Raw genomic sequence first — 69928 nt, 5'->3', positions numbered from 1 at the left:
AAAACATTGACACAAACGACCACTTTACTTTGATTTTAATAGTGCCGCTTCATAAAAAGTATTTAATGCTACGTCACTTGTTTTTGACAGTTTTATATATATATATATATTTTTATATATTTTGTATCCACATTATCTTATCCCAAGTCTACCAGGCAAGAGTTCTTCGCACACTTCTTTGGGAAAATAACAGAATGTCTTTTTTTAATCTATCCAGTAGATGAAAGGTTGTTATTTCTAACACCAATATACAATGTATTATTTATCTTTTCTTTCACTAAAAGAAGTCACAAGGAGAAAATGCCATTCACTGTACTCTGGGAATGTTGCAGAACACACATTGGTGTTAGCTTCTGCAGTTGGACATTCCCTGGGCAAGAAATTCCAAGGTATAATATAATTATTTCATGCCCTGAGTAGACTTAGATTATATCACAAACAAAATAGATAAAGCTTAGGCATCTTGTAAGTGCCTCAATAAATAATTATAGAAATAATTTATAGAAATCCCACAACACAACACCATATTGTTGACCAAAACCATTATCCCTCTCTACAATGTGGAGGGACAGCCAAGGTCTATATTACTACATAATTAAGGTTACTATGTTATCCTGCAATTAAAACTCACAATTTAATACTTTTCTAACTAAATGCAGTAATATAAACACCATTCTTAGTACTATTGAACACCCAAACCTCTCCCAATGGTTCCAGGAACACTTGTCACATGTTACAAAAGCAAGAGCTGACAGGTAGTTAAAGATTGAAGAGCAAGCAAAATGAAAATCCTGAAAGAAGGTTATACAGCAAATGTCTAAAAAGGAAATCAATACATGTATTAAAACAAATAATGCAGGTATTAAATTATCAATGCATGTTGCAGCAAGAGTCACAGTGGCTTCCTGACTTATTGAATGTAGCTGTCCAGATGTTTCCTCTGTCATTTTCCACTTTAAGGTCATTGTAGTCCTACAGTAAGTGTATTACTGTTATGTTGCCTGGTTTCGGCTGGATTTCCTATAAAGCAGACTATGCACTTCTCTTGAGCCCCATAGTTTTTAATAGACTTGCGCATTCGTCTTCGGGCGAACATGAAAACGAGCACGAAGAGGCCGTTTTTTTGTTCGTGCCGAAGAGAATACAGTGCCGGCAAAACGTAGGAGAAGACGAAGACTCACAACCACGAAGAATCGAAGAATTTGTCATCAACTGTAGTGTAAGTGCTGTTGAGTTGACAGTGCACCCGCCCTTGCCCTGGGCTGGCACTAGTGCCTATTGCCTGTCCTGCTTAAATAAATTAAATAGAATTTATAAATAATAATTTAATAGAATCTATAATTTAATAGTTCATTATTATATATATATATATTTGTCAGTCATATATATATATATATATATATATATTCTATAGTATACTAGTGTAGAGTGTACTGTAGACATTCATCTACTAGTGTCTAATTTAAAATCAGTAATATTAATTAATATAATTAATAATTGAATTCATTATAAAATTATATATATATTTGTCAGTTATAGTTAGTAATAGTATACTAGTGTAGAGTGTACTGTAGACATTCAAGACATCTACTAGTGTCTAATCTAAAATCAGTAATATCAATAATTCTATAATTCTTTCTTGTCTTAATAGTTAATTAAATTAGCTATAAATAAAAGTAATAATATTAAATAATTACTACTAGCGTATAGTTCAGCTAATCTTATTAGTACTGGTGCTGCAGCTCTATAGTTTGTGCTTTGTTTTAGCAACAGCAAGAGACCAAGTCAATTTTTCTTAATTAATCTTTCATTTTATTTCATTTGTTTTGCTCACCTCAGTCCATCAGTGAAGTGAACTTGTTGGGCTAGTGAGTGCAGCCGCATAAGTGCTGTGTTTTTTTTTGATCAGCAAGCAGTGACGTTAACTGTTTTGCAAAGATTTTCTCATTTATTTTACATTTTATTTCAATTTTATTAAAAGTACCCTTAGTGTTTTGCTCACCTCAGTCCATCAGTGAAGTGAACTTGTTGGGCTAGTGAGTGCAGCCAGCAGTGAAGCTAACTGTTTTGCTGTGACATTTTATTTTATTTCTAATTCTTTTCAAGAAAAATTGACTGTGACGAGCTGTACTAAGCAAAGCTTCAAGCTACTAGCTGTAGTACTAAAATAATTCTAATCTTCTTTAATCTTAATCTATAATATATTATAAATAATATATAACAATATAAATTCTAATTCATAATCTATAATATAAGTAATTCTAATTCTAAATTCTAATTCATAATCTATATTCTTCTATCTATAATACATAATATATAAGTAAATTATTTCTAATCTATTAATATTATATAACTTAATATTAATTAATAAATCATATACTGAATCTGATTTAACCTCACTTTAGCTTAGTGGGTTTGAGAGCGTCTGCCTAGAGGTAGACTTATAGTAAGGAAATATAGCTTTAGGCTAGCATAGTAGTAGGCTAAGCTCTTAGGCCCGTGTAAATTCAAATTAAAAATAAAATACTGCTAGTTATTAAATAGTTAATCTTGAGTTAATAATTTAAATAACTTTAGCACTTTGGCAGATTGCACACAGCACAGTGCAGTAGTGCATAGTTTTACTTTTTAAGCAGTAGCACTGAAGAGAACTTCCTCTAATTTTTTGTCTTTAATTCGTTTTTCCTTTTTTTTTATTTTTATTTTTTTTTATATTTTTTATAGTTTTTTAAACACTACACTACACTACACACACAACACAAAATTTGAAATGGATCCTCCTTTTGGGACTAAGGAGGGACAAGCTCCATCTACCACCGCCACCACCAGCACCACCACCAGCACCACCACCAGTTCTAAGATGCAGCCTTTGCGTCAGTCTAGTCGGCCAAGTAGGCCAAGCTCTCGCTTATCATTTGGGGAAGCATTGCTTGAAGGATCATCAAGTAAAGGAAAGGCACCAAAAGCAGGCAGTAGTAGTGCGGCTAGGCCCACAAGCTCTATGGTTTTTTACAGAAAGCCTAAAGCACCAGAAGCACGTTCAAAGTTAAAGGGTAGCACAAGTAGTACCAGCCCAGTGACTAAAAAGAAGTGCCTTTTGCCCCAAGCAGCATCTTCCCCATCCACCAGCAGCATGCAAGGTACCAAGCAGAGCCAAATTAGCAGCAAGACTCAGAGGGGTCCCAAACCAAAGCAATCTCATTCCTTTGTAGGGAAAACCACCACCACCACCACCCCCACCTCTACCGCCTCTACCACCACTAGTGCTGCGCCTACTGTTCCCACTGGTACCGCCACGCCATGTCCTCCTAGTACCTCTAGCAAGCCACCAAGTCCTTACAAAATTTTTGTAAAGACAGTTAGAGAGAGGGCTACACATAGTGGAACTCCACCTAGCGAGGTAGCAGAGGAGCCTGAGACTGAGAGGCCAAGTGCAGAGTCTATTCTTCCTGCTCGCACTACTACTAGTCACGAGTCTCACGACGATATCAGTGTTAGCTCCAGCCTAGCAGGAATTCCATTCGATCTGGCTAATGAAGAGCTAGACTATGAGCCAGAGGAAGTAGAGGAGATGAGTGGTCAGGAATCAGATTCCTCAGGGAGCAGTGTCCAAATGACTAGTGCACAATTTTCCCCTGAGCCTCCACCTTCTCCGCTACGATCATCACCACCACCACCACCACCAGCAGCAGCAGCAAAACCTAGCAAATCTAAAGCAATTAGCAGTCCCACTATGGCCAGTACTGTTACCACCAGTCCCACCACCACTAGTTCTGCCTCTGTTCATCCACCCCGAGCAGTAGGAGCAGCACCCAAGGCACACTCCAAGGCTATGCGCGCCCCAATTTGGGAGCACTTTGAAAATGTTGAAGAAGGGCGCTATGGAAAGTGCAAACATTGTGGGAAGCTAATAAGCAGAGGGAAAGTGTCTGGCCATTTTACCAGTGCTAGCATGAAGCATCACCTCAGCACTCAACACAACGCTGTGCTATTGGGGAAAGATGCAGAGGGAAAACTTAGTGCAGGCAGCATAGCTGGTGGCCGTGGAAAAACCCCAACAGCTTCTTCTTCTGAGCCAATAGCAGCAGCAGCAGCAGCAGCAGCAGCAACTAGTGCTGGCAGCCAGAGACCAAGGCAGGTTGGAGCACTGCATGTCCAGCCCACCCTGGAACAATTTGTGGCATTCCAATCCAAAAGGTCAATGCCCAAACAGCAGGCCAATAAAGTAACGCGACTGATTGGTCAGTTCATTGCTGTTGGAGGGGCATCCTTCTCTATGATCGAAGGGGAGCCTTTCAAACAATTGATGGCGGCTGTGGCTCCACAATATACAGTTCCGTCACGTTCCACTTTCAGCAGGAACATTGTCCCCTCATTGTATCGGTCCTGTGTTGCAGCAGTGAAAGAGGAGCTTTCCAAGGCTGCTGGTCAGTCTGTTCATTTCACTACAGATTTGTGGAGTGCACCTAGCGGCCAGCATGCCTTTCTTTCTTTGACAGCACACTGGTGGCAGCCCGGTGTGTCTAAGGAAGCTGCTGCAGCAGGCTACCGATCTTTCCTTCTCCATGCAGAAGTGATGGATGAAAAGCACACTTCCCAAAACATTCTGCATGCGATGAGGAAAATGTTTAGCCTTTGGGTGGGAGCAGAGGCGGGCACCAATGTTGAAGTTGGTTTTGTGGTAACTGACGGAGGTGCCAATATGGTGAAAGCGCTGCGAGATGGTCATATTGTTGGTGTGCGCTGTGCAGCCCACATCATCCATCTTGTAGTGAAGGCAGCAATGTCAGAAGGAACTAATGTGGCAGCAGTAGTTCTGTCCCGCTGCAGAAAGATCGCTGGGCACTTTCACCATAGTGTTAAGGCTAGCCAACTTTTGAGGGAAGAGCAAGAGAGGTCAGGTCTTCCCGTACACTGCCTACGTCAGGATGTCAGTACACGGTGGAACTCCACGTTAGACATGCTCGAGAGGATTTTGGAGCAGCAGAGGGCAATCCATAATCTTGCCTCAGAGCACAATATTGGGATTACCTCTCCATTGAATAGGGAGGATTGGACAGTGATCGCCCAGCTAGTGGCAGTCCTTAAACCATTCAGGGATGCCACAGAAAATTTAAGCTCAAACACTGCCAGTCTGGCCCAGGTAATCCCAGTGTTCTCCCATCTAGGCAGCAAGATGGATGTGTTCCTTGGAAACCGTGAGGCTGTTCAAGGTGGCACTCTACATCCTGACATAGCAGCCATAGTCAGGAAGCTGAAGGATCTGCTAAAAGTACACCTTCGCAAACGAATGGAAGAGAGTCCCGAAATGATGCTAGCGTGCCTTTGCGATCCAAGAATTAAGGGAAAGCTAGCTTTGAAATTTAATGTTCTCAGTAGCTACCGGGAGCAATTGGTCAACAAGGTGCGTGACTGGCAGCGTAAAATGGGAATGCTGTCCGAGGAGGGAGAGGTGCAGGAGGAGGAAGAGATGATGTGGTCTGCTACTCCTAGCAGCAGCATCAGCAGCAGTGCCACAAGCAGCACAACACAGCTGAGTGGAGCAGCTGCGTTTTGGGAAGAGGCACTTGGGAGTATAGTTGGACCATCTGACAGAGCTAGCAGCAGAAAGGAGAGTAGTGCTGCTGAAATGGTCAAACTTTACCTCTGTGAAGTTCCTTCTGCGCCTAATGTTGATCCTCTTAGCTACTGGGATGAAAAGAAGAGTGTGTGGCCTGCACTCTCATGGGTTGCGCAGCAGCTACTATCATGTCCGCCAACCACTGTTCAAAGTGAGCGCGTGTTTTCTATGACTGGAAACATACTGAGTCCACAGCGCTCACGCATGGCACCTCATCTGATGGAGCAGATTGCCTTCCTTAAATTCAATCTGCCCAAGTTGGGTTACCCAGCTCTTAGCTTGGAAAGTTAATTTTTTTTATCTGTAATGTTTAAGGTAGTTTCTCCCCCTGGTTGCACGTGTTTGCGGTGTGGCAACGTCTGCTACCTCCGCCGGTGTAGCCAATTTACGCTAGGGCCTAGTGTCTGAGTTCTGGAAGTCCGCTCCCAAACACCATGGACTGACAGACTTTCATGCTTTGCCCTGGGGTGAAACAGGTGAGCGGGTCGTCAATTGCCCACTCATTCACCTTTTTCCTTTTCCAACGGTGCTGCTGGTGGTGGTGCCAGCATCTTTTGCCAGTTCGCTTCCTGGCTGAAATCATGCCTCAAATGTCCCTAATGGAGAGGGTAGTTTCTCCCCCTGGTTGCACTTGCTGCGGTGTGGCAATGCCTGCTACCTCCGCCGGTGTAGCCAATTTACGCTAGGGCCTAGTGTCTGAGTTCTGGAAGTCTGCTCCCAAACGCCAAGGACTGACAGTCTTTGGATGCTTTGCCCTGGGGTGAAACAGGTGAGCGGGTCGTCAATTGCCCACTCATTCGCCTTTTCCAATGCTGCTGCTGCTGCTGGTGGTGCCAGCGTATCTTCTCTGCCAGTTCGCTTTCTGGCTAGTGTCATGCCTTAAATGTCCCTAATGGAAAGGGTAGTTTCTCCCCCCCTGGTTGCACTTGCTGCGGTGTGGCAACGCCTGCTACCTCCGCCAATGTAGCCAGCTTACGCTAGGGCGTTGTGTCTGAGTTCTGGAAGTCCGCTCCCAAACGCCAAGGACTGACAGTTTTTGGATGCTTTGCCCTGGGGTGAAACAGGTGAGCGGGTCGTCAATTGCCCACTCATTCGCCTTTTCCAATGCTGCTGCTGCTGCTGGTGGTGGTGCCAGCGTCTCTTCTCTGCCAGTTCGCTTCCTGGCTAGTGTCATGCCTTAAATGTCCCTAATGGAGAGGGTAGTTTCTCCCCCCCTGGTTGCACTTGCTGCGGTGTGGCAACGCCTGCTACCTCCGCCAATGTAGCCAGCTTACGCTAGGGCCTAGTGTCTGAGCTCTGGAAGTCTGCTGCCAAATGTCTAGGACTGACAGTGTTTGGATGCTTTGCTCTGGGGTGGAACAGGTGAGCGGGTCGCCAATTGCCCACTCATTCGCCTTACCCAATTCTGCTGCTGCTGCTGCTGCTGGTGGTGGTGCCAGCGTCTCTTCTCTGCCAGTTCGCTTCCTGGCTAGTGTCATGCCTTAAATGTCCCTAATGGTAAGGGCAGTTTCTCCCCCCTGGCTGCGTCTGTTTGCGGTGTGGCAACGCCTGCTACCTCCGCCGGAGTGGCCAGCTTACGCTAGGGCCTAGTGTCTGAGCTCTGGAAGTCTGCTGCCAAACGTCTAGGACTGACAGTGTTTGGGTGCTTTGCCCTGGGGTGAAACAGGTGAGTGGGTCGCCAATTGCCCACTCATTCGCCTTTCCCAATTCTGCTGCTGCTGCTGGTGGTGGTGCCAGCGTCTCTTCGATGCCAGTTCGCTTCCTGGCTAGTGTCATGCCTCAAATGTCCCTAATGGTAAGGGCAGTTTCTCCCCCCTGGCTGCCTCTGTCTGCGGTGTGGCAACGCCTGCTACCTCCGCCGGAGTGGCCAGCTTACGCTAGGGCCTTGTGTCTGAGCTCTGGAAGTCCGCTGCCAAACGTCTAGGACTGACAGTGTTTGGGTGCTTTGCCCTGGGGTGAAACAGGTGAGTGGGTCGCCAATTGCCCACTCATTCGCCTTTCCCATTTTTCAATGCTGCTGCTGGTGGTGGTGGTGCCAGCATCTCTTCTCTGCCAGTTCGCTTCCTGGCTAGAGTCATGCCCAAAATGTCCCTAGTGGTAAGGGCAGTTTCTCCCCTCTGGCTGCGTCTGTTTGCGGTGTGGCAACGCCTGCTACCTCCGCCGGAGTGGCCAGCTTACGCTAGGGCCTTGTGTCTGAGCTCTGGAAGTCCGCTGCCAAACGTCTAGGACTGACAGTGATTGGGTGCTTTGCCCTGGGGTGAAACAGGTGAGTGGGTCGCCAATTGCCCACTCATTCGCCTTTCCCAATTCTGCTGCTGCTGCTGGTGGTGGTGCCAGCGTCTCTTCGATGCCAGTTCGCTTCCTGGCTAGTGTCATGCCTCAAATGTCCCTAATGGTAAGGGCAGTTTCTCCCCCCTGGCTGCGTCTGTTTGCGGTGTGGCAACGCCTGCTACCTCCGCCGGAGTGGCCAGCTTACGCTAGGGCCTTTTGTCTGAGCTCTGGAAGTCCGCTGCCAAACGTCTAGGACTGACAGTGTTTGGATGCTTTGCTCTGGGGTGAAACAGGTGAGTGGGTCGCCAATTGCCCACTCATTCGCCTTTCCCATTTCCTTTTCCATTTCCATTTCATTATTTTCCTTCTGATACACAACCAACCAAACATAACACACACAATAACACAAATAACACAGTGACATAACACATAACACACATAACACATATAACACAGTGACAAGTGACAACACACATAACACACATAACACATACACGTACAATGCAAAAATCACAAGGACCTTTCCTCTTGTTATTTGTCCTGGCCTTCATTTCTACACTCACTAGCATTAACGCTATAACTCACACTTCATACTATAACATTTTTCCATCCACATACCTGCCAACAGACCCAACTTTTTCAGGGACAGTCCTGCTTTTTTCCAGTCCTGTCCCATCTAATTTAGCTAAACTAGGTATGCAAATACACGTTGGTAGTTATAGCTCGGTAGGTAGCACTAGTATAAACATTAAATAAATATAATAAAGTACTAAATAATAAATCTAACTTTAAAATACATTTAAATAAACCCCTAATTTTTTTTTAAAACCCATTAAAATTAAATTATTATTTAGACATAATACATCTTTAACCAAAGCAGTGCACTGCTACTAATCTTAAACATAACCGTACATTAACCCTAAGCTATTTTTTAGTTCTTGTCCAACATTTTTCCATCCGCATACCTGCCAACACACCCAAGATTTTGGTGGACAGTCCTGCTTTTTTCCAGTCCTGTCCAGTAAAAGTTGGGTTGTTGCAAAGTATGCCATTGTAAATAGGTAGCAAATGTTAGGCATGTATTACAAGTGGTCCAAAATCAATTTAAAAATGTAAAATAATCCCTATTCTTTTATTAAACATCTATGGATGTGTGATTGTGTATGATAAACGGAGGCCAAGTTCCTTGGAGCATTTGTCTCTAGGTCATTTTGTGTACAGTACACCTCAGTACGTGTGTGCAACTCTATTGGTCGTTTCGGCAGGGGGCTGGCCTGCCATCAACGAATGAAGTGCGTTCTGCAATTCACTAGTTGATGCCAGACCAGCCCCCTGCCGAAACGACCAATAGAGTTGCACACACGTTCCTTCACGGCAGCTGCTGCTGCTCCGATGTGTTGTTAACCCCGTATTAACCCCTGCAAGGCAACCGGGAAGGAAACGAAGATTAAACGAGCACGAAGAATGTCCGCGAATATTCGCCCCGAAGAGAAGACAGGAACGGGCGAATATTCGCGGAATACGAAGGTTTTTTCCCCCCCGAAGACGAGCACGAAGACGAACACGAAGAGCCCCCTGGTGCCCAAGTCTAGTTTTTAACTATGTAATCCTAGAACCCCATTTCTCCGATTATGTACCCCACTATTGAACCTTGGTTTAGTAAGTACCACCGTTATTAGTATTTCCTCCCAAGTGATATTGACTCTGGCCGTAAACAGTTTTAGATGAAATTACCTCTTAACCAGCATTTCCCACTACAACCGTACAAATACTAGTGTTTTGGTGTAGTTTTCTCAATTTATGAGCCCTCGCCACAATATGTACATAGTATGCAATTAACTAAGTCAATTAGGAAACAAGAATGAAGCTTTTAGAATGGAAAACATACCAAAATATCTCAAATAGTATTATTATTAAATATTGAATAATATATTGTGTTTAAAAGAACAATACTGGGAATTATAAATGATTGCTTTGTTATATAGTATATATATTGCATGGTGTCTAAAACAAACCAGTTTGTTATCTTGGGGGTGAGGGGACTGATTAAGCCTCTATAAACATGTTATAAATATAATATCACCTATAAAGATCTGCAGACTTCCTCTCTGTATTAAAAGTAGATACTGCTTACTCATGACTGAGGTTATTATTGCACTATAAAAAGGTTTTATATGATGGTTTGGGTATGTATTGTTTATCCATATAAATACATATCCAGCTATAGAGATTGGAATAAACAATGGCCATGATAAAGGAAACCTTTTGAGATGATATGTATGTGTTTTGAGGGTTAAAGGACATGGCTATGGACATTATAGTTTGAATTGATGATATATTTATACCTAAAAAACATCCCCTGGAACAGGTTCAAAAAGGGAGAAAGTCCAAGATTTTAAAAGGTTTTGGGATGTGATGGGAGGCTGACATATAACAGGAAAATTAGATTATGTGGATATACAATTATGTAAATTAATTCTAAGAATGGGGAAATTATTATAGCTCGAAGATAAAAAATTCTCCCCCAAAATATAATGTGGAGACCTTAACTTGTATGTGTGTGCTTCCATCGTAGCTTTCACAGGAACAGAAACAAGTGATGAAACAACATGTCCTGAAATATTGAAGGTGCTGTCACATCACATGTCGTAAAGTGGCATGAACCTCACTCTGCCTGGGACATGAGCAACTGCAGAAATGATTTTTTTGCATGGGAGTCTCTGCGAAATAAAAAGTACAGTAAAGTGCTGATTTTTTATTTTTTTTTCATTATTGGATTTTTTCTTCCAGGTCTGTAAAACCTCTAAGATCATGGTGACAAATGTCATGTTAAAATTGGAAAACTACATGTGTTTTGCAGAAATAAAATGCCTCAATTCAATTTTGCCTCATTTAATAATAATTTAAATCACAATGTGATTTCATTAATTTTAAACTTTGAAAGAGTATATAAAATATACCTTTATCCAAATAATTTACGAACCCCGTGTTGAATTTCCCATCTAGGCCACCAGGTGTCAGTGAAGTGATTTTACAGATATCACACAGATTGTTTGTGAATTGCACAATAAAAAATAAATTAACATTAGGTGTTGTGTAAAACAACTAATGGTTGTTGCTTATCATTGGCAAAAAGGTTTGGTATATGGGCTTTTTTTCCCTCACATGTCATACTTTGTGAATGCATGGGTTCGGTATTCATAAGGAAATTCCTGCAAAATGTCTTGGGGTTGAAGCATTCGCAAAAGGTACCATTGGTTTCCCTTTAATATCCCAAATGCCATCTCTTCTTCTGAGAGGCAATAGAAAAATACAAGAAAGTTGCTGACTTAAATTAATGACAAAAAATGTTTTCAACAGAGAATGAGCAGTGTGTGACATGTTCTGTGGACTGAGAATATTAAAACTCTATACTCTTGCATATTATTATTATTTTCATTATTTGTGGTTACATTTATGTAATGAGCTAAGTTTTGTGGTTGTATCTGAGTAATAACATGGCATACAAATGTGTGTCTGTGTGTGTTTGTATGCATTCCAGGGAATTCTCAGGCATAAAGTGCTATGCTGCCATCTAGTGGCAATAAATGAATGTGTAGACGACCATATCAGGTTTGTATATGTAATATTTTACCGTACTATTATTCATTTATACGATGCAGGGAACTGGAGTTTTGCTACCATCAGACAGCACTGCACCTTCTGTTAATTAACCCTTTTCTAACAGGGATTCTCTAAAGCTAGATGTCTTTTGAGTTTATAGAGTCAGCAGGGTTGGGGTGCAATGCAAAATAACTTCCAGCTTGCAGATACACAATGCATAGAGCAATGGTATTGTGTACACTGAGAAAGGCTTACATTTTAAAACTGCAGATGGAAATACTTTTTTGCCCTGGAAGAAAGGGATAAAGATGGTGGAAATATGCGGTTGTATGTGTTTTGCAGCTGCTAAGCCAGGCAACAAATTTAGCAAACATTCTTTTTTAACATTTTATTTCAGGTATTTCATATATTTCATATATTTATTGCATGACTGCTGGTATCCAATAAAGTAAATGACAATTTGTTAAGCTTTATTAATATGGCATTAAGGTGTTATAATAGGCTAATGTTTGCATCATAAAGGGAAATTACCTGTAAAGTCTAAGATATAATGCACACCTGTGTATAATATGCAGGTATAACATTACACTCAATTTTGTAGGAAAAACATGAAATACTTTTGAATAATTCCGATACATTAGATGCCTTAAAAAGGGGCCTGGATACTTTTTTAATGAAGCAGAGCATAGAGGGCTATGTATGATAGTATAGGAATTAATATTTATTTAGTGCTTGTTTATCCAAGGAGAAATCAGATTGCCATTTGGAGTCAAGAAGGAAATTTTTCCCCATTGAAAGCACAATTTGAAATTGCTGACATAAGTGTTTTTTTTTGCCTTCTTTTGGATCAATGGCGGTAAACAAAGATTAGGGAAAAGGGTTGAGTTTGATGGACGCATGTTTTTTCCCAACCTAAACTACTATAAACTAAAATACACACCCACCAGAGAAGGTCACTGACTGAGATCAGTGAGACTGATCTATCATCAGCATACCTGGGAGCTTGTGGGGTCCGACTACCCGGAGTCTACCCTTATGTGACGAGGCCAGGACTGGACACTGATATCAGTGGGCGGTCCTGCCGACATCAGTGGGTGTTCCCGCTGACATCACAAGAAACACCCCCGTATAAAGGGAAATGGGCGTGTAGTTAGTTGTCAGGGCCCCGCTCCTGCGACCCAGAGGATTCGGGTATCGAACCAGAGAAGAGGCGCTTCTCTCAGAGCTCTCCAGGACGAAACCAGATATGATGATCAATGGCCTAAAGAGGCATTAATTGCTGATCAGATAACAGTTTATTAGATTAAAACAGTTATAAAAGGGGTACATATAATGTGCATAATATATCTGAAGTGTCAGGGTAAAACCTCTTGGAGATGTGTGTGTTCTAAACACTAAAGCACCTAAGTGCTAGGTAATTCTGCTGTGATATCTTAGGATATTCTGATGTTTATTTAACACTATAGAAGAGAGCGAGACTGAAATCCTGAAACACATCTAGCAAAGGCATCACTTACACATCACCACTTCATACGATACATTTCCCTCAGTGAGCGATACTTTAATATTAATTAAAGCATGTCAAGTCTCCATTAAGGATAACTTTCTCAAATGCATGAAAATAAATGTTCTCATTCAATTATTTATAATTTTTTTTTAGTGGAAAATTGATTTTACTCCTTGTTTGTTGTTGCTCAGAATAATATTTTGCATTCAATTATAATATTCACAAGCAAAAGTTGAGAGCTATAATGAAACACAAAGAAGCTAATGCAAAAATTTTAAAACAATAAATTGGATGCATGCGGTCAGGCTGACTGTATACGTTATATTCACTCTAGGGAGGGATGGCAGGAGAGTTTTGAAGAGTGTATGTTTCAACTGCACTGGCAGATTTCTCAGCAAGAAGGGCTGAGTTGGCCCTGTATAATGTGTAATTTAATGGTTGAGAAGAATGGTTTTATGGCTAGCCCTTCATAATGTATAGTGAAGTTATGGCATGGAAATCACAAATTTCCTGTAAACTCTCCTGTCAACTTTCCTTTTAGTGTCTAGATTTTCTTTCCCAATCTATTTAGTTAGGCATAGCTACATGCAAAATAATTTGTTTTCATTTCATTTTGGGTAATCGTCACAATGATTCCCACAATACCGAGCTTAATCAAAGGACGCTCTAACTTCTCTCCCTTTCAATGGCTGAGGTGGGCGGAAGTTGTCCACCAAGTGACAGGCTGGTTCACACGCCATGCTTGAACAGAGGCCCCTGAATTTTTCCATCTGCAACAAGAAATTAGCATCAGCGGAAAAAAAGTGACTCGATGAGTTCATTTTCCACAGCCAAACCCCTGGAGTCAATCTGGAAGCAGCAATTCTATAGTTATGTTGAATGTCCATTGCTGGTGTAGCAACAACCAAGCTAGTTTTAGTTTTTTGGGGAAATGTAAGTAAAACGGGGCTATTATCTGTACCTTCAAGCAATGTTTAAATAATACAGAACGAGAGAATGATGTGTAGATTTCTAGAAATTTGTTTAAAAAGAAACATTTAACAACAGTTAAATATTTAGAGGATCTGTTTCACATGTGATTAGAAGTCAACACTCCATCCAGTGTGATGGGTCTATACATTTCTAGTGGTCCTAAACAAATGTTTTATCAACCTATAAGGTGCCACCATGAATGACTACCTGTATTGTTCTCCCCTATGCTTGTACATTTAGGGATAGTACAATTACTTTTACCTGTTCGGTGCTAGCTGTGATCGGTTCTCTCAGGAGCAGCCAGGTGACACACTCTTCACATGGGGGAGCGGTAAAGGATCCTTGGTACGTCCAGTAATCATGTGAAGTAGGAAACAAAACTGTGGGATCAAAGTCCGTGAAATGGGCTTTCTTTCCCTATGAAAGATTAAATGAAACCCATAATTTGCATCCGACGTGATTACATACAAGGTTTCTGTAATAGCCATACACAATCATTTTATGTCTAGTTCCTTGAACCACCTTACTTAAACAGAAATTTGGCCATCCTGCTCTAACGCTGCTACCTCTGCTGGTCTCTCCTATGGTGGCCTTCAGATAATACTCCCAGACCTGATGACACAAAGGGTGGTGCCAACTTGCACTGTTCAACATATTTCTACTGCTCATTCTCCTGTTTTGAGGTTCATGATATCCATCTATTGAATTCATACCACAAAGCACTGCTGTTTTATACTGCTCCCCTTGTCCTAATTCCTCTCAATTAACTCTTTCTTTGGTATCACACAGTACTCACAAGACACACTCTGGACTTGTGTGGACTTGTGCTCAATCTGAACATTCTCAAACACCTCTTCCATTTCCTCTGACCACAACCTGTTACGCTGGTCTCTCACATTTTACAACAGCCTCATCCAGCCAGATACCTTTGCTCGCTCAATCTCCAGAGATTTGTCACCAATCTACTACCTTTTCTTTTCTACCATATTTCCCTGCTGGAACCTGCCTAACTCCCAGCAATAATCCCCAATAATTAACTTGGATTCCCAGAGCCTGTCATCCAATTCCCAGTTATGTCCATGATCCTGCAGTCCATTTTTAGTTTACCTCCAAACTGGAATATACAATTCTGTACTGCTTTAGAAGGATCATGCAGCCTTATACGTCTGTGTGTTTCATGGACAGTTATTTTGTAGACAGGTCTGGCCAACCTGTTCAGCGCAACTTGTTGGAGTAGAAAATTCACTGGTTAGTTTTTATTATCTGCTCTTATTTATTAATCTCACCAGCAAGCCAATTAGAAAACATATATTATTATCACCTTAAGGACAATGGGCGGTTCCTAAACCTATTGAAAACAATGTATTTTGAGCCCGTACATGTACGGGCTTTGTCATTAAGGGTTTATGCATTATAATCAACATTAAAACATCATTCAGAAATAAAAAAAATGTTACCTTTGCCTTTATGCAGTCCAATGCTTCCAGAATTAACTTCAAATGAGGCTTAGCTTTTCCAATCTGGAATAAAAAAAGAATGTTGAAGTAGTGGTGTTTGTTTGTTTTAAAATAGCTAATATTTTAAAATACATGGTAGTGTTGACATCTTGAATCCTACATCACTTCTGAAATCAAGAGAACACTCTGGAAGCTGGCAGGACCTCCAGACATATATCATTTGCTTAGCAGAGAGAACTACAATTTCATATTGTGGCAAATATATAATTGGAGACTGATCTCTGTTGCAGTGTCTATATCCAGTTTCTGTCAGTTTAATCCTCGATGTATCCTACTTTATTAGTGTGAAAGACCACATTTTATACATTTTATTCATCTTTGAATAGCTTTTTGTTTTTACCTTTAAAAACACTGCAAGTATTGCCACTCCATCAGGCTGCTTCTTAGCTTCTGTAATGTTGTCATACTTTGAATTCCAATGAATAAAATGTATCTAAAGAAAAACAGTATGGTTTGAGTTAAATAAGCACAAGATGTGAAAAGTTAATTGAAAGTTTAGCCACTTTGGCAGTTGTAATTGTACAACGATCTCTCTATCGTAGTAAGTGTTATGAGTGCTATGTGGAAGATGGTGATGGTGAAAAGGTCTATCACTGTAACTAATAGAGGGTATTAGATTTTAACACAATTCAAATCAGCATCTCCAGGGATATGCTTTGGAATAAGATTCCAAATTAAATGTACTGGTGATAACATATAGTAAATATACAACACATAGCAGCATTAAACCATAGATGTATGACATGTGAATACATGTTTTGTGTCTAAAGTGGATAAATCCTTAATAAGCACCATCCGGCTCATCCAAAAGCAGCTTCCAAGTATCTTTGGTGCATTGAAAATTATTTATAAAGAGCAATTTTGGTGCAAAATTATAGAAACTGACATGACAATAGCAGCCTGCTATTTGGGGAATACTATTGGTTGCTATGGTAATAAGACCACTTTGAAAACCTTGTACCAAAGTTGCTTTCTATAAATAACCCTCCTGTACTCCAAAACATAGGACTTGTCAAGCTAATTGATCTCTTCCCCTTGTTTTCTAGAAATCTAAAATCACCGGTATTTGGCGTTCTGCAATTGGCCCGTTACAACTCCGTTAGGTGTGACCCAGGTCTGTAGCTGTGTTTGTACCAGCCCTGTTTAATTACACAATAGTTTGTCAACAATATATGTGAATTACCTCTCCTGCATATCTAAGGCCATCTATAACATGTTCCGATCCATGGTCATCAGTAGAGCCCCAGTGAAACTGAATCTGCCGTAGTCTGTAAGTCCCAGTAAGAGGGCCACCTTTTAGTACTAAATCATACAGAAAGCAACAATTTTACACATTTACATTTTCTTTACAATGTGCAACAATATCAATGAACAAACTATGTTTTTGATAAGTTATCAATTTTACCAAGTAATCAGTAATTATAATGTTTCACAAAGGAAGAAAGCTCACCTGATTTGTCAGTCGTGTCGTCAAAAACAACCCTACAAGTGGTTCCATCATTAACGATAGTTAGTGAAGTTGATGGGTTGTAGGTAACTGTCCAGGGTCGAAGGCCACCATCATGTTTGATATACCTGGTATGCAATTCTATAGGGGATTGGCGGTCTCCATTAGCAGCTGGAAAATAATAAGGCCATTGATCTGGCCCTAAAAAAGAAAAGTAATTTAATGCTTTTTGCAGCTTTTTGCAACGAATATTACATGATTCTAGCAGATAAACCAGTAGATTGTATAAACTAAGATAGACATAAAGAAATAAACATTACTAGAGACACTAAATAGAAAGTACCTACTACCTATAGCATGTACTTGTTTGGGAAATATTTGGTGTAAAAGGGACTATTTTACCTGTGGGAAATTGAGATTTCTGGCAAACGGTTGCAAAACTAACTCATGGTATACATATGGGTTTTAAATATATATATTGCTTTATTTAAAAAAGAAGTGATAAACAACATTATATCTGCTTTAACAAAGACTATCCCTAAAAATAACAGAAACATCAATGATTATAACAATATTATAAAACATACCATTGTGACTGGCATATCCCCAATCATATCTTCGGGACATATTGGTTACTTTTGTTATTCTCTCCTGCTATAAAAGAATTCTTGATGCAGAACTTGGATGATATGGGTGTTTGGAAACTGTAACAAAGTCATTTATAGACCAAGATCGTTTGAGGTCCTGCCTTCTCTGGGGTGGAGAATGAGACAATGAAAATGTTATCTTAACTAACAAGCCCTTCTCCCCTGGGGGGCACAGCTCTAAATATTATGATCCCTTCCTAGTTTTGGAAAGAGCTGGAAAATTATACCTAATCTGATTACATGTAAAAGATAGAAGCCAACAACATGGAGGCATAGATACTGAAATACTGACAGTAACTGAATCATCTCAGATGATGTGATAAAATGTGTCACCCAAGCACTTAATATTTGAAAAGATTATCACATCCATGATTAGTACATTTATAAGTTCAATGTGTCATTTTGGGAACATAGACGCTGAAACTGAGACTGATCCCCAATAAAGAGGTATAAATTGTAATCTTCATCCACACACAAATACATGCGCAGGCCTGGAAAATCATCAACAAAATTTAGTTGCCAACAGAAATAGTTGTCATTTCAGAAGTAACTTCCCCTGCAAATAGTATTCTTTGTTTAGTCACTTTTATATAGCACCAACGGTTTCCGTAGTGGTGTTATACACAAATACGATATACTTAAAGTGAAACATCACAGCTTTTAGCATAACTACAATTATTTCTTAAAACAGTACTATACTCCTTATTTTGCAACCAGTTGAAACCTTTTGTGACCATTTACATACTCTTTATGCACTCATGTTATTGCACACATCTACACTTATGCACTCATGCTAACACAAACTCTTAGAAATAAACACTAATGCTAACAGACACACGTACACATACACATTTATGCCAACACACACTTACACATACACCCTCATGCTAACACACTCCCTCTACCAACCAACACACACTTACTCATAGATGCATAGATGCTCATGCTAACACTCTTACGCACGTATGCTAACACATTCACTCTAACATGCACATATACATTGGCAGGGGCCAATTACCCACCTGCCTCATGGCCAGCCATTGCTTCTTACTAATCTCTCGTTTAAACAGGCTCCATAGATTAAGAAAAGCATAGATGCATCTCTCCATCACAGGGATAGAAAAATGTACTGTTTGCTCTAGAGTGGAAGGAAAGTTTTGCTAGCATTAATTTTTGGGGTTTTTGTTCGATGTACCTGTAATTTGTGAACCCAATATACTATTAAATATGAAATATATAAATATGTCTTTTTATTGTAGAATCATCTTTACTGAGAGATTTGGCCTCACTAAAATAAGCTTATTGTTATTTATGTTATTTATAAATGTGATTGTCAATTTTGTATATTACCAATTTTAATTTGAATGTTCACTATTCACTATTGTAATAGCATTATGGAATCTGCTGATACCGTATAAATACATTGTAATGTAATCGATTCCTTTGCAATAATATACAAAAATACATGTTAAAAAACATTAAATAACATTAAATTACATGTTAAATAACATTAAATTACATGTTAAATAACATTAAACTATAGTTAAGTAACCTTATGCTACTGTTTAAATATACATTAATTAATTAATTACCGGTAAATAGCAGTCAATTAAACATCCATTAAATGGCAATAAAAAGAAATTCAAATAAAATTTGTATCTGATACAGTGGATATCATTTTGAAATGTACGACAATTCATTAATAAATATTAGTTTGATTTATGCAAGCTATCACACAATGGCTTGTAAGTAACTCTATTTCTTTGCAAATCTAACTGCATTTTATGTATTTAAAAAAATAATAATAAAAAAGTGCTATGCACTAAATCTTAATGATAAACAATTTATGTTAATAAATCTTTAGTTATTGATATTTTAAGGCAATTTCCTTAGATCACTGTTAGTTTTACAATCATTGTCAGATAAATATGTAACTTTCTAAAAGTTCACTGGACTCTTTATTCTTGTTTATATTGGAAAGAACACGCTAAAACTTTACATCTAACTTATCTGTGGTTGATTTTGTATTCTTAGGCGTAAAGCTACTGTTCACAAAAGAGACATACAGTACGGTAATCTAAGGGATGGTATTCACGGGGCATCTAGCCGATCCGGCTTTTATGCCGTTGTCCAGTGAGGTAATGTCCCAGACTTATGGGCACCTCTGAAATGTACAGGAGGGATTTCTAAAAACAAGGACACAGCTATGTAAGGGGACATAAAGCAGCTGGTGTTTGTCTTACTTGGTATAAACTAATAAGGCCAGAGTAGTACAGAGTAGCTTAGGAAAGGGATTCCAACCATTAAAGCTCTTCTGCCAAACTAATACTTAACAAGGCATTCCAACATCATGCGGATTTCACATAATGCTTACAGCACAGAGAAAGCTGGATGTGATAGCAAATGTTTACTGACGCAAAGAGAAAAACAAAAAGATGAGGAAACGGAATACTACCTGGACAAACATGAAGAACAGTGCAGTCCATAACATTTGGTCAATAACACACATTTTTTCATTTGGGCTGTATACTATAGGTTAAAGAAATAAAAAAGCTAATAGGGACTGACTCTTCCTATTATTGTAATGTATGGTAGAGTATTAATGAAAGTTGGAGGGTATAAAGCCCACCTATGATTCCACTCTCCCCCTTACCAATACCCAGTTGGGAGGGGGCTGTTAAAATATAATAGCTAATCTTATATTGTAGGAGATATGGATCCTGCCAGTGCCCTACATCCAAGACTCCCTATGGAGACTATTAGCTTAAGTGGGAGTTAGCAGGAGAGTTGGTGTTTCAACTGAACTCACTAAACATTATAAAGGGCCATCCTAGTAATTTGTTCTAGCTAGAAAGACCAGGATGGCCCTGAATCATGCATAGTTCAGTTGGTAGCCTTACTGTGTATAACACAGGGCCAGAAAAGCTTCCCTTGTGGCAGAAGTTTAGTTTATTTATAATAAATGATGACATTGGTGAGTTGAAACTGTCACTCTCCTGTCAACTCAAACTTTAGTGAATAAAACAATTTTTATTTGGCTACGACCTGTAAAAAAGTCAAAGCGCTCCTTCTGAGGACATCTAGTGATGATTATCAAAGCCTTTGTCCTCCCTTTAAAAACCCTAAAAACTAGCAATATTTAAAAAGAAAAACCTAGCAATTCAAAAATATAAATAATCTTCCTAGCACAGGATGGCAATGAATTGAAAAAAGACAGTGTGTGACATTTGGAATGTGTTTATATTTTACATTGCGTTAGCAGTCCCAAGTGTTCAGAGGACGTATTACACCCATAATCTACTGAGATATCCCTCTTTTTCTATAGCTACTAAACTGAATGCACAACGATGCTATCAGGCCGTATCTAACCATCCAGTGTAGAACCCTTATGGTAGCCCTGTACAGTGTGGAAATGTTTATGGTTGGCCCTGTACAAATGCCCATTATTGGCTAAAATAGCCCTAAATAAGCCCTAACAAGAAGCAAATTATACAATGTAATTTTAAATCTCACCTGATTGTATAATGTAATTTTAAGAAATATACATCATTTACTGTATAGTCCACTGTTAACACTTTAAAATTCTTCCTGGTTTAAGAGAGAGAGCTACGTTACGATATAATGCTTAGATTCCATTTAATGGTGAAGATGAATTGTGCTGGATATTAAATATACATAAAACATCATTTTTCTTCATAGTTTAGTATGAAAACAATTACCTCCATCACTACATATCAGATACCATGTTTAGTAATCTGGGATTTCATTAATATTTTGAGGAATACAGCGTATAACATTTTGAATGATTAATGGTTTGGAATAATTTAGAAACAGGCTCTGTTCCATGTAAAAATAATTATAGGAGATATTTATAGTTCGTTAGAAGCAGCTTCTAACTAAAGTCATCAAGTCATCATTGCTATTTTTGACCTTGAAAACATGTAAAACAATTTGTTAGCATATGTGGAAAAAAACAAAAACCTTTCTGTCTCTTCATGTCTCTTCAAGCTATTGTCAAACTACCAGCAAAGAGGGTTCTTCAAACCATGTATCCTATGGCTACTGGATCCTATGGAATATGGTGATATACGAGGGTTTATCACTTCCGTCATTCTTTTTATTTGTTTTATGTGGTGACAAAAGCACTGGGAATGTTGGCTTCACCCCTGGAATGTAATACAACAAATCCGACGCTGAAAGATTAATGATCTGTAGGATAGAAGAACATTATTTATGTATGTGATATTTGACGCATATTTGAATATTCTTAAGCAAAATAAATCGATATTAATTTAATTAGCATGTACTGTAAATTTTGCGGTTTCATCAGTTAAATTCATCTCGTTAAAGAACACTGACCCTGAATTTTCTGTCTCTATGCAATAACAACAGCTGAATATTGGAATTATAACCGTGCTAAGCTAGGAAGCCTTAAATGTATTTTTAAAAAGTTAAAGCACACACAGAAAAGGTTGAGATTTTTGTATACGATATGCATATGACCTTTTCAATTTTCTTATATATTTATATATATATATATCTTATAAATTTGCATTTTTTTATTTATTGCTTTATAAAATCTAAGCTTCCTTTCCACATTTATTTTTATTTGAAAAGACATGTGAGATAATTTCTTATTTGACTTGATGCTAGTCTGGGTGGCAGAACTGTTTATACCCCACCATTTTAAATAATTTCCAAGTGCCGAGTTGATTCAATATTTACCTTTGGATTATTTTTAACAGTATTAGTATCAAGACATTCAGTGGCATTTTAAGTAGGGTGTTGGTGTAGAGCACCCAGGTGCCCAGTAACTGAGACACCCAGCGGGGGCCTAATGTCTCATGTTCTCCTTAAAATATAGTCATGAGTTCACCAGTTTGGTGTATTCTGGCGTTAGTCTGCCAAATTGTCTACATTGCTTTCAGTGGACTTGACACCTCCATAACCAAAACATGTATCTCAAATGGATATAATCATCATGAACATGATCTTTACACTGTATTATTTATAATTGTACATGAACAGCACCTGTTGCAACCAGCCTCATGCAGTTTTTTAAAGTTTTTTTTTATTTTTTTATTCTAATTTAACATTTAATGACAACACAGGGCTACACACACACTAGGAAGTGAAGTTATAAACACCAAATTATACTTCAAATTACATTGATTAACACAATTCATAATTTGTGGGTAGTTATATGTGAACACAGTTATTTAAAGATTAACCTTTTGGGTAGCCCAATGACGTTGGTGGAAAGGGGACAATGTGGGTCAGTGGGTGTGTGTCAACAACATAAGTGGGCAGGGGCGGGTGGGTCTGCTTTATACTTGTATGTGGGTGCAGGCAGTAACCTGGAGTATCCAGGCGAAACCTGGAGGGTTTCTAGGTATGCTTCTTAAAGCGCCAAAGTGAAAACAATTTTAAAATTAAATATCAAATTTCTTGTTTTCAGTTGTAGTTGTATAAAGTTATACATTTCCATCTGAAAAGTAACTAATTAATAAATATTTTTCAAAACTAGCAAATCTCATAAAATAATAATCCAACTTTGTCCTGTTGATATTCCAGACGATGTTGTTTCCTGAAACTAGCAAAATTTAGATCTTACCTACCACCCTCTCAGTGAAATAAAACTTCCTTACATTACACTTTGGCTTCTAACTCTCTAGGTTTAGATTATGAATACCTGGAGCTAGTAACACTGAGAGCTGGCTGCTAAAGGATAAAAGGAATGTAAGGTGGTGAGGTGTGTATGTTGTGGGAATATGTATGTGTGGGTGTATTAAGATGAGTATGTGTGTGTGTGTGTGAAAGCATGAGTGTGTATGTGTAAGTGTGTGAAAGCATGAGTGTGCACGTATAAGTGCACGTGCTACCATAAATGTGCATGTGTAAATGAGCATGTTAGCATGTATGTATGTATGTATTAACATGAGCATATACAAATGTGTAAATGTTTGGGTATACTGACAAACTGTTTGGGGATAAAGATGGTATAGACTGTTTTGAGGAACTGACAATCTCCTTGGTGCTAAAATGGCACAGGCAGGCTGTTTGGTGGCAAAAATGGCACATAAAAGCTGTTTGGGGGCAATGACAAACTGTTGGAGACAAGGATGGCACAGAAAAGCTGTTACATGGCACAGACAAGCTGTATGGGGACAAAGATGGCATTGATAAGCCATTTGGTGGTACTCACAAGCTGTTAGGGGGCAAAGGTGGCACTGTGAGACATGTTGCTTGGTGAAGTCAGGGGACCCCAGGGCAATTTTCAAACCGGGCCCCTCTGGTTTCTAGTTATGCCCCTTCCCCCACAGAAATCAATGCATGCAAGGGCATCTCATTAGACCCCCCCCCTTCTTAACATTTGCCAAGCTAGTGCTAAAGCTGATTTGCAGTAACTTTATCACATGCCAGCAGATTTATTTGGCTGAACACATCTTTGGCACAGAAAATAACTCGAAGAGTGAGCAATGGGGCAAATGCATTTGCAAAGGGGACTCTCAGGTATCATATGCATTAAAATGTATATGATAGCTGGAGTGTCCCTTTACATTTTGAGGACTTTATTTGGACACATTGGTTTATATTATGGTACACTGACCCTTTAAGCATAGAGGGAAATAAAATAAAACAAAAGCTTGTTCATTCTTAGTAGACTTGGGCACCAGGGGGCTCTTCGTGTTCGTCTTCGTGCTCGTCTTCGTCAAAAAAAAATCTTCGTATTCCGCGAATATTCGCCCGTTCCTGTCTTCTCTTCGGGCGAATATTCGTTTTTTTCTTCGTTTTTTCCGGTTAAGGGGTTAATACGGGGTTAACGCGTACCGCAGCAGCTCTGCTGCAACTCTATTGGTCACCAGCAGGGGGCCTCCTGCTGGGGACCAATGAGCTCACTACCATATATAGCTAATATATTCTCGGGCAGAATATTATGCTACTCAGAGTAAAACCAACAGAGGGCAGCATTCTGTCCGAAGATATATTAGCCATATGTGGCAGTGTGTTCATTTTCATCTATTAATTATTTAAATAAAATATATCCCCATGATCCGCTGGTCTCACCGCTGCAACAGTTAAATGTCCGCACTCGCAGACATTAATTCTGTCGAACTTGCAAACTCTTTTTTTCTATTTATTTTGGGGGTTTTTTTGTATTAAACCATTACACGAAAGGATCATGGGAATATATTTTATTTGAATAAATGCAAATGAGCACACTGCCACATATGGCTAATATATCTTCGGACAGAATGCTGCCCTCTGTTGGTTTTACATTAAGTAGCATAATAACTGGATTTCTTTCAAGCATATGGAACAATGCTACTTAATCTAAAACCAACAGAGGGCAGCATTCTGTCCGAACATAAATTAGCCATATGTCTTCGGACAGAATGCTGCCCTCTGTTGGTTTTACATTAGGTAGCATAATAAATAACTGGATTTCAAGCATATGGAACAATGCTACTTAATGTAAAACCAACAGAGGGCAGCATTCTGTCTGAACATATATGGCTAATATATGTTCGGACAGAATGCTGCCCTCTGTTGGTTTTACATTAAGTAGCATTGTTCCATATGCTTGAAAGAAATCCAAAGTTATTATGCAACTTAATGTAAAACCAACAGAGGGCAGCATTCTGTCCGAACATATATTAGCCATCTGTGGCAGTGAGCTCATTTGCATTTATTCAAATAAAATACATTCCCATGATGCTTTCGTCTAACAGTTTAATACAAAAAAACCCCAAAATAAATAGAAAAAAAGAGTTTTCAAGTTCGACAGAATTAATGTCCGCGAGTGCGGACATTTAACTGTTGCAGCGGGGAGACCAGCGGATCATGGGGATATATTTTATTTAAATAATTAATAAATGAAAATGAGCACACTGCCAAAAATGGCTAATATATCTTCGGACAAAATGCTGCCCTCTGTTGGTTTTACATTAAGTTGCATAATAACTTTGGATTTCTTTCAAGCATATGGAACAATGCTACTTAATGTAAAACCAACAGAGGGCAGCATTCTGTCCGAACATATATTAGCATAATAACTTTGGATTTCAAGCATATGCTACTTAATGTAAAACCAACAGAGGGCAGCATTGTGTCCGAAGTTATAGTATGTTATTTATGCTAAGTTAAATGTCCGTACCGGCGACTTTGTTGGTCGCTGGCACTGACATTTAACTGACACAGCGGGGAGACCACTGGTGTCCCTGCTGTGTCAGTTAAATGTCCGTACCGGCAACTGTTGGTCGCTGGCACGGACTTTTAACTGTTGCAGCAGGGTCCCAGGTTGATTTTTTTTTTCTGCCTAGCAACTAGTGGTAAAGGGCCGTGCGAGTGAGCCTATTGGTCGCTTGCACAGCCCTTTACCCTACGGATTTCTGCTCCCGTTATCCAACGCAGCATCGCAGGGGTTAACGGGAGCGGAAATCAGGAGTTAAAAAGGCCGTGCGAGTGAGCCCTATTGGTCACCTGCAGGGTCTTCCTCTGGCATCAACCAATTGGTTGATGCCAGAGGAAGACCCTGCAGGTGACCAATAGGCTCACTCACACTGCCCTGTAACCCCTGACGACGAACCTGCGGATTTCCACTTCAGTCAACTCCCGCGATGCTGTGAAGATAAGGTAAGTTAGATGGGGAAGGGACCGGGGAGAATAGTAGACGAAGGCGAAGATTCTTCGTGTGTGAGTCTTCGTCTTCGCCTACGTTTTACCGGCACTGTCTTCTCTTCTTCATGTCTTCAGAACGAACACGAAAACACACTCTTCGTGTTCATTTTCATGTTCGCCCGAAGACGAATGCACAAGTCTAATTCTTAGTTCATCATACTAACTGATGGCAGATATGACTTAACTAAGCATAGACAGTCCAGCTAATCTGGTTCGCAGTCAGACAACCATAAGGTAAATAAACTATGGACAATGTAAATCAGTGACAGTGTCTTTCACCCTGTCATAATGAGGTAAAAAGGAAAATGAAGATTTATCTTGTATTAGACACAATGTTGCATCAAATTATGTTACACTAAAATCATGTAGTTCCTGATCAAGTGTTAATTTTGCATTGTTATTTTCCTTCGTTGTTATGTTTTATCAGGCGTGATGTCTTTTTCCTACAGGGATTGGAGGAATGAGGCGGCGGATACACTGTATATGTAGTCTTAGATCCGATGGTCAGAATTCCAGGCATTTGGGGTAACTGTATATTCCACTAATCCTGCAGTGAAATCATTAGTTCAATTATAGATGAAACAAACACAGGGCAGGAAAGCAAAACATTTATTTTGTATGTGCCAGCAGTCAAAGCACTTCCCGGAAAGAAATCAGATGTTCTTGACTCTGCAGCCTCTTATAAAACATTTAATTAGCAGGAAAGCATGCACATTTACCATGTCAGAAACAGATTAATGCAGTTTGCATGGTGTCATTAGAAACCAATGGCCATCTAACGTGAAATATCTATCAGAGTTAATATATTTATTCTTTAAAGAGAATAACCCTAAGGACACTTCTCCAGAATATAATTGGTATACATTAAAATCGGTTGTGAGAGGCTATCTTATAAAACGTAAGAATAAAATTAAGAGAGACCGAGAGAGCTATATATTACTTACAACCAACTGGTCTCAGAAAATTCAAATCAATGATAAACTGATGGAGAGGACAGTACTCACAATGGAGAAGCTTAAAACTAAATTTTATTGTCGAAGTAATAGAGCAGATAAAATTATGAAAAATAGACTGAGATAATTGCAGATAATAACATATATCTCACACCAGAAAAAAATGGTAAACAGTTTAACCAATACCATGAGAAATTATATAATCTAGGTAATAGTTACCTAACAGAAGATGCGGATTATTATCATGCCAAGATAAAGTTCCCTCAGAGCAATTATGTCTCTCTATTCAAACCCATCCACTAGAAGGGTGGGCCCCAATATATGCTCTGATTGGTTCCGCTTACAAAATGGAAAAGACAGGGTTGTCCTCTATCTCCTCTTTTATATAATATGTATGTCGAGCCATTAGCTATTTGTATTAGAAATTGTAATATTCGAGGTTTCAGAAATCAAGATCTGAAGATAAATCTTTATGTTGATGACTTTTTTAATTACTATCACAAGCCCACAAGAATCTCTTAATCATTTTATGAAAGAATTTAAATCCTATAGCCTTGTCTCAAATTATAAAAGGAACATAAATAAAACTAAACTTCTAGATGTTAATATGGACAGCTATCAAATCAATCAGATAAAAAAAGATTATGACTTTGCTTGGACAAAATCTGATTTCATTTACTTAGGTATCTATGTAACTAGATCCATGAATAACATATTAGAGGTTAACTTTATCTGGTTGTTGAAATTAACTAATATATGGCTAAAAGAATTTAGAAGCAAGGAATTCTCCTGGTGGGGCAGAATTAATGTTTTAAATTTGTATGTTGTTCCGAAATGGTCATATCTCTTTTTAATGCTCCCCTTAAGAGCCCCTGACCCTTGGCTAAAGATGTTACAGACGGGTTTTGAGTGTTTTGTGTGGAAGGCCAAGAAACCTAGATTAAATTCTGTTGTCATGACCCGAAAACTGAAAGGTGGTGGTCTGGGCTTCCCCATTATTAAAAATATAATATTAGCAAATATAATTGTACATATTTATAGAATGCAACTACAGGAATCATCTAAGGAAGGCTGGTATGCAATAGAGACAGGTTGCCCTGGCTGCCGATCTTACGCGGGCCGCACCTCGAGGTCTCGCGGGCCGCATTTGGCCCGCGGGCCGCATGTTGGACGCCCCTGGTCTAAAGCTTTGCTCTGCAAGGTAGCCGTTCCAGTTAATGGGCAGGTCACCATGTCCTTGTCCCTGCCCATTTCCATTTCCACTGGTTTGCGACTCCTTGTTCCTCTCTCCTCATACCGATTTAAAATAGTAGGGCCCTTTCTAAACTGTTTTAAACCAGCATGGGGAGACAGGAGCGCCGCTGTGAAACTGAGGCTGCCCGCACATTGTGCCAGCACCCGGAGACAAAGCTGCAGGAGGGGGTAAGCGGGGGTGGGGGGTTGTTTGATTGTGTGTCTGTGTGTGTCAGGACCAGGGCCAGCGGGTCGGTTAGGAGCCCAATTGCAGGGGATATCTGAGGCTCTGTCTGTGCTCTGAGATGCATATCGACAAACAGGTAGGTACAGACAAGAGATAACAGTCTCACACCAGGCTGATATACAAGAATATATTGTATTGATGAATGGGAACAGGACTGGTATATACAGTGGAGTAAAGCTTAAACAGGATTCAGTTAATCGTAACACATGGATGTGTAGGTGTTTGTGTATGAGTACGGATGGGTAAGTGGGTTGAGATGGAGTGTGTGTAAGAATGAATGTGTATGTGTGTGTGTTAGTGAGTGTGTGTTAGTAATTTGTGTAAGTATGTTTACATATGTGTGCCACAGTGTATGTTGGAAGTGTTTGTGGGGGCAAAGAAGGCACAAAAAGCTTGTCTGGGGGCAGTGATGGCACAGACCAGCTGTTGGGGGGCCCCGGGCAATTTTTGCTCAGCAATAAAGGTAAAAAAACTACAGGCATAGATGATAGGTTGCACAACCCAAAGCCAGCCCTGGCGTCCACACTGCCCACATCCCAGCACCCAGATTACACACATAGGACCCGCCATCTTTGTCCCCAAACAGCCCAGCATGCGTCAACTTTGTCCCCAAACAGCCCGGCCTGTGCCATCTTTGTCCCATAACCACTCTGCCTGTGTCATCTTGGTCCCCAAGGCTCAAACATCCTGCTTGTGCCATCTTTGCCTTTCCACAAATCAATCATACACACAAACACTTTTACAGTCACTCACTAATTCACACTTTCATTCACATAATTCACACAATCATTTATTCTCTCACTTATTCACACAAATGTTCCACACATTCATTTATTCTCTCACTCATTCTCACTGATCATTAATGCATTCTCACAAACTCATTAATTATCTCCCTCATACAGACAATTCATCTACACATTCATTCATTCTCTCACTCATTCTCACAATGCATCCACACATTCATTTATTCTCTCACTCATTCTCACTGTTTATTTATTCCAATATACTTACTATCCTCTTTCTCACTATCTACCTTTCCCCCTTTTCTACCCCTTCTCACTATCTACCCCCTCTCACTTCCATCTGCCCTATCTACCCCCTTCTCACTCGCTTATGCCCTATCTACCCCTTCTCATTCCCTTTTGCCCTATCTACCCCCTTCTCACTCCCTTCTGCCCTATCTACCTCTTCTCACTCCCTTCTGCCCTGTGTACCCCCTTCTCACTCCCTTCTGCCCTATCTACCCCTTCTCACTCCCTTCTCCCTATCTATCCCCTCCTAACTATCTACCCTCTCCCCTTTGAAGTTCACTTACCTTTCAGGAGTCTTGCGGTGGGAGTGCGAGGCCTCTGATTCCCAGCTCTGCCGCTGTATGGAACAGTATAGAGTGATGGGAGTTATTATGTACTTTAGAGCATAATTATATAATGAAAAAGACTTTGGAAATGGTACAGCATAACACCCATCACTCTCCCACACTTACTTACCAATCCACATTTACCAATCCACACTTCCTAATCCACACATACCAATCCACACATACTAATCCACTGTCACTGAATGCTCTCCTACCTTTCCTCTGTCACTTTTCTCCTTGCAGCAGGCAGCTCCTTTTCCTCCTCTTCGCTCTTCTTCTTTTTCTTCTGTCTCCTTCTGGTTCAGAGGGCACGGACAGCGGTGGGCGCGGCTTCAGTGTTGTGCGCCGGGATCTGACAACCAACCCCGGCGCACAGCAGCAGTTGCCGCACGCATCGCAAGGGAGCGGTATCGGTGGTCTTTAACAGACCTCTGGCTCCTTTGAGTGATTTTAAGCCGGTTAAAGGGAGATCCTTGATCTCCCCAACCGAGCCTGCTCCTCTCTGGAGGGGTGCCCGGTGCCGGCAAGTTGGCACCCCCCTGATGAGCGCCACCCGGTGCGGACCACCCCCCCGCCAGGTACGCTACTGGGCTGAAGTAATAATTTACTCATTATAAAGGTATCAACTTGACTCTACTTGTCTTCTGTGTTTCTAAGGCTAACACGGTACCAACTGTAACCTTTTACTCATTATGTCCTCATTATCACTGCATTATGTTACATACCATATGTCATGTACGCAATATATTTTCCTCCACTGCTTTTACTACTTACATATTTTTTATTGCTTTCAGTTCATGAGAATGAAAGTCTAAAAATCTTTACAGACATCTTATCATAAAATGTAGCACCAAATATAAAAAAAAACTTTAATGGCTTGATTGCAATGATAGCCTTTGTCCCTAAAAGCTTAACGTCAATAGTTCAATAAAAAGAAGAACACATGATGTGGTCTGTGTCAAAAATTATAGGCACTTCAGGCCAATCTGCACTGGACCAGAGATGAATTCATTACTTTTGATTAACTTTTTGGAAAATGTGTTTGATTTTTAAGAATATATTTCCCAGCTTTACAAGAATATTTTTTTAGAACTGGTTCTTGATTAAACCTATGAAGTGCCAACCTAAAGCCAACCTGACCAAGCGTTGTTTGAAACAATAATGTGCATCCAGCAGCTTATACTGGCCTAGGTCCATTAGGAGGTAGGTCTAGGGTCTTCCGCAAACCAGGGGCAGATAGCCCTTTTGGGCAATATGGCTTCATAGTGCGATACTGTGCAATGGGCCATTTACAAGGAAGATCAATAATCTCCAAAACATTTACACTGTAGAGGACTGTGCCAACCAGCACACCCTAAAATAGCAAGCTGTACCAACACTGCACTTTGTTAAGATGCAGAGTGCGGCATATGACATCACATAATTTACCAATAAGCATGGTGGCCATGAAACCAGAGGTAGCTGGTGCGCTGCCTTATGTTAGGACTAGGGCAGAGCCGATGATATATATATCACTGACTCCATCCCATTTAGAATCTAGAATACTAGTGTTAGCTCTTACTAAACTCTGCTAAATCTTGTTACCACTATAAGTATTTTTGTGGTATATACAAGCATTCATTTACATGGCACCTTTGAGGCACCAGTGTCTTTTACAGCCCCATTTAGTTACCTGTTTAACAATAAAAATGACCTGTGCTTTAGCATCATTCCAATTGAAAAACATATCCCAAATTCCCTCTTCTATAAGCATAATTTTCTGTTTGGTTTCTGTGCTGAATCATCGTGACTGTGACTTGTCTGCAGTTATCTTTATTGGAGATATATGGTTGTCGGTGCGATAATGTGGTAGCAGGTACATGTTCCTTAGCAATATGCTCCAGTTTTGCCATTAAAATATTTTGGCAAATTTTGGTAAAATATTTATGCAATATTCCTATTATTATATAGTTACTGTGATATACAAGTAATGTGCTTCTTGTACAAATTAGCAGATTGACACATTCTCTTAATTTTTTATTGGAAATGTATGTGTTGCAAGACCTGACCACTGGCACAAGCTCTATCCCATTGCTCAAGGAGATGACCAGTCACCCATTGACATTAAAAGTCAAGAAGCAAAGACTGATGGTACACTGAAGTCTCCTAGCATTAACTACAGTTCATCATCTATAAAGTCGATAGTCCTCGCTAGACATTCTTTCCAAGTGCTCTCTAAAAAATAGGAGAACATATCACGTGCTGCATTTTTTGACTAAATAGTTTATAGACACACATTTCTACTTACTATAAGGCTCTTTAATATATTAATACGTTCCAAATTATTTACAGTTTTATCTACTATTTTTTTTGGTTTATGGTTCAAAATTGCATTTTTAATGAGTTGTGCTTTAACATCATTCAAACTGAAAAATGTATAACAAAATTCTATAAAAATCATTTTCTGTTTGGTTTCTGTGCTGAATCATCGTGACTGCGACTGCAGTTATCTATATTGGAGATGTATAGTTGTCAGTGCGATAACGTGCTAGGTGATACATGTTCATTGTCATTATGCCATTAAAATATTTTGGCCAATTTTAGTAAAATTTTTATGCTATGTTTCTATTATTACATAGTTACCATGATGTACAAGTATTGTGCTTCAAAAGTAACATACAACAAAACCATACACCAGTGACTACAGCGACTTGTTAGTAATTCCTTTGTGAAATCATGCAAACCGTTTCTTAAATAAAAAAATAGTTTATTTCTGTATATTTTCCTCTTCTCAATTCTTTTGTGTCTCTATCCATAGAAACAATCACAATTATTAACTCCATATAAGTCAACTTAGGTTAAACTCTCTATGCTTGATGAATGTCATGTCACCAATTAAACCTCACCTTTAATAATTGGTATTATTATTATGATATTATGATATATTTGTGTTACAAAAAATAAGGATATAAACCAAAAAATTATGTCTCCCCAAACCTTATTAAAAAAAGCCAAAAAGAATTATGGAAGAGTATAAAATTCTACGACATAACCATTTTCTCTGGTAGATGACCTGTAGACATGGTAATCGGGAACATTCTTGGTGAATGAGTCTTTAAACCATAGCAATAGAATCTGTTGCAGCAAAGTGTGGCACCATTGCATACATTTATTAGGGTAATGCACCATTTTGTCTGGCTTACATTCCATCTTGATTGCATTTTATTATATATCACATGTCATGTTTAAACAAGGTTAGAGAAATAAATCTGACGTAAAGAGTTTATTGTCAGACTATATAAACTGCAACAGAGAAGGCACTTTTCATACTCTTACAAAAGGTTGCATCAACTCTTAGTTCACTGATCATCATCATGTCGCAGCAAACCTGGGGATATGAGGCATGCAATGGTAAGTAGGCACTCTTTTATATCAGAAAATGTAATGCATTGTACAGCGCTACGGAATTTGATGGCGCTATATAAAACAATAATAATAATTGATCATAATTGATAATAATAATAATAATAATAATGTATCTCTGTATCATTTGCCTTAAAATGTCCCCAATGTGTAGAAGTTGGTCTAATGCCTGACAGAGGCACAATAGCCTTTAAATGCATGGAGCTGTACACCGGAGAATATGTGAGAAAAGAGCTACATACAAGGTTTTTGAAGATATAGTATAATATTTTTTTTTTAGCTTTAGTGTTTTTTAGCGTTATTTAGTCATTTATTTAGTTTTAATTAATTGTAAACCAAATATGAAATACAAGAAAAAGGTAGTCAACTACATTTTACGTGGATTCTATGTTAAAAATATAACTAAAAAGAAAGTTTATTGCGCACGGTTGAAGTGATGTTTTATTTATTTTTAAAAAAGATTGCTTAAGTAAACAAAAAATCTCCCCTCCCGCTCATCCCTTTGCGCGATCTATGGGCTTGAATGAGCCCCACCAAACGTAAGGGCCCAATTTGCCTAATAGAGATATATATATACATTTGTCTTGATGAATTACACTATGATGTCTTTTTCTTTTTTTCTTGTTTTATGATTGAATTTAACATACAGCTACATTGAATTGGTATTATTTATATTATCTACACTCACTTGGTGTGGGAGGTGCGGTCACCTATATATGTTTTGTATTTCTTCCTTTAACAAAGTGGGTATTTGTTCTAAGGTGCACCAGCAGCATATTCACATTTATTCATTACGTGTCTTTTGTTCACATAATTTTGTTTTATGTTGTTTATATATTTTTTTTTTGCGCACTACTCATTTTTCTTTTTAGTTAAACAAAAAATCTGCTTAAATTAATTTTATTTAAATAATGTACTCAAAAAAACCCCCTAATGCAATGAATAATAGATTTAATAATTTAATTTAATGTGCCATTATTACGGGCTCTTAAATCTATTTCTCCTTTTAATGTATATATATATATATATATATATATATATATGTAAAAGGGTGAAGCCGTATTAGTCCAGTAGACACGATGTCAAAAAATAGAGTATTGCAGAGTATGTGGTGATACCTTTTTTATTGGACTAACATAATATTAAAAAGACAATCTTTCGAGAGTTATCCTCTCTTCATCAGGTCTGAAGCAATACTAATCAACATGATAGAGGTTACAACTTAAAACCAGTGATGGTATAAGGGGGGGGGGTTGAGTGGGGTGTCGTAAATAATAGGTCTGGAGGTGAGAAATGCAGAGAGGTGGAGAGATAACCCAGGGACAGAACAAATAAACTTAGGGAACCAATAACCACAGTAAAACATCAAAGATAACAGCAATTAGACATTGGATGACTAGATGAAGTTCATATGAAGTTCTGGTAGTGTGTAAGGAAACCAGAATCCACATTAAGTCCCTCTTTTATGGTGTTAAAATGTGTAATCATTTTCATCTCAAATGTTTTTCTTTCCTGAGAGTCTCTGAAATTTCCTTTGAGTACTTTAATTTTTAGGTTTTGGATGGAGTGATTGTTCTGTGTGAAATGATGTCCTACCGGGGTGCAATATTTTTCTTCCTCATGGTTTTTGATGGAGCTTCGGTGCAGGTTCATTCTAAGGTGCAGCTTAAGCCCAGTTTCTCCAATGCAGCACCCTTTGTCACATGCAGAGCATTGTATCATGTATACCACGTTTGCCGATGTACATGAGTAAGAATCTTTGATGCTGTATGTTTTGTTGTTGTGACTGGCTGTGTTGCTGTCACATATATATATATATATATATATATATATATATATATATATATATATATATATATATGTTATGAGACAGTATGTATCACAGTGATTGTACCTTGTATTTAATTCTCCACATTCCTGTTGGTGCATTAACATACGTGGGAATAAAATGGCAAATTTTCTGATATTCTGATATTCATTTGTTGCAGGACCCGACCACTGGTACAAGCTCTATCCCATCGCTCAAGGAGATAACCAGTCACCCATTGACATTAAAACCCAAGAAGCAAAGACTGACGGTACACTGAAGTCTCTTAGCATTAACTACAGTTCATCATCTATAAAATCGATAGTCAACGTTGGACATTCTTTCCAAGTGCTCTCTGAAGACAAGGACAACATATCAGGTGCTGCATTTTTTTAATATAGATATAGTTGACACACACACAAACACACACACACACACACACACATCTACCTACAATAAGCATTTAATGCAATTGTTTTTCCAACTTATAAAATGTTTCACTTGTTCGTCAACGGAGTAACGATTACCACCACTTAAGGATGTCCTATGAAGCAAGGGTATTGTGGAATTGTGAATGAACGATACCACAGCTGCTCCTATTCTCCACAGAATTAACCAATGTTGTAACCTCACTTATGTTTACATAAAACATCTTTAAAATCATCAATCAAGTTGTTTTTAAGGTGGGGGTATTATTTGCGCCTGGAGTCTGTTGTACGCATGCTATGTTGACATAAAAATAGTTTTCTAAAGATATCTGACTTGAGAATCATTATATATGTTTTGTCAACATAACATACGGGTGTCTATCATACTTATTTCGTATAAAAGTGCAAGAACAGGAGAAAACAAATAAAAGTAACATAACAACAAGCAGTTTATCTAGAAATAAAAAATGAAGCATGAGGATAAATGTATTTATCATCTAAAACCAGAGGTTAAGGTGTTATATTAGGAAGTTTTACTTTACTGAGAGGGTGGTAGATAAGAGGAACAGCTTTCCAGCAGAGAAGTAGTAGAGAGTAATACAAAGAAGGACATGGAATAGGCATATTGGTGTTCTGAATCTCAGATGAGACAGAGGACTGACTAAGATTGAAGACTTTATAAGAGGAAAAACTGGCAGAATAGACAGACCATTCTTTATTTGTCATAAAAAACATATGAATTTGTTTTTAAAATATTTATTTCTAAATGTCTTGAAAAACAATTAAGATCACACTGTGAACTAAATTACTATTTTTATTTCTAGTGGTGAAAGGTGGACCCCTTCAGGCAACCTATAGACTGAACCAGTTCCATTTCCACTGGGGGCCAACCAATGATTCTGGGTCAGAACACACTGTGGACGGCAAGAAATATGCTGCAGAGGTAAGAATTCCTTAATGTGTAAAATGCTAGCTTTTTGGCTTGATATTAATTTCTACCTTAACATTCTTTGCATTTATAATAAGTGAAATCATATAAACTGATTGCTCAGTTTATTCTCCAGTAGGCACACCATGAAGGTATTATTCATCTTTTTGTAGGCTTCAGATGATAGTGATTACCTAATGAACAGTAATAGTATAACTATTGGAGAACTTGTGAGACTTGCCACAAATCAATCACTACGTAAATGTATTGCGATAAAATATATTTACATTTTGGTCACATATAAAAAAATACATTTTTCATATGAGATATGTGATAGAAACATGCTTGTAATTGTGTGGATTCTGACCAAATATTTGGGGAGCTGCAATTGGGGCTTTTGCTGTAGGGGACAGAGTCTGAGATCCCACCTTTTGTTGATTATATATCATCTTTTGGAAGACAGAGGGCACCCAATGACTCAAACTAACCTTCTTGCTCCGTGAAAGTTTTGGCCCTGTAGAGTACTAGTATGAGCATGTAGGTGTGCAATGAAATTGTCCACCATTTACCGTATTCCAGCTCAACACCTAAATATATTGTTTTGCTTTCTTATGGCGAATGCATTCATGCCTTCCCATTATTTGTGGTTCACAAGTGAGCTGGAACAGAGTGAGAAGAGCGAAATCCCAAGCATAACACAATGTTGCCAATTTAATGGAATTTTTTTATTAGCTGCACCTGGTTCACTGGAATGCTGATAAATATTCAAGCTTTGCCGAAGCTGCTCAGAATCGCGATGGATGTGCTGTTCTTACTGTCTTCCTACAGGTGAGTTATTTCACCTCTTAACTTTTTATTTTGCACTAAAACAACTGCATTCTATTGTCAGGTGTGATGATTAATAGTCTGATGTTAGAAAAAATAAATACGGTACATTTACTATTATATTCAAATTATTTTACACAACGTTTGTCTCTTTTTCTTAGTATATTAACAATCATATCACTGTCAGCCAGCGAGCCACATTTTTTTCTTCATTCAGTAACAGTTTGATAACTATATCTCAGTCACGGCAGACTTAAGGTCTGGTTCAAAACTCCTAATTGAACCATTTAAGCACTTCAGGGAATACCTTTATTTTAGGTATTTAAATAATTAACCAGAAGCTCACATAGACAGGCCCACATGGCCAGTGAATGTGAAATAACACTTTGACTTGTAGATATTGTCATTACTTTACATCAAGGTGAGTATATGGTGCCCTATAGAATGGGGACCCAATGGTAACTGCCATAATTGGGCCTATGCTATGGACAGACCTATGTAGCCAACACTGCGGCACATTTGCCTGATATATTTTGTATAGTACAGTAAAAATGTATTATATTTCTTTATCACATTTAAGGTTGGCAATGCACACCCAGGACTGCAGAAAGTTGTTGATGCTCTAAGTCTCATTAAAACAAAAGTAAGTGGGTTTAACAAAAAAAACCCAAAAACATTTATTATGGATTCCTCATACTCCATACGAAAGCAAGTTGATTTTCAATTCTTATTTTCAATATTATAGTATTCCATAACACATAAGATCTAGACACTTTCGATACGCATTGTTTGTAATAACGATGACAGCTGTAGAACCTACAGTATCCATTTTGCTGTTAGAACTAACTATTAACGATTGTCTAAGTCTCAATACCAATTAAATGACTTTTTTTTACTAATGTCAATTCCACATTATGATTATCTTTTAGGGTAAACAAGCCGCTTTTACTAATTTTGATGCTGCAACTCTTCTTCCTGCCTCTTTGGACTACTGGACCTACTTTGGCTCTTTGACTCATCCCCCGCTGCTTGAATGTGTGACATGGATCATATTCAAAGAGCCGATAAGTGCCAGCTCGGACCAGGTACTTCTGAAAATTATTAAGTGTGCAACGGAATAAAATGATATAATAGCAATAATAGGAATTTAATATTTTGAAATTAAGAAAGCGTGAGATCAATTAGTATATACTATAATAGCTGTCATGGGAAATATAGAATCTAGAGAGTATATGACCAAAATTATGTGAACATCCTTTTAATTATTGCATTTAGGTGTTTCAGGCACACTCATCGTTAACAGGTGTATAAAATCAAGCACATGGAAAGCCATCTCCAGAGACAAACATTGACAGTAGAATGACTTTACATATGGCATCATAGGATAGCATCTTTGCCACATGTCAGTTTGTGGAATCTATGCCCTTCTAGATCTGCCCTTCTGTTAGTGCTATTATTGTGAAGTGGAAGTATCTAGGAGTAACAACCGCTCAGCCACTCAGCAATACACTACACACACTCAGAGAGAAGAGCTCCCGAGTGCTAAAGCAAGTAGCACGTAAAAATCATGTGTTCTCTGTAGCGTGTTGATAGATTACAGAGTTTCAAACTGCATCTAGAAGCATCAGCACAAGTCCTGTGTGTCGGGGGCTTCATGAAATGCAGCCAACACTGGCAAGTTTCTCCAGCAAGAAGTACTGAACTTGTCCTGTATAATGCATAATGCATAACTCATAACATCATAGATGTAATTATGCATTTTACAGGGCCAGCCAAGCTCTTTCTGCTGCAGAAGTTCACTGGGGCTGACTGTTCACAATGTATCACAAGGTCAAGGAGGTGAAATCACAATCCTCTTTAGTGAATAGATCCCTTTTAGAATAGGACACAAACCCAACCTCGTCCTCTTTAGTTGAAATCACTCAGTATTACAGCTGATCATGTTTTTTCTTCTCTTGACGAATGGAAATGTTTCTACAGATCTTGGTTGTCTCAGTAGCGTTATTCAAAGGAGTCATAAGTGTGATACGTTAGTAATACACATTTCTTGTGACATCCATGTAAAAAAAGAGAACACTTGTTATCTAATTAGCTCGTATACATTTTCTGTTTCTACGTGCATAGGACCCTTAAATGCTTTTATGGTTTTATAAAGGGTTTGATTGTAATGTCAACCATTTTGTTTTTATTAGATAAACCAATTCCGAAGTCTCCTGTCTTCGGCCGATGGGGATACAGCTTGCCCGGTTTTGGCCAATCATCGCCCTACACAGCCATTGAAGGGAAGAATAGTCAAAGCTTCCTTTTAACCGAAGATGGAGATGTGATCAGTACACCTACTGCACCTTATCAAAATCATGTAATCAATGTATTTGTAAGTCTGCTTTCTAAACTGCATCTACAACAATAAAATGATATGCAAAATATTTCTTAGCTTAGCATATGAGGTCTCAAGATTTCAGTGGAATTTTTTACCATTAATTTGTACTTTTTTCAACAAAGAGGTTTTGCCTTAGAAAACCACAGAACAAAATACCATTACAAACGTATAATACCGGGAAACATTGGCAAACTGAAAACAGGCAAATTGTATTTTCCCATAAACAGTAAACAAGTGAAAAGTGCGAAGACACCTAATCAGATAAACGATAATGGAATGTTTGTTTTCTGTCTTCAAACCCTTCTTTGTAAAAGAAACTAATGTATTTTGTGAGACTTCCAAGTTTAATTCTTAAAGGCTTCCTAACTGTCATAAAGAATGTAAAACGTATAAACCTATCTGTCAGACTGAATCAGAACCCCTACATTCTATCATTGTTTCACAAATGCTTTACATGTACTGGGTGATGATAAGGAAACCAAGGTTTTGCCCATTCCAGCTATGAGGATAAAGGAGGAAGATGGCTTCTTTCTAAAGGTTTTTTGGATAAGATGTTCTTGTAATTCTTACCCAGGCAACAAACCAATTAATGGGTAATAATGATATTAAAGACAAGAAGATATCATATTTTGCTTACAACAGAAAATGCAAATATAATCTCTTATAGTTAAAAAGGAACAACAGCCTTTACAGCATAACTAATTTAATTTATAGGAACTATCTATCTATAGGGACTATTTGAACTCCAGGGAGTTTAGATCAAAATGTGGCAAACCAACATACCAATAAATGTCCTCTCCTGACATACTCTTGTGTATCTTCATGCCACCCTTACAAATGCTGTGTGAACAGAAACAAGTAATTCCTCAGAGTATGGAAAATATCAATGATAAAGAATAACAAGGCAAATGCTGAGAACAGCAAGATGCCACCATGGTATATATGGGAATATGGAACATTGGTTATTTTAGTATCTAAACACCAATGACTATTGTATTTTAGTGTACCAAACATTAACAAATAGAATCTTTGAAAGCTACAATAAACTCTCATAGCATGTACATTAATTGGTATACGATAAGGGGGTGAGAAAATTGAATGTGAAAAAGAAATTCCTTCAAATATTAGTTCAAATCTATTTTTAAATCTTACTGGCTATGTTCATGCTAATCATCTGTGTTATGAAGAGGTTATGGCTTAGACATTGATTTACCTGTATACCTCATTTTTTCTTATATATATATAACTAATGGCAAATCTAATGTAGCATTGAAGCTATAAGAAAAGTAACCAATGATGCACAATTATGTTTTTCTGGAAATGAAACAGTGCCATCTGGTGGTAAAATACTTTAAGTCATCCTATTTAAGTGTTGAACTCTGAACTGTACTCTCTAGCAGCATAAGCAAATAAATCTTACTGTCATGTTATCTTTTGTCTCAGTAGTTAGTGACATGGGCATATGCTGCTGGAAGCCACACACTTCTGCATTTGGCACTTGCCCGGCGTGAAAGATGGCCTGTCTGGGTCTTATTACAAGCGACAGTGGAGATGTTATCTCCTATTCACAGGCTGCAAACGTAAATTAATTTTAATATATAGCAATGAACCAGGAACAATCAATAGGGTTGATTAGAAATCATGCAGAGTCAGAGGTACAAATAGGCAGCTTTCCATTCTGGTGCATACCACAACTCCCACACTCCCACACCCTGCTTTCAACCAGAAAAGGCTTATGGTTTCAAATCATTGAATTAGACAGAAGGGAGAGAGGAAGTTGAGAATATGATGGGTAAAAAAAAACAGGGGCCTCATTCAATCTAACAGAGGCGAAAATTGACCTGGGCCCCCCAACTTCAACAGCTAGTCTGTGCCATCATTGCCCCCACACAATTGGTCTGTCCCTTCTTTACCTCCTGCCCTCCCTTCCAACAGGTAACATATGTAAACATACTTACACATCCATGCTCACACACACACACAATTACACAGCCATTCTCACACACACACAATTACACATCCATGCTCACACACACACCAGTACACATCCATGCTCACACACAAGTACACATAGCTGTTGTATACATATGTCTAACCTCCTGCCCTGCTTACCTCTCACTGCTCCTGCAGCTTTCTCTCTGGCTGCTTGCGAGGAAAATCTCTCTGACAGCCGGAGGGTGTATATGCAGGGTTGTCTTATTTTCAGGCTTTTTCTTTTTTTCCTAAATAAATATTCAGATTTTGGGGGGTCGTCTTATAATCGAGCAAATATGGTATTAACCCAAATGCACAATTCTAGTCTACACAGATCATACTCAACCCCACAATCCAAGCAAAGCAACTCATATCACACTTTCACACACACATACGAACATCAGTCTCAGCACCACAGATCACACTCGAACACATAATTGCTGCTTTTAGCTAGAAATAATCCTCTCAGAGATCACACTAAAACACACTCCACTCACAGCCACACATAACACTGGCAGTAATACAAACGGCATACATCACACCAATCTCAGCCGTGCACATCAATGTCAGCCACCCTCATCACGCTCTACCACAGATACCACCCTCAACCCCACAGATCACGTTCAAAACAGCAAACAAAACAAAGATCACAGCACCACACATACCACCCTCTGCCACACAGACCACACTTGGCTAAATATACCACCATCGGCCACATAAATCACAATTACCCACACAGATCACACTTCACCAGACACCGGTATCAGTTACACGTATCACATGCTCAGTCTTATATGTTCAAATATTTAAAAAGCTGGTATTTACTACAAAGGTTTATTACAGGATCTTATACAATTGCATGCATTAAAAAAGAGAACTACAGAAGAGTTACATAAACATTTTGCAGTGCATGTTTACATATACGGTTATATAGCAGCTTATTTCACCGATCACCGACAATGACATAACTGCAAGAATCATCATACAGACAATGCATTAGTGTGTGGTGTTAGCAGGGGTGTGTTACTGTAAGTGAATTTTAGTGTATGGGGTTTGCATGTATGTGAATATACAGTGTTGCATTACGTGTAACCTGAGTTATTTAGTTAGCGTGTGTGCTTGTCACTGTTTGTGTTAGATTGTGTGTGTTAATATTCAGAGTTAGCGTGTGTGGATGTGAGCGTATGGTGTTATAGTGAGTGTATGTCAGAGGTGAGCCTAGGGTTAGTGGTACATGGGAAAAGCATGGGAAAAGCAGCATCAGGTGATGTGTACAAGCACCAAGGATACATGGCAGGCACCGTCAGCTCCATTTCACGTAGATACATGCTGCTTCATTTATGTTTAACAAAGTCCTAATACATTTATCAACTTTATATACTAGACATTAAATTGTTTTTTTGCCTTCTATTTAATTTATCAATATTTATCAATTATTAACTTGATTTACCAATAATGTGATATATTAGTTTGTCAGCTTACTAAATTGATTGAAGTTTAGCAATTCTTTATGACTTATATTATTATTGATATATATTTGCCAAATATTTCATGTATTGGTATATTATATATTATATTAAGGGGACTTATGATGGTGGAACATCACCTTCAATAGAAGGGATCGAAATTTAAGTAAACATGATTGGAGAAAATACTGGCTTCTACATTTTTTGGCTGGCTTCTAGATCCAAACCAAATATGTCGACCATTGTTAGAAGGTATGTTTACATTTTGTTTTTAGCAATGCCATAAGGTTAACAGGCTAAGTTTAGATAAGTTTAGATGCTTTCCACTTTGAGAAAGCCGCAAGTATTGGGTGAAAAGCTTCAGCAGAAGTTTGGATTGGTGACTTTTATCTTTTCTTTTATACAAACGTTGATGGGACTGTTGATTTCAAGAAGACTGTGTCGAAATACTGAGGATCTGAATGTAAGGTTTTACACAGCATTAAAAAGATATACACATCTTACAATTTGTAAAAGAATTGGGAGTATTTCTTGATGAGCCTTCCTACCTTCTCTACATGCAATATTTTAATAATCATATGAAAACACTTTAAACACAGAGTGTGCACTAGGATCTGCTGTTTTGTTTCTTTTTAAATGTTACTTATTATTGCCTGTAAAAAAAAAACTGAACAAAATTCAATATTATTATTTTTTTTACTTTTACCCTTTTTACTTTTCCTTCACTTTAGTAGACTAATCGCAGAGAGATAATTGGTTGTGTTTAACAAGTTTAGATAAGTTTGTGTTTATCTAAGTTTAGATAAGTTATCAGACTCAGACATTCAGTGTTAAAAAAGGAAGTGACCATGAAACTCAGAAAAGGATGGAGCCGTGTTAAGGAGATTGTCTAAGAACATTTAAGAGAATACATGTACGCTTATGATTTTTTGGAAACTGAAACAAAGCAGAAACTCATGTCAGCTATTTCTATATGTCTCACTTTTGGAGGTGTCTGGAAAAAACAAATGTAGCTACTTGACACAGGAATCATATGTCATGTCTGTGTGACCATCCATCCTATGTTACAGCCTGTATAAAAAGTCTTTGAATTTTGTGTTCGAGGGTTCATTCCAACACCCTGTCAGTGTCAATATTATCCAATAAATGCCAATATTGTTTTGAAGAGTACTTGGGGCTGGTGAATGATTTTCAGCTTCACCCGCACAGTATCACAGGGGAGAGTAATTTGTGTATCGGAATGGTTGTGGATTAATGTCCCATTGTTGCTCAGCTGTCCAAGGATCACACATATATTCTTCAATATAAGTATCGTAGCTGGCCTTTCCTTAGTTATTCCCACAGAGTGGTCTGCAATATTACACAGGCCTCTATGTTTATGTCCATTTTGTTTATTAAAAAAATATTGGTCATTTATGAGAAGGATGCTTTGACTTTGCGGTTCTTGAGGGGCTGCACGGGCCGGTAGTTAGCTTTTATGCAGCATGGTCCAATTTCTTCTGATTCGCTGGTGCTCAGTAGGCTTCGGAATTCTGATAGCTACATAATAAACATTTAAAAAATATTAATGGAATCTTTACTGAAATGTTGTAGAAGTAAATGAATACAAGAAATGACAACAGTTACAATGATATCACACTATTTGTAATAGTAATGCAAAACTCAAAAAGATAACAAAAGCGTCTCGGTGCACCTCATGGGAAAACATGTTACATTGCCTACAGTAGAAAGCTGAGTTTTCCAATAAACATGTTCCCAGTTTAAATAAGTTTGAGAATCCTCCTCAACCTAAATATTTTTGCGCACTTGGCCTATGAAATTACATAGGATGTGTCACCAAAAAATGAGAAAAAGCATTTAAAGTGCTTTGCTGTATCTGTTTTCTATTTACTGCATGAGGTTTGACATTTTAGAAAGCACTGGTAATGGGGGTTTAAGAGAGAACGTGCTCTGATAATTTACTCATTTGGTCTCCCAGTTATACACCATTAGACCTATTTTGGTGTTTATGGCCACGAGACAACTAAAGAATTAGACATTGGCCACTGACTAGGAAAAAGAAGGAGACTCACTCTGGAGTTGCTTTCTAATTCATAAAGTATTTAATGGGAAGTTCACAGCAAACGACTTTCCCTTTAAAACGTAACACTCGAATAAGTACAAAGTAAGATCCGAAACATGTTACATTTTAAAGAAAAAGTTGTTCGTTTTGAAACCCACGCGATTGAGCAAATACGAATTTGAATTAGAAAGCACCTCCGGAGTGCCTCTCCTTGTTTTTCTTTTAAATACTAATTGCATTGAGCGGTGGAGAGAGAGATGTAGGATTTATTGAGGTTTTAAAATTACCTCTAAAACAAACACTTTCTTATACTGAAAATATCCTGCTAAAGTATTACAATTTGAAGTACTGGATGGTTAAAATGCTATAACTCCAGAAGCACGTGTAATGATAGCACTCACCTGTCTGGAACTGACAGATATTGGTTTCTTTAGTACAATCCATATTACACTCTCAAGAAGCGGAGGCACTGTAAGTGATCCCGAATAAGTCCAGAAATCCAAGCAATCAGGTAGCAAACAGGAAGGGTCAAATTTGGTAAATGATGATTGTTTTCCCTAAACAGTACAGATTATTTTTACGTTTGTTTTCATAAAGAATGTTCTATGGACTAGAGGTAATATAATAGTGTATATAGAGTACAATAGTATTGCAAACCCCATTTGGCGATCAGGTTCCCTGTTGCGTTAGTTCTTCATGGGCAGGATTTCCCTTGTAATCAGCACAATTACATTATGGAGGCTCCATAACAACCTAAATCAGTGTCTCGTGTCCTTAAGGTCAGGCCTAGGGCAGCTGTCAGCCAATATACACCACTGCTCCCCTTTTCTGGACTATCACTACTCTATGGACTTAATGTTCTGTTTTTATCTTTTAGATTTGTATTTATTTTATGTTCACTTTCCATCTATTGTGATGCTTTTTTTCTGATTAATTTATACACACTGTTACAATTCTGCTGTTCAATAAATTGCCCATTAATAAAAAGACCAAAAATGCTAAATGCTAGACATATTATATGATATTTTGTATTGAAAGATTTGAGTCTCTGTGATGTGAATCTTGAGGAATGTTGGCCACTCACCCATGTTTTTTTGCACTAGTTATAAGCAAGATGCTAAAGGTATATCCACCTTTACATGGGAAGCCACGAATGCAGAAATCAGCTGCACGGTGGGAATGTCACCTTATCGATTGAAGAGGTACAAAATGTAACTACATAGCTTTTTTTGCAAATATCTTTAAAAGTGCCATTAACTTTACAATGTCAACATACAGAGAGTAATATGGCGGATTTTCAGTAAGGCTGCACAAGGCTAACAAGCCAGATGATTATGGGACAATAGGTAAGAGTTGTAGTTTTAAGGACCCTGCTAGACATTCATGCCTCAACATCAGTCATGCTGTGCTTGGGACATACATGAGCAAGTGGAAATTCTCAGTACTGAATAAAAGTCCCTAATCAGGAGGCCAGGTACCTTTTCATCTATGAAAATCACATTAAAGTATTTTTGTGTATATTTCAGTCAGCGATTATATGAGTCTACATTATTGTTTACGCTCAGTCGCTAAAGAGTGTGGAAAAACAACTCTGCGCATAAATGTTGTTTTCATAATAGACACGATATGGGCCGAATTCCTAATATTCTAGAAGATGTAAAAAAATTAGCTGTAACCAGGCCGATAAATGCATACCGAGGAGCATATACTACTGAGGTACCGAAAAGCCATGTTAAATTATGTGAAAATTAAACATGTGTATAAGAGTGTATATGTGCAGGAAGCAGGTAAGAGCGTGATATAGGTCGATGTTTGACCTCACCAATTTTGCCCTTAAAAGTGGACCTCTAAGCAAGTGTAGGATCAGACTCCCCATAAGGTAGGATGGGAGAGAAGTGAGGGCTTAACTGTATAGACCATTCCCTGCCTAGTTCCAGTAGCTGTCTTACCTACAAAACATTTTACCCATTGAGTACTGGTCAATATTCTTAGCTCCTAGAGGTGTCTGAAACAATAATACAAGTGAATGGTTTTTAACAGAATCTAAAGGTTTCCATTCTGTTACCTTAGTCTGAATAGCATCTAAGGCATTCGTAATCCTCTCTATGCTTGCATTGTCTTCTCCAATCTGAAAATGATAAAAAAAAAAAAAAAAAGTGTTTAATATTTGAATTATTACTAATCATCTACAAAACTGATTTATTCACAGACATCATGTAGAGTTGTTCCATTACATTATATAGAGATATTTAGTTATCCGTACTCCAAAATGAGAAGGTATACTTTAGGTATTCATCTTGTTATATAGGCTTCTGTATAACATTTTGTTTGTAAATTACCATAAAGCATATGGTGGGATGTATGTACATGTGTTTGTATAAATGTATGTATGTGAGCATGCCTGTGTAATTGTGTGTGTATGTGATCACAGATGTGTAATTGTGTGTGAGCACAGAAGTGTAATTGTGTTTGTATGTAAGCACGGATGTGCACGTGTGTGTTAGTGAGTATTATTAAGCGTGTGTAATTTGTGTGCCAGAGTGTTTGTTGGAAAGCGTTCAAAGGGCAATGATGGCACAGACCAGCTGTTGAAGTTGGGGAGCCCCGGGCCCTGTGGTTTCTAGTTACGTCCCTGCCTATCTTGTTTAAATATGCACACACTGTTGACCCCATTTTCTAGAACCCGTATGCAATCTATTATTGCGCTCTTTAACACTTACCTTCAGAAACACTCCTATTACTCCAAGGCCATCAGGTTGATTAGCTGCCTCTACAAAACTACTGTACTTTTCAGAATTCCAGTGGACAATATGTAGCTGAAACAACATATTTATTTATTTCAGAGTGAAGCAAGAGCCATATGGTTTCTAAGACACATAAACATTCCATATTAGAACTGGTATTAAAGATGAGAGTTGGTACCGTGTTAGCCGTAGAATTACAGGAGACAAGTGGAGTTTGAATGATAACTTTATTGGCTAACTGAGTAAATATAGACTGCAAGCTTTCAAGACCTCTCATAACATGCCTGATGAAGGGACCTGAGAGGTCTTGAAAGCTTGCAATCTATATTTACTCAGTTAGCCAATAAAGGTATCATTCAAACTCCACTTGTCTCCTGTCACTGGTATTTAGAAATTTGCAGGTTTATGGAGCACACCACTAACTGGGTGTAATAAATGCCTAACATTCTTTTTAAATTCATAAAACAAACAACAATGATTCTTACTTACTTACTTTACTTTATTAATTTCGTGAGCAACAAATGTTGTCCTTGCAATCAAGTACATCTATAGTTTCATTCAATGTTTAACCAAAAATTTAGCCAACACATATCATCCAGCTCACAGATAATCCTTGTATTGTAACAAGGTAAATAGCCGTTTTGGTCCCAGGGAACATAATGTCTTTTATTGGGCCAACAGAGAAAAAAGTCTCTTTCAGTCTAGGAAATATACAATGTCTTCGTGTTTGTTTTTAGGTTTCAATATTTATTCTAATCCTACATGGACTGGTCTTCCTAAAATAAGGGATATATAGCATAACCTGTGTCTAGCAATCACCAAGGGTATCCATCACACAAGTCACTTTTGATTGACTGCAAAGCCCGTGAAATTCTTCAAGCAGAATTATGCATAAGCATTAAAAGAAGTTAGATTTGCATCTTCAAATAAATAATTAATACCTCCGCGGCATATGCCTGACCATCCACCCTGTGTTCAGATCCATGGTCATCAGAATGCCCCCAATGAAAATGGAATTGACGCAATCGATATTTTCCATTAAATGGACCTCCAGTGACCACTAAAAAGATAAAAAAGGATAATGCTACAAAATATATAATAATCCAATTATTTGATGTAATTATGGAATGTAATAAATTCAGAACACATTAATATAATAGGGCTGTTAACAGTTCCAATTTGGCACCCAAACTGTGCTATTAACTTTAAAGGATGAATAGGCATTCATCTGGTATGTAGATACCCAAGTAAAAGCAGAGTGGGGGCGCTTATAAGGTCTTGAAATGGCAGAGCCGCATATTTATACAAATTGTATGAAAAATATTTACAAAAAAAATGGTTTCATATAATAAAATATGCAATGCAAAATGTTGAATGCATTCCTACAGGTCTAAAAAAATAAGCTTGAGAATTGCTGTTCATGCGATTAAAACCTGCTGGATAAATCATAAACCACAGATATAATTTTGAGTGGCAATGATGATTTTTAGGCAAAGTATTTTATAACCCATAGTTTTTCTTTAGTACCATGAATTCTAGCCATGCTCCTCACATATGTACACACACATATTTTACTGGGAGGATTAGATAAGTACCGGTAATATATTAATCATTTTATAATATATTGTATTTTATAAAAGGTACATTTTAAAGTACGTTTAGAATCTTGGAAATCCATATGTGAAATTGATTCCAAAGTCAAATGTATTCTGAAGTTGAAATGATTCAAGCAACATTATACATATCATAACGAGCTCAAATTAGTGGTTAGTGCAAACAGACAATGATGTGTATGTGTGGTCACAATAATTGTGCCGTCTCAGTATTTGTTCTTATATTTTTGACAATACAGCATAAAAGATTGAGCCTGTTGTCATTCCAGTTGTGTGTTTTTACAGACACAGTAAATTGCTTGTTTGCTTTATTATGTTATAGAGGATTTCTGTATTCCAATGTATTATATTTAAGGTAGGCTGGCAGCTGAAGCGTAATTACACCATAGTCTCAGGTCTATGCACAGACCACAATTAACAGGATATGGAGAGCAGTATGAAGATTTGAGTTTAGCTAAATACCGTAGTTGCTCGATTATAAGACAAGGTTTTATGGTCTTATATTCAAGGTTGTCTTCTAATCGGACCTCAAATAGAGGTCTGACTACAAGACAAAGATCCAGATCCCCCGCAGCGCTGCAGGCGACCCGGATCCTCCTCTCTGGCAGCCGGGGGTCGTCTTAGAATCAGGATTGTTTTATAATCCAGCAAATATACGGTAATAGCTTTATTAGCATGTAGACTGATAAGCATGCTTTCAGCAAATGATAATGTGAAGCAACGTATAGCTCTGAGGGTCTCTCAGTGTGGAAAGGGACAGAACGATAATCTGTTCCATTCTTCTTTTATCTGATTATTATGCATCTGTTTTGATTTGGTTAATAAAGTATATGCATGATTTCATCCATTGAGTGAACGTGTCATCTATTTATCCTCAAACCTGTTAACCCCTGCCTGTTCACGCAGAAGTCTGCAGTCCAGGGATAAAACACCATCCCCTTAGTATATGTCAATGACATCATTACGCAGCAATGCCTTATACTACAGACCATCACCCAATGCAAGGGTACATTTTCTTTCTATAACCTTTCTTTATAACAAAGCCTTCTAACAATCACGTTTTTACTGTTATCTAATCTTTGATCAAACTGCCCTCTGATTTCCCTTCCAGAGTCCAGGATTGATATTTGATCATGTATCACATGCTACAGACATACCTTTACTCCTAGTATTAATTAAGTTGTAAACATTACTGTGAGCCATAGAAAAGCTGAGAATATTCAGTACACGGTGTTTGAAGTGATAGTACATACTGGATTTAATTTAACCACTGGGCTTGATAACATTTAAATGCTCCTCTAATGGAGATTACTGGGCTTCCTTTCTACTTACTTATAAAGCGGTCAACCGTCTGATAAGCGGCACCTTCTATTTAATAACCAGATAGCTAGACTTATTTAACCTTGTTTGTTTTAACTGTTTAGCACCCTGTTTCAAGAGCGTAAAATAATACATTATAATGTGTTCAAATAACTTTATAATTGGTTATATGATATTAATTAGCAATGAAAAGAAAGAGATTTATTTGCTAAATTGTCTGGAGGAAAGTCTCTACTGCAGTTTCTACTTACGGACTTCACTAGGCATTCTGAAAGCCCAAGCCTAATAAGCTTCTCCTACTAGAACAGCTAGGTCAGTCCATAGAATTTGGATCCCTTCATTCCTTACCAACTCATCAATTAAGCATGAAGGGTGTACTTGGCCCTCCTCGCAGAAGGATAGCACACAGGGTTGGTATTTTGCAATTTAGTCAAGTCACCTTTATTTATAATAACGCAGCGAAGTATAATTACCACAGTACATCAATATACATACAGGTATGTAACAAAGAAATTCCAGCGTACAGTATGTCTGAATGTTGAGAGGGATGGACAAGAAGAGGAGACATACCGTAGCAAAACATATCCATAGTTACAAATTGATGTATGATGTTGCTCGAACAAAAGTGACAAAATGAGCTAAACAATCAGAAATAACAGTGGCATTGTAGAACAAACAGTACCCCGTATCCATAAAATAATGGGCGAAGAGAAAGACTCCCATGGAGTTGTATGAGTCAAATTAACATTTACAGGTACCAGGGTTGGTATTTTGCATGCCTAGTAATAAATGGATGAATTCAATGTAATTGACTACTAATGGATAAACCCAAAGTAGTTGCATTAACATGTGCAAACATACAGTTTTTAAAAAAACTCACAATGGAATACTAGGTTTACTTCAGCTGTGTGTTTTTTATTGATCTCAAAATCTAAAAATTGCATTTAAAGTCAACAGAGGAGAAGGAAATCAATTGGATATACATAAACATTATAATAAAAACATACAGTATCTATTGATTTTAGAAAATAAAATGCAAAATATACAAAACAGAAGACAAACCTGATTTGTCATCCCCATCGTCAAATTCAACACTAAAGGTATGTCCACTGTTAATGATCACTCTAGCGGAATGTGCATCATAGTCAATGTGGAGAGGTTGTAAAGTGGGGTCGTAGTCAGCATCTTGTGCTGCAATATCAATCGGGGATTGACGTTCTCCATTGGCAATAGGGAACCATTCATGCCACAGTTCAGGACCTAAGAAACAATAAATAGAGTAAAAAAACAATCATTCCAAAAGAAGTCTTCCTGATAACCTGGAAAGTCACCAACGGCGCTATCGATGCTGAACTACAATATAAGCGTGTGGGATAAAGTCAAGATTTTAGGAGGAGAAGGCCAAATTACTAAAATGTGGAAAAATCCAAAATAGTCACCTAAGTTACCTGAGTGTTTTGGACAGTTCTACAAGTACTTTAGGTAGCATTTACACAATTACTGGATCTTATTATCTCCTTTTGCGGTTTTTATGTATTTCCTCTCTGTTAGTAAGTCTCGGACAGGACTGGATAGTCTACTTGGCTGGTCTTGTCCCCTGGGTTGAATGTTGACAACCCTCCTTTGTCCGTGCTGTCTCCTTGCCTCCCCTTTTACATAACATTCAGGGGCACCAAGTCATTACCAATAACCGATGGGAGTCTGTGCATAAGAGGAGTATTTTTTTAAACTTGCTTTTAGAATATTATTCCAATGGCATCCTGTCAATGCTGTTGGTATTGATGCCAGTCAAGGAGGGGCTTTGCTTCTTTGAACAGTTTTGCTTGAAGAAAAACTTTCCATTTAGTTTGAAAATAAAGTAACACACATGATACTTTTCTCTTTGAGTCCCTTATATTTGTTCACGTTATTGATTTTTATTATGGAACTATACATGTGTGAGCTTCTATTTAGTGTTTACCCATGTTTTTATTACACACTTTTAAATGCAGTAATATAATGGACAGTAGACAGATAAGTAACTGTCAATTTTCTTTAAAGCCCCCCCCAAAAAGTAATGTACTTGCTGCCAGTCCATTACCAAAAAGTGTCAAGTATAAACACGTTTACATTTTAAATAACACAGAGAAAATGCGTTAATTTAATTACGTTATCTTGTGCATGTAATAATGTGTGTTACAAATACTGCTAAGTCATTGATAAAGATATTCTTATCTGTCAAAAGCAGAGTAACACCAACGGGAGCTACAAATACAGTTATTATGTGATCAGAGTGTTTAAGAACTGCAAGCCTGCAGAAGGAGGCCCTCTTCGCTATATTATGTCCTACATGGGTTAATGTTACCAATTTTTATATATTGCTAGTTTTAAAATATTGGTAATCTTCATTTGTATAAATTGTGGTGCTATGGAATCTGCTGATGTTCTTTAAACATTATATATGATAAGGTAAATTAACAGCTTAAGTTGTGCCCTTCTTACTGCTAATAGAAAACATTACTGAAATGCTTTGCTTGGGTTCAGAGGAACAGCCATGACATTTTTTTTTTGTAGAATGGTGTTTTTAAAAGAAATCATAACAGCCCCCCACTTTTTCATTTGAGGTGTATTTATGGAAAACATTATGCAGGCAGTTTTGCTGAAGTCCTTTTGGGCTGATGGGCCCATAGCCTGTTTAGAAGATTATGGTGTCATGGAAGATTTCTGGCAGGTTCTATTCTAGTGGACCACTTTCATGGGCATCTTTTCTATGGGAATTTCCTTGGAAAGAGTTGAAACCATAAGGTTTTCTCATGTCTTGGGAGAGCAGACTTTCACCTTTTTGCCCATTTCTAAAATCGAATGCCCAGAAGTCTTATGTTTTTTCCAAAATACAAAATGACTCCCCCAAATGTTCTAACATTAATGTAAATATCAAATAAAATAACAAAATGTTCATATTCATCAATTTATACAAATATCACCCACCTACCGTCAGTATAAATATTTTAGATATAAATGTTACAATGAGTGTTATTATTAAGACGCAACAGCCTTCTCTAAATTTAGTAAAATGTGTGATGATGGAATAGTAATGTTGTTAACGCATTATATGTTGCACGGATGAACAGCACATTTTATTGTGTACTTCATGACTGAAGTTAATGGTGTTTATTAGGTAAAATGGTTAAATTTCCCTAAATCCTTGTGTCTCTGTACTCACCGTTGTGCTCCGCATAACCCCACTTGTTCATATTTCTCCAAATGTGGCACGAAAACTACAGAACTATAAGAAAATACATATACAATAACTTGCAATGGGCAATCCAAGCTGTACTTGGCAATAAATGTTAACTGTTTTTTTCCAAATATTGTTGCTAGATTCTTACCAAAATTGGGCAGAAAACGTTAAAGGACTTGATCCTTCTCACAAGCTGCAGGTCTTTCTAGCTCGTCGTCTGGTGGCAAGTGGTTTCCACTTTCCAGAGATCAACATTCTACTACAGACTTAGGACTGTGTCCTGCCCACGTTATATTACATGTCAATACTGAGGCTTTAAAGTGTGCAGACTTAAAGAGGCAGCGCCTGTTACAGAGGTTCGCTAATACTAGTCACATGTTCGAAGGGCAACCTGCAGAGTAAGCCCTTGTGTAGTTCATGCTAGTGAAACTAAAGTATTTCTAAAATATCTTAGTGGCTACCACTTATCAAGTGCCAAGAAGTACATGACAAATGTTCCTTATGACATTTTTTTTCTTTTTCTAGTAAGTATGAAAACAATGTAAAATAAAAAAGCACATGTGTAACTTTATCCAAATCCTTAATTCTGCAGTTTTATACATGAAATAATTCCATGGTACAGATTAAGTAAAATTTTATACATATGTTAGTCTTTGGAAATTACAAACTTTTTTTTACAATATTTGGCAATTTTGTGCTTTCGTACTAATTTCTGATTAGGGAGGGTTGGGAGGGTCCCCAACTAAACAAATGACAAAATCTTTTTTTGTTAAGATTTGTTCATTCGATGCCATGTTTTGGCACCATTGCAACCTGCTTATGTGCTCTTTGAAGGGACTGTGCGTAGGAGGGTACATATAAATGATGGATAAATCAGGATGGTGGTCTCATTTGTGGTTATGGCGATTGATGGGTCCAAGAGCCTGTATTTTTTCCTTACTTTTTTCAGTCTGGCCAATCAGCATTTACAAGGGGAGGGGACAAGCGTATGTGTGCGGACTCTATTTTAACTTGTCAGTAGCAGTTACAGACTCACGAGAGTTGGATTGTGACAGTGTTGAGGCTGAGACTGTGGTTCTGTGCTTTGGTACCATACTGCAAGTGTCATTATTCTAGTGCACAAAAGTTACTGGGGTGGGGGAAGCTGTAGTGTAATAATTCATTTATTTTATGGCTGTTTTTTAATTAAAAAATTAGTTTAGGCAAATTTCTAAGGTTATATATTTGATTTTTTTTCATTTTTACTGGTGAGTACAAAGATTTCGGAAATATCTGTTACAAGGAGTGATTCCAGTTTTTGTGAGCTTGGTGGCAGGTGTGTTAAGAAATAGTATTCAGGCGACTCCTCATATCTAAAACAGTTCCAAGTAGGCTGAAGCCTTCTTGCTCGGAGTCATACTGTAACTACCACGAGCTGCATGCAGCGGCAGCAGTAGTACCGGACATCCTGGCTGTAGTAGTGCTAAAATATTGTGTACTCCACCTATCAAAGCAATTAGCTATTTAATTACTACCAAGGATTCACTGAGAGGTCATGTGCTGGTACCTTGGTGGGATCAATTGTGCTGAGGGAATTCTAGACCAGTAAAATCATCAGGGACATTGACGCTGCTGACAAACTTGTTGTTGCTGGTGCTGCCACAGTTGGATTGGCTGGCTCTGGTGCTGGTATTGGAACTGCTTTTGGCAGCTTCTTCATGGTATTTGCCTGTCTGAATCTATGGGTCTGTTTTGTTTGATGGTTGCTTTCTTGATCTTGTTTGCCATGTAAATGCTTGGAAACTCTACAGAGATGGAATCAATACTTTACTGTGGCTACCAGGAAATACCATGTTGTCAAGGAAATGTACAATATTTCCAAAGCCCTTTCATTAAAATAGTTACAAAAAAAAACATTACCAGTGCCACCACAACTGTCATTGGTGCCACCACTACCGCAAGCACTGCCAGCACTCCCGAGAGCAAAGGTGGACAGGCACCACCAGGTGATAGCAGCAGATCTATTTTCTGGTACAAGCCAGGGTCAGGTTCAAGTTCAGGTTCAGGTTCAGAATAAGGACAGGAGCACACTGGGAACGCTATGTAACATACAGATCGTCTCAGAATATCTGAGCACTGCCAAAAGGGAGCTTGGTGGTGCCACCCCTCACACTGTCTCTAGAGGGAGACGGCATTGGAAGCGCTGCCCGTCTAGAAATACCTTCTCCTGCCACGCCTCCATTCTCCTCCTGCACACAGCTGGCAGGAGGAGGAGGTGCCGGAGCGGCCTGCACGCCGCCCCTCTCATGGAACCCGACGCCCTACTGCTGCTGCTCCTTTGTCTACTTACTCTGGGGATCAATTATTTTAGTTTTTCATATATTGGGGAAATTCAGTCCTGCACCAAGACTGCATGTAACAGTGTCTGCTTAGGCCACATTTCTTACTACTACTGCTGCTGCTCTTCTATCTCCTCACTTACTATGGGGTAGTCAATTATTTTTATATATATATTGGGGAAATTTTGTCTTGTACCATATGTCTAAATGTGTCTTCTGCCTGTGCCTGCCCTGTGTCTATGACTCAATCTCCTTCCTTACTCTAGGGATCAATTCTTGTTCTTTTTTCTAATATTGGGGGATTCCGTTGAACAAAAGATGCAAAAGATCAAGACTCAAGGTCTTGAATACCCACTGAAGTGTTTGGACAAAAAGCCATGGATGATGGTACTTTTTTATTGGACCAACACAGAAAATGAAGTAAATTCACTCTTCTTCAGGTGGGTTGTTAACCTAAGACTCCTTACTATGTCCTTATTATGAATATTCCTTCAAATTGTGACTCTAATTTCCAGCATTCCACTAGGTGGCAGAATTCAACATCTTATCAGGCATCAGCATCTTCACAGAAAAACATTATGTGAAGAAAAACACTTGCTTATTGCTTGCTCACTATATGATAATACATTACAGCAAATATATATTTTGAAGGGTACTTTCCCCATTTAATCTAATAGTAGATGTATTTCAGTTGTATTAATATAAGATATTCATGCTTACTCTCTCTGCAAGCATCCTCCGTTAATCTGTTTTAACATTATCCAATTTTTTTCCACTCCGGGTAACACTAAAAAATCAAAGCAAGGGTTAATGGAACAGTATGTACTTTCATAAACCTTTTTACTTGTTCCTTCATCTTCATTTCAACCAATGTATACCTTACAAACATTGTGATGTATATGTCATGTAACACTGTGTGCAAAGTGACACCGGTGGGCAGAAATTGAGAAAAAGACAGCTTTTTATGATAATAAATGCATATTTCTATATTTTGTCCAGCTCCACTCCTGTGCTACACCAGTATTTAAAAACTAGACACCTTTACATTACATTTACTTATATAGCGCCAAATGTAAAAAGGGTCAAAAAATATAAAAATAAAAAAATAAAAAGTAAAATGTTATGAGCAAGTGCTAAAATTATTTCTGTATCTTCTCAAATATCCTGGCATTGAAAAAGTTAAAATACTTGCATTTCAAATACCTATAGGGTTTTTAGTTTAAAACAAGTATGGTTTAATGGGGTAAATTTAATTGGCGAGGTTCAAAGATTTCCCAAATAAGGCAAAGGTGCACAATGACCAGATATCAAAATGAAATAAAAAAGGCACACCTCCCAAATGTGGCCTTTTGGCCCCTAAACAACCTGACAAACCTATGCATGGGTTGTATAAGTGTACACATGCTGAACACATATGGAGGTATTGTTTCACAGTGACATATACCAGGAGCTAAACATTCATAACTGAAATACAATTTGTGTGAAAAATACAAAAAATTACCACCACAAATGTTGGCAAAGGCTGGTGGTAGAATTTGTGCAAGGAAAGGGTAAAAAAACCAGCATTTGAAATACCTTGGGGTATGTAGTTTTCAAAACTATATGGTTTGTTGGGGTAAGTTGAATTGGCTGGCTTCAAATATGTCCCAAATAGGAAATGGGGGCAGAAGGACCAGGTGTCAAAATTCCTAGTTGAAAACCTGAATTGCTCATGTCCCAACTGTGGCTTTTTAGCCACCAAATAATCGGACAAACCCATGCATGGATGGTAGCACTGTACTCAGGAGATGTTACTGAACACATATTGTGGATTTGTTTTGAAGTGACGTATACCAGAAGCTTTAAATGTATACCTGAATTAGAATTTGTGTGAAATAACACAAAAAATAAATTACTACTACAAAGTTTGACAAAGACTGGTAGTAGAATGAGTGCATGGAAAAGGTTAAAATATCAGCATTTGGAATTCCATGGGGTGTCTTGGTTTCAAAAATATATGGTTCGATGGAGTAAACTGAATTAGCCACCTTCAGAGATGTCCCAAATAGCACATGGGGGCAGAATGACTAAAGAAAGTGGTTGTAAGGCACCTACCTTAAGCAGCTCCCGGCCGTCCTCTTCTCCTCCCCGGCAGAAACGCCGGCACCGCAAACTGGAGCTGGAAGCAGCCGCTCGCGCACGCGGCCGCTTCATGAATATTCATGAAGCTGACCGCCGGCTGGATTCCGCTGCGTCGCTATGGCGACGCAGGACGCGATCACGTCCCGGACGTCGGGGAACGCCCCCCCGGGCTATTTAAACCTCGAGCACAGTATCCTCAGTGCTCAGTTATACTGGTTCTGTCCGTATTACGTGAGCTCCTCCCGTATCCTATATATATATATATATCTTGTTCCTGTTCTCCCGGTATCCGACCCTGGTCTGCTAAACGGCTTCCTGTGTTTCTCTGGTTTCCTGACCCTGGCTCTCCCTGCTACTACGTGTACCTCTGGCATCCTGACCTTGGCTATCCAACCCGACTACGTGTACCTCTGGCATCCTGACCTTGGCTATCCGACCCGACTACGTTTACCTCTGGCGTCCCGACCCTGGTCTGCTAAACGGTTGCCCTCTGACCACTCGTGCTTACAGTTACACCACCAAGTGCCCTGTTATCCTCACCAGGCCCCTTGCGTGTGTTCTGTTTTTGAGCAAGTGTGTTCCAGTCCTGCATATCGGATTCCTTCTGGTAAGACAAACCTTACAGAATAACTGAGCCTCGACATGGAATCCGCAGGAATTTCTGATGCTCTTGCAGCCATCGCTGGACAGATTACTGCACTTACTCGCTCCTTCCAGGACCTCCAAGCCAGCCATGCGCATATGCAGCACCAGCTTCATGAACTGCAAACTAACCCCCCTGGCCCTGGGGCACCATCTCCTGCTCCCGCTCCACTTCCACCAATGGAGGGGGCCTCTGCTGCTGCTGCTACTCCTGAACCCAAGGCTATTCTTCCCGAGCGCTTCTCAGGAGACAGAGCCAGTTATCGTACCTTCATGACGTCCTGCCAAATCCTGTTCTCTCTCCAACCCAGAACCTACGCCTCTGATCATGTGAAGGTACGAACTGTGATTTCTTTATTATCAGGGGAACCACAGATCTGGGCTCACCATCTACTGCGCACCAATAATCCAGTCCTGAACTCATGGACCGAGTTCAGTCACGCTATGGACACTTTATTTGACGATCCTTTTCGCACTACCTCTGCTCATGCTGCCATACGTGCTTTACGACAAGGGAAGAGGCCAGTAGAGGAATACGTGACCGAATTCCGAAGCTTGGCTATGGAAAGCAAGTGGAACGAACCAGCACTGTTGGATCAGTTCCGTCTGGGTTTGGCCGAAGGATTGAAGGATGAACTGGCTCGCGTGGGCATTCCTGATTCCTTAGAAGACCTCATACACCTGGTCATACAGCTTGACCGCAGATTTCGGGAAAGACGCCTGGAACGCGCAGCTTCAGCCATTCCTACCCCGAGACGCCACTTCCCTCCTACGGTTCATACTGCTCCTACGGTTCCTACTGGTCCTCCTCTCCAGTTTCCAGCGATCATGCCCCCTCCAGAAGAACCTATGCAGATTGGAGTGGCACGTGGCCCACTATCAGAAGCCGAGAAGGCCCGTCGTCGGAGGAACAATCTGTGTCTATACTGTGGTGAACCTGGACATCTGATATCTACCTGTCCGCGACGCCCTCCCAGGGGTAAGCCTGCACCTGATAAAGTTTGCCTAAGTTCCTTCCCTAAGGACGGTTCTCCTCACCTGTACATCTCCTTGTTTTTACAGTGGACCAATAAATCTACCACCGTTTCTGCTATCATCGACTCTGGAGCCAGCAGTTGCTTCATGGACCAGGACTTTGCCAAGCAACTGCATATACCAACTTCAATTAAGCCAGCTCCCATACATATACAAGTGGTTGACGGGTCCCCCCTGTCTACTGGACCCGTTACACACGAAACATCACCACTTCATGCTCTATTGGGGAATAATCATACGGAATACTTGAACTTTGACCTTATTCCGTCACCCATGTTTCCAGTAATTCTTGGCCTACCCTGGCTAAGACTCCATAATCCCACAATTGATTGGTCCAAGGGGACCCTCTCCTTCCAATCCCTGTTTTGCCGCAATCAATGCCGGACAGACCACCCTACACTTCTATTGCTTCCTGATTGTTCGCCTCCTCCTCCTGATCCACGTATTCCTAAACAATATGCAGAGTTCCGTGATGTTTTCGACAAGAAGGGAGCTGATACACTTCCTCCCCAAAGGACTTATGACTGTCCCATTGATCTCCTCCCTGGCGCTCCCATCCCATTCGGCAGGATATTTCCATTAACAGAACCTGAATTACAGCACCTTAAGGACTATATCCAAGAAAATATAGCTAAAGGGTTCATCCGACCTTCCACTTCTCCAGCAGGAGCAGGAATCTTTTTTGTAGAAAAGAAAGATGGGAGTCTGCGACCATGTGTAGACTATCGGGAACTAAATAAGATCACCATTAAAAACAGATATCCGTTACCTCTTATTCCTGAACTCCTGGATCGACTCAAAACTGCGCGGATCTTTTCCAAGATTGATCTCCGAGGGGCTTATAATTTGGTCCGCATACGTAAAGGAGACGAGTGGAAGACCGCCTTCCGAAGTCGATATGGACATTTCGAATATCTTGTCATGCCCTTTGGGCTCTGCAATGCCCCTGCTACCTTCCAACATTTTTTAAATGACGTCTTTCGGGACTATCTGGATGTCTTTATGGTGGTCTATCTGGACGATATTCTCATATTCTCGTCAAACCTATCTGATCACCGCGACCAGGTCAAAAGGGTTCTCGACCGTCTACGCACACATCACCTTTATGCTAAGCTGGAAAAATGCCAATTTGAAGCTGATCAGGTAGAATTCCTGGGATTCATCATTACGCCTGGAAACCTACAGATGGATCCTAAAAAGGTGTCAGCTATCTTGGAGTGGCCAGTACCTTCTGATAAAAAAGGGGTCCAACGTTTTATTGGCTTTGCAAACTATTATCGCAAATTTATTAGAAACTTCTCTCATGTTATCGCGCCCATCACCAAGTTGACTCGTCAATACTCCCGTTTTGCCTGGACACCGGAAGCACAGAATGCGTTCGACGCTCTCAAACAACACTTCACCACTGCTCCCATCCTTATTCAACCCATGGTGGCGGAACCGTTCCATTTGGAGGTGGATGCTTCGGATCTAGTGGTAGGAGCAGTTCTGTCCCAACGACATGGGGAGAAACAAAATTTGCATCCTGTGGCCTACTACTCGCGTAAACTCACCCCGGCCGAGATGAACTATAGTGTGGGGGACAGAGAACTACTGGCCATCAAACAGGCTCTGGACACCTGGCGTCATCTGCTAGAAGGGACTCAACATCCAGTAACAGTATATACTGACCACCGGAACCTGGAGTATCTTCGCTCCGCACGGCGTCTATGCCCCAGACAGGCTCGGTGGGCTCTCTTTTTCACGAGATTTAACCTACATATCACGTATCGCCCTGGATCCCGTAATACCAAAGCAGACGCCTTGTCTCGGTTACCTACTGTATCGAGTTGTCCCGAGACTCAACCGGATACTATTCTTCCTTCCAGCCTCTTCCTCACACACCAACCATCTCTCATGGACTTCATTCGCTCCTTATCCCGCAGAGCCGTAGTTCCGAGAACTAATCCTCCGGTTCGTCGTACCCGAAACTTATTATACTACCGTGATAAGATATTTGTACCGACCCCGGCCCGTTTAAAGGTTCTACAAACATGCCATGATTCTCTCCTCTCTGGACATGGGGGCATTAAGAAGACTACAGACCTCGTTCGACGTCAATTCTGGTGGCCTTCGCTAGACCAAGATGTGACCTCGTTTGTCCGTTCATGTACTACCTGCGCTCGTACCAAGACCCTCCGTAGAAAACCAACGGGCCTTCTCCGCCCATTACCTATTCCTTCGGTTCCCTGGTCTAAAATTTCTATGGACTTTATTGTCGATCTACCACCCTCCAAGAAACACGACACAATCATGGTGGTGATCGATAGATTCACCAAAATGGCACATTTTATTCCCACAATTGGCATTCCTTCCGCTTCCACCACAGCCACCTTGTTCCTGGATACAGTGTTCCGGCTTCATGGATTACCACGCACTATCACTTCAGACCGTGGAGTGCAATTCACATCTCGTTTCTGGAAGGTGTTCTGCCGCAAGCTGCACATTCGTCCCACTTTGTCCACGGCCTTTCATCCGCAAACCAACGGTCAGACCGAACGTCTAAATCAAATATTAGAGCATTACTTAAGATGTTACACCACGCACCTTCAGAATGATTGGCTCCAATTTCTCCCTTCCGCAGAATTCACCTACAACAATCAAACACAGCGATCTATAAAGATGTCTCCATTCTTCGCTAACTATGGTTACCATCCTATCATGATTCCAGGTCTGCCAACCGAACCTACGATTCCCGGGATCTCGGATCGAGTCACCGTGCTAACAAGACAATTTCAAGTCCTGAAGCAAAACTTAATCAAGGCCAGAAAGGCCTACAAATCATATGCAGATCGCCACCGTTCCAGTCCCCCTACTTACCATTGTGGCGACAAAGTCTGGCTGTCCACAAGTCATTTGCGCCTACAGATTCCTTCCAAGAAACTGGGACCTAAGTTCATTGGCCCATACACTATCACGAAAATCATCAACCCAGTGACAGTGCAATTGAAACTTCCCTCTACCTGTCGGATTCATCCGGTTTTCCATGTATCGCTGGTCAAACCTTGGGTGGCCAACCCTTTTCCTAACCGGGTACCTCCTCCTCCTGCACCAGTGGTCATCGACGGGATTGAAGAATACGTGGTACAAAAAGTGGTAGATTCCAGGATCCGTCGAGGGCATCTAGAATACCTTATACAATGGAAAGGATATAGCCCAGAAGAAAGGACCTGGGAACCGGCAAGTCAAGTTCATGCTCCATTATGTGTTCAAAAGTTTCATAAACTGCATCCTCTCAAGCCAGGCCATCCTCGCCCCCGGAGGTCGCGTCTTGCGGGGGGATCCTGTAAGGCACCTACCTTAAGCAGCTCCCGGCCGTCCTCTTCTCCTCCCCGGCAGAAATGCCGGCACCGCAAACTGGAGCTGGAAGCAGCCGCTCGCGCACGCGGCCGCTTCATGAATATTCATGAAGCTGACCGCCGGCTGGATTCCGCTGCGTCGCTATGGCGACGCAGGACGCGATCACGTCCCGGACGTCGGGGAACGCCCCCCCGGGCTATTTAAACCTCGAGCACAGTATCCTCAGTGCTCAGTTATACTGGTTCTGTCCGTATTACGTGAGCTCCTCCCGTATCCTATATATATATATATATCTTGTTCCTGTTCTCCCGGTATCCGACCCTGGTCTGCTAAACGGCTTCCTGTGTTTCTCTGGTTTCCTGACCCTGGCTCTCCCTGCTACTACGTGTACCTCTGGCATCCTGACCTTGGCTATCCAACCCGACTACGTGTACCTCTGGCATCCTGACCTTGGCTATCCGACCCGACTACGTTTACCTCTGGCGCCCCGACCCTGGTCTGCTAAACGGTTGCCCTCTGACCACTCGTGCTTACAGTTACACCACCAAGTGCCCTGTTATCCTCACCAGGCCCCTTGCGTGTGTTCTGTTTTTGAGCAAGTGTGTTCCAGTCCTGCATATCGGATTCCTTCTGGTAAGACAAACCTTACAGTGGTTTTGAAATATAACTTTGATATCCGAGGAAAGCCAATCTTATATAAAAACAATATATAACTTGTGTGGGTACACTAAATGAGAGAGAAGAAAATTACAGCTAAACATGAGAACCGCAAAAGTATTAAAACAACATAGGTCATGAAGGGTACAAAAAGAAAAAAAACAGCCTTGTCCTTAAGGGGCTAAACTAGCTGCAGTTTTGAGGACAGATTGGAGTGGGGTAAGGTGGGAGATGGGGAGACCAGTTAGCAGGGAGTTGCAATCATCCAGGCAGGACATCACAAGGGAGTGGATTAATATTTTTGCTGTTTCTTGTGTGAGGAATGGGCAGAATCAGAAAATGTTTTCCAAGTGAAGGCGGTAGGATCTGGTGAAAGAGTTGGTTGTATGTGAAATTGTAGGTCAAATACATACCAAGTAACCCAAAATGTTTAAATAAATAAGCCCCGGTGATAATTGCCTCCTCCTTGCCAGTCCTCCATTGTTTAAAAACAAGAAGCTACAGGATATTTTAAAATGTAACAATATTAAAAGATGTGTAACATAGGTAACATACGTAAAGGAACCAAGGGGAATTCCAGTTAATCAGCAATTCCTTCTTTTGATACATTAATCAGGAACTTAATCCATCGGACAAAAATTACAATTAACACACATTTTACTTCCTGGACCGTATAAATGCAACATATTTTATTTAAATAACATGTTTCATCTTCCTCATCTATTAATAGCAATAACATAATCATTATTACAGCATTGCACACACATTTGTAATATGTAACCTGTACTTGGTAGGCTATTATTAAACTGCCTAAACAGTATGAAGTGGCAGTCTTTGTTCAGACATTGTTACCTTTGAGAGTTTATTCTTCAAAAATAATATACCTTTCTATAAAGGAATCATTTTATGCATTACACATAAATTGGGTTAAGATTAAATCTCACCATTTTCACAGGGAAATAGTTTAAAATAACAATTTGATAGGGTAAAGCGAGAAATGCAATGGATGTAGTAAGTCCAAAATCTTACTCAGCACAAACCACATGTCAGTAGTTAATATCTCCTCCCCCAGCCTTCCTCACAGCCCTTACTAAGTTGGGAAAAGACCTCAACAAATTCTCAAACAAGATAGTGTCAAATTTCATGTCTTTCAATTCTTCTTGGATGTGTCTAATCAAAGTTTCTCATGGATGTCAGTTGCTGTATCTGTCTTGAAGCATGAGAGTCTTGACTGCTTCTTCTCGAACCATTCCAAAATGTTCAGCCATATTCATATGGGATGGTGCTTCAGGCTCAAATAGTCAATCTTGTGTTTACATAAAACCATAGAATTTGAAGACAGATAAGGACCACTGGGCCCATATAGTCTGCCCATTTCTCCTGATGTAATTCACAGGTCTCGATCAATCCTCGGTCACTCATCACATTCAATACACATACAGTATGTGTAAATTTAAGTATCTTTAAGCCAAGACTCGCTCAGCATACAACATTATCAACCACTCATGCTAGTTAAAATATCAATATTGACCCAATAGAATCAATAGGTCCCTGTGCTGCTCTGATTTAAAGATGGTTGGGCTCAGCCTGTGAGGTCTTTTTGTTTGAAACTTTACATATAGCAACTGAGTTGTCTCGTTCACCAAAGACTTTAGGCAGCAGTTACATCCTGACTGTATCATGTAACTATATATTAACGCAGTAGGCAAAAATGAGGGCAGTTTAACTACTATGGAGAGTACTCACTTAATTTTCCATTCAAATGTATCTTATTAAAGCTTATCAGATAAGAAAATGAAATGTACATAGTGCTTAGAACGGTAAACCAACATGCTTTCATAAATAAATAATATTTTTATTTTTATGTATTTTTTTTGTTAGTTTTTTTGTTGACAGCACATGAAGATCTAACAACTCTGCCTTGAAGAGCCTGAATTTCCCGATGATTTTCCAAGATGTTGCACGGATCATTATCCTGTTCTGTGCTCAGCAGACTGCGAAACTTTTCTAGCTGTGAAGAGAAGATATGAATGTTACAGAAATATACTACATTATTTCTCCAATCTGAGACTGTGTAATTGTCTGATGAGTGCAAACAGAGGCATGTATTCACTAAATCAGGTGTTTTTCAGGAGTCTAATGTCTTTGTTTTAAACAAAATCTAATGTTGCCTTGGTTTTTTAGCAAGGTCACCGGTAAAAACAATGAAGCCATAAAAAAAGAAAGAAATTCAATCCCATTCCACACATACACGTTTTAAGTTTTGCCTCTAACTTCCTCTCAACATTGCTCTGGCGCAGGCTTGGATTGGCCATTAAATGCACAAATGTGTGTGAAATCAACTGCTGCCTTAATAAATAAACCCCAAATCAACTTAGGCTGCTGCCTAGAGCTCTTGGCAAGGTAGTGAGAATCTGTCAGTGGCCACAGCAAGCATAACAAGGTAATGCATAAAGGCTGCAGAACCCATAGGGCAAGCATGGTGCATGGTGGACATACATTGGTGGCACCTAAATCTGACTCTAAAATCCAAATACAAAAAATAAAAAAAAGTCTTCCTACTGGTGGTACTCAACAAATCTTGCAATAGGTTGAAATGGAAAGGCGGGTGTGAAAGATATCGTTAAGTACTTTTCCAACACGTCGTAATGCAACATTTAAGTAATGTATGCAATATTATTGCAGATATTTGATGATGTCTATTGAAACTACATTTCCTTAGATGTGCTTCTGTCCTGTTCACTGAAAATGTTTGTACTTACTTGCGTTGGGGTGATGGTTATAAACTCCTGCAGGATAATCCAGGTGACACATTCAGACCAAGGATTCGTTGTTAATGATCCATGATAGGTCCAGTAATTAAGATCCTTTGGTAGCAAACTTGAAAGATCAAATGTTGTAAATCTACATGCTTTACCCTTTTAAAATATAAAGGTGCTTGCAATTAGTAAACAGGTTTTTCCAAAAAACAATAAGTGCAGTGTGCATAGACAAGCGGTGATTTTAAATGAAAGATGGTAAAACCCTTAGAATTCTCTTTTTTACTTTCTTCATCAAATACCATAACCTGCCCACTCTGTGATTGCACAAAGCCGTTAAGAAACGTGTATGCATATCAGGCATGTGTTACACATAAACCACTAGACCGTCAGGGTACTGGTTGAAGAAACTTACAAGCTCCCTGCTGTTGGGAGAGTCAAATTAGAAGAGTAAAGTATTCTGTTCTACCTATTCCACAGTCAGTATTGAGATTTGTAATTGTAAATTTCAACTCTTTTTTTTGTAGCACCCACGAATCAACTAGAAATTTTTTTTTCTGTTTCTGACTTTACTTTTAATTAAGTGCAACAAAATAGAAACATCCTACCTTTGTTTTCACTTTATCCAAATTTTCAACTATGGCTTGCAGCGCTGGGTTTTTTTCACCAAGCTGTAATAATAATACGGAAAGGAAAAGAACACATATGGTATTATGTTTTACCATACTATAGAATCTGTAAGTAAATGAAACAACTAGATATTCAGTTTTAGAAGATTTTAATAAACGGCAATAATTTGCAAAGCTACACTGTTTAACTTTATGATCTGTTTCCTTAAGAATAATAAATAAATAATAATAATAAAAAACATTATAATAAATCCTTGACATATACTTTGCAGGCAATGATGGCCTAGGGCGGCAGGTCCAGGGGGGCAGCAGTTGTTAGCAGCTCAATCTTATTAGATGATCTTAATTAAACTTTGACAATTTTGTGTATGTATTTAAATTGGCTCTGATTACTCTTGGCTCCAAAAACTCAAGATTACTAGGTATAATAAGGAAAGAGTAATTAGCTTAAGCGGATCCCTTTCTCGTTACCCTGTTACATACTGTAGCCAGAGCCTGTAGCTAAATGAGATTGGATTGAATTAGTGTATGAATGCCCTCAGATCCAGTCGTGTACCTTTAATAAAATGCCTACAACAGACAAACCGTCAGGGTGGTCATTAGCTTCATTGAAGTTCCTATACTTCTGTGAGTTCCAATGGACGATGTGTAACTGCATAAAACCAAATAATTAAATAGGTAAATGAATACAAATTGTTAATAGCTTCCACCATTGAAATAGCTCATTTACTTAGAAAATGTAATCTATGTTTAAAATATTTAAAAATTGCTTATACTGGGGTAATTTACATCCTATGATGTCAGGGACAACAATATTCTTTAACCATTTTGACTTTCAATATTCACTAGCATTCAGCCATCTTCCCTGACATTCAGCCATCCTCCCTGATATTCAGCCATCTTCCCTGACATTCAGCCATCCTCCCTGACATTCAGCCATCTTCTCTGACATTGAGCCATCTTCTCTGACATTCAGCCTTCCTCCCTGGCATTCAGCCATCCTCCCTGACATTCAGCCATCTTCCCTGACATTCAGCCATCTTCCCTGACATTCACCCATCTTCCCTGACATTCAGCCATCCTCCCTGACATTCAGCCATCTTCCCTGACATTCGCCATCCTCCCTGACATTCACCCATCTTCCCTGACATTCAGCCATCTTCCCTGACATTCAGCCATCTTCCCTGACATTCAGCCATCCTCCCTGACATTCAGCCATCTTCCCTGACATTCAGCCATCCTCCCTGACATTCAGCCATCCTCCCTGACATTCAGCCATCTTCCCTGACATTCAGCCATCTTCCCTGACATTCACCCATCTTCCCTGACATTCAGCCATCCTCCCTGACATTCAGCCATCTTCCCTGACATTCGCCATCCTCCCTGACATTCACCCATCTTCCCTGACATTCAGCCATCCTCCTGACATTTTGCAATACACACCGGCAGACAGAAATAGTCAAAGCCAAGATGCTGGTTATCTGTAATCCTCTCATTATGCAATGGTAACTTACATTTAATCATTTACTATTGATAATATTACAGGATATAGTCTTAATTTTAAGATCATATCTTTATTTGTGTTATCCCCTCACTACAATAGCACTATGAAATCTGTGCAAGAGAGAGAAGAAATCATACCTCAGCAGGGAATGCCTTTCCATCTATAGTGTGCTCAGAGCCCTCGCTGTCTGATAACCCCCAGTGAAAGTGGAACTGGCATAATCGGTAATGTCCGGTTAATGGTCCACCACTGAGTACTGCAAATGCCATATAATCAGTTTTAGTGAAACATACATTTTGTTTATTGTTTAGTTGGAAAATCATAATTTCTACAGCAATGACACAAATTCACAAGCACAATCATCATTGCCAGAGACCATAGTTGACAGTTTTTATTTATTTGCATTTCATCAACAAATATGTCTATCACTTGTTTAAAAGCCAATCATCTCACAAACATTCCACAAAGAAGCATTTGTCTATATATATATATATATATATATATATATATATATATATATATATATATATATATATATATATATATATATATATATATATATATACTGTATATCTATAGTTAGTGCTAATGCATTATGATGTAAACATTTTGTGAGCAGGGAAAGATTATTATTATTATTATTATTATTATTATTATTATTATGTTGGCCAGTGTTATTAAAAGTATGATGGATGAAGA

The 69928-nt window shown here is 39.0% G+C and overlaps 3 protein-coding genes across 3 annotated transcripts; 1 reads left to right on the top strand and 2 right to left on the bottom strand.

Annotated features, from left to right (window-relative positions):
* Nucleotides 1–13651: 13651 nt before the first annotated feature.
* On the bottom strand, nucleotides 13652–17564 carry LOC149305516 (carbonic anhydrase 3-like). Its single transcript, XM_089477547.1, has 7 exons — nucleotides 17525–17564; nucleotides 16941–17138; nucleotides 16674–16792; nucleotides 15831–15923; nucleotides 15431–15493; nucleotides 14235–14390; nucleotides 13652–13771 (listed from the first exon to the last, which is right to left on the bottom strand). The coding sequence occupies exons 1-7, from the start codon at nucleotides 17562–17564 to the stop codon at nucleotides 13652–13654; spliced, it is 789 nt and encodes a 262-aa protein (XP_089333673.1).
* A 15845-nt stretch (nucleotides 17565–33409) lies between these two features.
* LOC149305515 (carbonic anhydrase 1-like) lies at nucleotides 33410–39755 on the top strand. Its single transcript, XM_089477451.1, has 7 exons — nucleotides 33410–33446; nucleotides 35447–35644; nucleotides 36518–36636; nucleotides 37354–37449; nucleotides 38027–38089; nucleotides 38376–38531; nucleotides 39639–39755. The coding sequence occupies exons 1-7, from the start codon at nucleotides 33410–33412 to the stop codon at nucleotides 39753–39755; spliced, it is 786 nt and encodes a 261-aa protein (XP_089333577.1).
* Nucleotides 39756–44679: 4924 nt separating this feature from the next.
* Nucleotides 44680–54238, bottom strand: LOC149305514 (carbonic anhydrase 13-like). Its single transcript, XM_089477546.1, has 7 exons — nucleotides 54208–54238; nucleotides 52068–52265; nucleotides 49014–49132; nucleotides 48049–48144; nucleotides 47394–47456; nucleotides 45730–45885; nucleotides 44680–44805 (listed from the first exon to the last, which is right to left on the bottom strand). The coding sequence occupies exons 1-7, from the start codon at nucleotides 54236–54238 to the stop codon at nucleotides 44680–44682; spliced, it is 789 nt and encodes a 262-aa protein (XP_089333672.1).
* Nucleotides 54239–69928: the final 15690 nt, after the last annotated feature.

Source organism: Sceloporus occidentalis, unplaced genomic scaffold, assembly GCF_023333645.1.
Source record: "Sceloporus occidentalis isolate IW3139 unplaced genomic scaffold, rSceOcc1.0.p SCAF_11, whole genome shotgun sequence".
NCBI lineage: Eukaryota > Metazoa > Chordata > Lepidosauria > Squamata > Phrynosomatidae > Sceloporus > Sceloporus occidentalis.
Note: the sequence above shows the minus strand (reverse complement) of the source record. Positions and strands in the feature narration are given on the sequence as shown.

What these genes read in the sequence shown, in the direction of transcription:
- LOC149305515 (XM_089477451.1), top strand. Translation starts at nt 33,410, where the DNA reads ATGTCGCAGCAAACCTGGGGATATGAGGCATGCAATG. An exon ending in AGACAAGGACAACATATCAG is followed by an intron (nt 35,645 to 36,517) that starts GTGCTGCATTTT and finishes TTTTATTTCTAG; the next exon opens with TGGTGAAAGGTGGACCCCTT. An exon ending in GCAAGAAATATGCTGCAGAG is followed by an intron (nt 36,637 to 37,353) that starts GTAAGAATTCCT and finishes TTTTTTTATTAG; the next exon opens with CTGCACCTGGTTCACTGGAA.
- LOC149305516 (XM_089477547.1), bottom strand. Translation starts at nt 17,564, where the DNA reads ATGTCCCGAAGATATGATTGGGGATATGCCAGTCACAATG. An exon ending in TACTTGCAGTGTTTTTAAAG is followed by an intron (nt 15,494 to 15,830) that starts GTAAAAACAAAA and finishes TTTTTATTCCAG; the next exon opens with ATTGGAAAAGCTAAGCCTCA. An exon ending in TCACAGCTAGCACCGAACAG is followed by an intron (nt 13,772 to 14,234) that starts GTAAAAGTAATT and finishes TTCTTGTTGCAG; the next exon opens with ATGGAAAAATTCAGGGGCCT.
- LOC149305514 (XM_089477546.1), bottom strand. Translation starts at nt 54,238, where the DNA reads ATGAACAAGTGGGGTTATGCGGAGCACAACG. An exon ending in TAGATGCTATTCAGACTAAG is followed by an intron (nt 45,886 to 47,393) that starts GTAACAGAATGG and finishes TGTACTGTTTAG; the next exon opens with GGAAAACAATCATCATTTAC. An exon ending in TATCTGTCAGTTCCAGACAG is followed by an intron (nt 44,806 to 45,729) that starts GTGAGTGCTATC and finishes TTTATTATGTAG; the next exon opens with CTATCAGAATTCCGAAGCCT.